This window comes from Canis aureus, chromosome 22, assembly GCF_053574225.1.
Source record: "Canis aureus isolate CA01 chromosome 22, VMU_Caureus_v.1.0, whole genome shotgun sequence".
Classification (NCBI taxonomy): domain Eukaryota; kingdom Metazoa; phylum Chordata; class Mammalia; order Carnivora; family Canidae; genus Canis; species Canis aureus.
Window position 1 is genome coordinate 42137 of NC_135632.1, and position 71181 is coordinate 113317.

At 51.0% G+C, this 71181-nt stretch overlaps 1 long non-coding RNA gene across 1 annotated transcript; it reads left to right on the top strand.

Annotated features, from left to right (window-relative positions):
- The first annotated feature begins 31585 nt into the window (after window positions 1–31585).
- On the top strand, window positions 31586–58416 carry LOC144293612 (uncharacterized). The gene is made up of 6 exons (XR_013360774.1): window positions 31586–32627; window positions 48801–49544; window positions 49648–49890; window positions 53329–53572; window positions 54205–54424; window positions 55043–58416. It is a non-coding gene; the product is annotated as an uncharacterized LOC144293612 (long non-coding RNA).
- Window positions 58417–71181: the final 12765 nt, after the last annotated feature.

Consider the following 71181-nt stretch of genomic DNA (forward strand, 5'->3'; position numbering starts at 1 on the left):
TCCCTTTCTTTGGGGCCGACTTCCTGCTGGGAGATAACTGCCCACCCCCCGGGGGGGGGGGCGGATCACATTCTCCGACCCCCTTTACCGTTGGTTGTGGCCCTGGCACTGGGTCCTGACCGGTGGCCTGTGAATGGAAGTGAGTTGCTCCACAAAGCCTGGCCCATGGGAACCTCCCTAGAAGCACCCTCCAGGCCCTACTTCTTCAGCCCTGTTGGAAGGGGACCACCCCCAGATGCCCTTGGAAGCCACAGATTTAAAACAGCTCCTGAAGTCCTGTGTGCAGAAAGAAGGCCTGCCAGTATGTTCCCTGCCTGGTCCTGAGCAAGAAATAAACTTCTGCCCTATTGTTTCCAAGCTGTTATGCTTTTGGGGGTTGGCCTGTTTTATCAGTCAACCCACCCTAAGTGACTAGGAATTTTCACTCCTATATTATAGACTTAGGAGGACCCTGAAACTCAGAGAGGAAAATTAATTGCCCAAGGTCACATATCCAGGGAATAGCGAGGTCGCCGTGCAAGTCTAGATCCCGTTGGTCTCAAGGTCATGTGCACCACGTGAGTTTCCCCAAGCGAGTTCCGCAGAACACTGTTAAAACAGCAGCCGCCACCACACCCCAGAACGTCCATGCTCAGCTGAGCTTGGGATATGCCAACCTCGACAAAGTCAACAGGCTTCCTCACTGCAGCTCTTTTCAGGATGTTTATGACCACTGAGAATCGTCACAGGGTGCAGGGTCTTCCGAGACCACAGGAACCTTTCCCCTATAGAGCTTCTCAAGAGACTAGCATATGCGGAAGACACTTTGGGAGGGGTTGACCTCTTATGGGCTGAACTGTGTCCCCTCCACCCCCACTAAGAGAGATAATTTGAAGTCCTAACCCTAGGCACCCTGGAATGTGACCTTACTTGGAAATAGGGTCTTTGCAGATTTAACCAAGTTAAGATGAGATCTGTAGGCAGGCCCTGATTCAGCACAACTTGTCCTTATAAGAGGGGAATTTTGGATACACAGACAAGTTGGCACAGAGGGAGGATGATGTGGAGATACAGAGACAGACAAGGAGAATGTTATGTGAGGAGGGAGGACTGGGAAGACGCATCCAGAAGCCAAAGAACACGAGGACTGCGGGCAAAGCCCTAGCAGCTAGCAGAGCAAGGGACACTTCTCCCCCGGAGTCGTCGGAGGGAGCATGGCCCTGCCAACACCTTGATTTCAGGCTTCTAGCCTCCCAGGTCCCGAGAGAAGTTTCTGCTGTTTTAACCCACCCAGTCAGCCCCAGGAAACGAATACACTGCCTCTAGCAACTTTTAAGACCAAAGTTTCCTGGCAATGTGAGCCTACTGATAGACGGGGGGGTGGCTTCAGTTTATCAAAACACAGAGAAAAGGATCTGGGAGGGACGAGGAGCAGCTCAGAGCTTCAGTCCTGGTGCCTGGCTCTGCATCTCACTTTGGCTGCTCGACCTCTGTGTGCAGCCTGCTTTTCTTTCTGTAGGGTGGGGACAACAAGGCTCACGCCCACTTCATAGGTTGAGGAGAGGGTTAAATAGTATTACCGTGAGCATTTGCTTATTTTTCCAAATCTCAATTTCCCCATCTCTGCAGTAAGGAAAGCGATGCGTGCTGTCAAAGAGGATGCTCAAGAGAGGTAAAATCACAGTTCTCAAGTAGGTAACAAATCTACATCTGTGAAAGATTGGATTTAGCTTACTATAGAATTTAGCTTACTATAGAAATGTGAGAGACGTCACAATTGGTTCAAAGGAGAATCCATAAAACAGACACCTGCAGATCGGAAATCTTGAAATGCATTTCTGAGTGGACACAACGAACTGGCCTTGCTCACACAGGGCGAGGTTGTCGAGCCCATGTGTGTGTCCATAGTCAAGAGCCCCTGTGGGGTTTTCTGTTCCCTGCAACGTACAGGGCTGCAAAGTGAACTCAGGGGTTAGAAGAGTGTGCTCTAAACAATACGTACTTTTCTCTTAGAGACACACAGGAATATTTCTTGCAGGTTTTCTAAGAATTGCTCACATGTTTATATGCACAGGATTGGAAAAAAATCGATGAATATATGGAAAAAGCAGGTTGCTGAAGACGGTATGATCCTATTTTCATAAAAACAATAAGGTGTGTGTGTGAGTGTGTGCCAGACACATGAGTGGGTGTGCCTGTATAATGAGGATGAGGTTATCAACAAATGTCAGGAAGGGTACACAGCCCGGGAAATAATGCCTACCTCCGGAGGGCAGGATTGGTGACGCGGAGCGGGGTTTTCAAGAGTTACTTTCTAAACTTCTGCATTGTTTGAACAAAAACAAATACCTGCTCCGCAGTATGTTGTGAATGAGGAATGTCTGAACGAGAAATATGGCTATTGTGCTTGGCTCAACGCCAGCGTTCAAGAAGTGGTAGGCTTCATTATTATTAATGCACATTCAGGGAGCCCAGGGCCTCCAGGCCTGTTCTTGGAAGAGATCACTATGAGGAACCACCAGGGATTTCTCCCTCTGAGAGAGGCTAGTTTCGACATCCTGGACTACTGTTTTGGGACCCACTTGCCCTCCCCTCAGCCCCTGGAGATGGAGGAAGTCTCCTCTCCGAGTTGCGGCCTTGGGGTGGCTCCTGTCTGCCGCATTTCCTTAGCCCTGCTGGCAGCCCCGTGCTCCAGCCCACCCAGTGTTTAGCCGCGACAGGCGCCTTCACCGCAGGAGGGAGGCCTGGCTGGCCAAACTCTACCTAGGAGGGTTGCCTAAGCTCATCGCCCTCCTCAAGGCCAGGCTGGGGCTATGAGCCACCCACTAGCTCCATGTGAGCGTGCTTGGCCTCCCACGGCCAGGGAAAGAGGATGCTGGTCACAACATGCAGAGACAAAAGCAAGCTTTTGGTGACGTAAAGCTGAATATCTAATCTTAGCCTCTGACTCATCTCCAAAGGGCAGCCCTGGTCGGTTGGAGAGGACGTGAGATGGAGTCACACATCTGACTCTGGTGCAGGTTTGGCCATTAACTAGCTTCATCGCCACGGACTGAGCCTTAGTTTTCCCACCTGCCCAATGGGAGTAAGACTAGTATTTCCCCCGGCGAAGTTCAAATGAGGTGGTGTCTATGAAGGTGGCCCGTGAAGTTTGGAGTTCTCTGGAGATTTAATTTTGGCTGACGCAGTGAGGTATTTCAGGATAGTTCACATTCTACAGTGATAGCAGGTGTTGTATGGCACATACCCTGTGATTCGGGCCACGTAGTATATGCTTCCTTGTACTAGTCCTTCAGGGTTCACAGCAGCGCCACAAGGACTGTGTTACAATCCAATCTCTGCTCTATACGTAAGAAAACAGAGGCAAAAAGAGGCAACTCACCTAAACTTTTCCATGGCAACAGTCTCAACCAGGCAGAAACTTTCCTCGGGGACCATCTCTTCACCAGACCCACACACACAACTGGGTTTCCTTTTCTTTTTTACTTATTTTATTTTTAAAAGATGTTATTTATTTATTCATGAGACATACAGAGAGAGGCAGAGACACAGGCAGAGGGAGAAGCAGGCTCCCTGTGAGGACCCAATGCGGGACTCGATCCCGGGACCCCGGGGTCACACCCTGAGCAGAAGGCAGATGCTCAACCACTGAGCCACTCAAGTGTCCCCTTTTTCCTTTTTATTATAGAATATTTCAATATGTATAAGAGTAACAAGAATACTATTATAAAATCACAGAAATATCCATTGCCCAGCTTTATGGATTCTTAAATTCTTGGCCAGTTTGCTTTATCTTGATCCCCTCCACTCCCTGGATTCTTCTGAAGCAAAGCCCAGACATCACACGTACATGCATTTCATTTTGTATTTCCACAAGACAGAGATGATTCCAAAAACACTAACCATAAAACCAATAGGTCACCTCAAACTTTTCATGGTTATTCAGTGATCCTCAATATAATTGACTATTCAGTGTTTATGCTTCCCTGGTTGTCTTAAACATGAAAAAAATTTCTTATTGAATTGGATACAAGAGGGTTCATATATTGTAATTGGTTTACATATTGGTTCATATACTGTAATTGGTTCATATATTGTAATTGGACAGGTCTCTTAAGGTTGCTTTAAGATTTTATTTATTTATTCATAGAGAGGCGAGACACAGGCAGAGGGAGAAGCAGGCTCTATGCAGGGAGCCCGACGTGGGACTCGATCCCGGGTCTCCAGGATCACACCCCAGGCTGCAGGCGGCGCTAAATCGCTGAGCCACCGGGACTGCTTAAGATCGCTTTAATCCATAGGTTTCCTCTTCTATTTTTTCTTGCATTTTGTTTGTTCTTTATTGCTATTTGAAGAAACTAAGTCACTTGCCCTATAGAGGCTTGCCACAGTATGGATCTTGCTGAATGCAGTCCTATACTTTGTTTATGGTTGTGGTTTCTCTGTCCCCTAGATTTTCTGTATATTGGCAGTTACATCTAGAGGGCTGCCCAGAATCAATTTTTTGGCTTTTTTAGCAAGAATATGTCATAGGTTGTATCCTGTTCCTCCCTCTAGCCCCCCAGTTAGTAGTTTCTCTTCTTCCCAGGATCCAGGATGCCATCTTGAAAGAACATGTGCTGGGAGTAAGGACCCTGGGATCCAGTGGGGCAAAGCTGAAAAGGAAATGGCTTGAGAAAAACTTCTAGAAAACTTGAGGTCTTTACCTGCATCCTCTGTTGTCTTAGGAGGGCTCCTCTTACTACTGATAACAACCATCACTTCTTGAATGTTTACAGTATGACATGTACTGTTCTTATAGCTTTTAATGTAAAAACTTGTTTATTCTTCTTAACCCCATGCGGTCAGTACTAATAGGTATCATAGTTTAGAAAAGGGGAACCAGACTCAGAGAGATGAGATCACTTGCCCCAAATCTCCCCACAGTGTTTGTCAAAGCACACAGCCCTGTCTGTGGTAGTCCCTGACTTAGGGGTTTTCCAGGCCTAGATCATCAGCACACTTTGAAATGCTGCCTCTCACTCTGACCCGTTGTGATCTCAAAATAGTGCGTCAGCTACAAATTCCTCTTTTATCTTTTAGGGAGTTTGCCTCTGGGACAGCCACTCACATCCAGATTCCTCATCTCAAGGTCCCCTTGCAGACATAAGAATTATGCTTTCTTGTCAGGCAGTACTTCGCAAGCTAGATTCACAAAAGTGGCTCATCTGCCTGGAACCCTCAGCCTTCTAGAAAATGATCGCAGCTTGCCTTTCTTTGGATGCTGGAGGACCACAATAATACTTTCCTATATGGGCAAACTGTAGGAACTGTTTAGTTTGACACTTTACAAAACACTCACTCTTCACCTCACCTAATAAAACCAATTTCTTCTGCAGGTCCTAGAGCTGGAGCTCTTCTCACCTAGCTCTGGGGCTGTGGCTAACGCCATGGATCTCTCTCTCTTTCACCTGCAGAACTGGGATGATGATCTTTGTATTTTACAGGGATGTTGCTGGTCTAAGACTCTTCATCAAGAAAAAAAAAAAAGACTCTTCATCAGAAAAAAAAAAAGAACTAATAAATATCACATAAAAGCTACAAGAACCAAACCTCAAAGTTCTACTGCGAACCAAGCCTCTCTGCTCTAGAACTGTGGAGCAGGTTGGAGTTGGGTGGGGGTGAGGAGGAGATGGGGACTGTGGCAATAGCAGGCAGTGGCAGGACCAGCTACTTACTTTGCAGGACTATTGCAAAATGAAAATCAGTCTCCTTGTTAAAAAATTATCAAGAACTTCAAGATGGTGACAACAGAGCATTAAACAAAACATGGGGCCCTTCTAATCTGGTCCTCAGGGGCACTTTCTGATGCATCCAAAACACTTTTAAAAGTGGCATGACATTTGTAAAAGGAGACCAGCTTGGCTGGGTTGTATATGCTGCTACTTTTAATCTTGGTTCAACTAACTCTGAACTGTGGGGTACCTGCACAGAGGTAGAGTCGGAATAAGCAGTGAGTATCCAGGTGGAGAGTCTTAGGGTGTCTAAAGACCACACTGCGGCAGTAACTGTCCAGTACAGGGATTTCTGCCTCAGAATGAAGGGGCAGGAGCAAGTAGAGTGTGCAAAAGCACATTTGCTGACTTACACATACAAACCACGGAAAGTGAAGCCCCACAATACTTCCTGGCCCATTCAAGATGGAGAAGAGGCAGGGTAAGAACCCAGGGTTGGGTTCCAGAAGATTGAGACACACACAGTGCCTTTGATTCTTTGTGAAAAATAGCAATGTGAGGAGAAACATTTGGCAGATGTTTATCAAAATAAAAGGAGTCTGGAAATGTGAAAGGGCAGGTGAGATAAGATTTCTTTGAGGAGAACCCATGGTGCAATGGAATGCTCCCCGCCTTTGGAGGAGCGGTTGGCCACCACACGGACAGGCCATACTCATGAGCTGCAGCAGGAATGTCCACATTGGCATACCAGGCAGGTTTTCAGCAGCTATCTCCACAGGATCTCAGAGACTTCCTTCAGAAAACCGAGGGATAAGCATCCACATTGCACAACCCAGGGGCACCACTCACATCTAGAGGATATGCCCCAGGGAGTCTTTCACATGCGCCACAGTGGGACCAATATCCCCAGATGTGTATGATGTGGCTTAGCATTCTTCTCCTTTCAGGGTGCTGCGGCTGTTCTCTAAAACAGTGACTGTCCCCCCCCCCCCCCGCCCCCTCCCCGAGAGGTGGGGCGGGGAGGGCTCCCTGGGAATGCTCTGGACTCCCTGCTGTGGCTAGGCCTAGGCCGACAAGGGCCCCTCTATGCCCTTTCTTCTGCTTCTCCATGCAGCACCCCAGTGAGTTCCCATTAGGGGAAGAAACCTGGAGCAGCATCACTCCAACTCCAGAAAGCAAACTTGGTCTTCCTGGAAAGTTACCTATTACGGCCCTGATGCTCATTTAATCCTCAAGTCCGGCTGTCTGTTTGCTGGCCTGATGGTAATTCCGTATGTTTGTAAATGAAAGATGGAGGACAGCAGCGATGGCAGGTTCATATCCCACCTTTGCAGGACTAGTGTGAACTTCGGCAGGCACACCCAACCTCTCCGTGCCTCCATTTCCTCACCTGTAGAATGGGGATAATACTATGGGTTGTTGAGAGTTCTTCTGTCATGTAATCAGTGTTGTTATTACTAAATGAGAAATACAATTCACAATATGTACATTTATGATTAAATAAAAAAGACGACCTCACCAGTTTCTCAATAATAGCACTGGTACCTCATGTGGGGTAATTTTTTGGTTTGTGACCAAAACGTTGAGTATTTCTACCTGAAAGCAGCTTCCCAATTGACTCAAAAGTCATTATCCCTTGTTTCCAGATGAGCAGACTCTTTCTTGCTTTGAAAGAAAAATGAAAAGGAAAGAACTGATTTCTTCTGTGGAGTTGGATGCTTTCCAGAACTTTCTGGCCATGCTTTAAATTGATGAATTGCTGAATCGCCGGTGGAGACCCTGACTGGCAGGGACCACTGGGATGTTAAAATAAAATGATAGAAAATGAAGACAATTCGGCTTGAGTTTCCACAGGGGCATTTGATCCAACCAGAATTCTTTCCAGAGCAAATGAGACCGGAGTGAGCCGACACCTGTAACAACATCATTGGTGTCACCGCCTGAAGGGCAGCCACCACCAGATGGAAAAGGAAATAAATAGTCAGGGGAGGGCAGACAAAGGAAAGACGCTGGCCTGGGGACTGAATCACTTCATGCCACTTTTGAAATGACAATGGGTCAAAAAAAAAAAAAATGAGCACAGCGTAAAACAGGAAAAGAAGAGGCTCCTGCTTGTACAGAGGCTGCCCGGCGCTCAGCCAGCCAGGCCCGGGCAGCCTGCTCTCCTCACAGAAGGAAACCTGGAGGCTGGAGTTATCTACCACAGCTAGGAAGTTTGGAAAATTAATTTTATTCTAAAAATAATACAGGTTATCTGAAGAAAGCTTAGGAAATACAGAAAAGTAGAGAAAAGGGGGAGAGATCGTCACATCTCACTGCCTAGAGCCAACGTTTGTTCAGTTTGGTGTGTGTTCCTCCGGACCTAAAGATAAGCCTGAGAGGTACGATGGGAAAACTATGTGGCTCTGATTATGTCTTACTTAATAGTATTTCATGCTCACTTTGTATGGTATTATAAGGTTTTGTGCATAGAATTGGACGGCTGTATAATATTCTATCAAATACATTCATTACAAGTTAGTTAACATTCTTTTATAGAAGGACAGTTCGAAAGCCTCCTTTGTCATTAATATAAATAATGCTACCATGAACCCTTTTTATTTCATTATCTTTTTAAAATTTATTTATCTTAGGAAGAGAGAGAGAGAGAGAGAGAGAATGTGCAAGCAGGGGGAGGGGCAGAGGGAGAGAGAGAGAATCTCAAGGAGCACAGAGTCCAAGCTGGCTCCATGTCATGACCCCTGAGATCATGACCTGAGCTGAAATCAAGAGTCCGGTGCTTAATCGACTGAGCCACCCAGGCAATCCCCGTGAACTCTTTTTAAATAACTGTTTTATTGAGATGCAATTCACGTCTCATAAATTCACTTTGTAAAGTCATATTCTGGATAAAAATTCCTTGCCAGATATATGTAGAAAAATTCAAATATCTTCTCCCATTCTGTGCATTGCCTTTTCACTTTCTTGGTCATGTCCTTTGATTCACAAAAGTTCTAAATGTTGATGAAGTCCAATTTAGCTACTTTTGCTCTGGTTACGTGTTTGTTTGGTATCATATCTAAGATTCCACTGCCTACGCCAAGGTTGCAAAGATATACACCTTTGTTTTCTTCTCAGAGTTTCATAATTTTAGTTCCTATATTTAAGTCTCAGTGTCTGTGTTCCATGGAAGCACCTAGGGTTGTTTTCTAGAAGAGAATTTGCCAAGTTAAATGGTATGAAAGCTTTGATACGTCTGGATGTATATTGCCAAATTGCTTTCCAAAGTGGCTGTACCAATATATTGCCCATTAACAAGTAAGAGGAAGCCCATTTCGTTGTGCACTGTGAAGCTCTGTTAAGGTTCCTGTTGATCTTGTTCAACACGATTCAGCCAATTCAACTGTCCCTCCCCCAACCTTCACCCTTTTCTGACCAATGTTTTTTAGGTATTAAGATTGTCAGCATTTTTAATGTTGCTATGATTAATGTAATTGATTAAAACCTGAGATAGTCATGGAATGATTTATCTAATTGTTGAAAATAAACACCACTAAGTATCTGCTCTGTGCAAAGTGCTGTAGAGGGCAGGGGGGTAAAAGGAGGGGAAGACGGTGCAAGGATGACCATACACGACCCCATCATGCCCAGGAAAACTTCCCGTGTTTGTAAGGAGCGCTCTTACAGCCATCTACCTAGGGCCCCTCCAAAAAGCTCTGGGGTTAGGCAGACAAAATGTCATCCCCACTCCAATGACAGAGAAACCAGCTCACAGGTCAAATGACTTGCCCAAGTTCATGTGGCTAATGAGGCAAAAAGTAAGTCCACTGTTATTTATTGAGTACTCACTGTGTCCCAGGCACTGGTCTGGAGATAGACAGCAGTGATGAAGGAGGAGCTTGCATTCTGGTTGAGGGGAGACAAATACAAACAGGTCAGCAAATAAAGAAACTTCATGGGGGTGGGGTGGAGGGATACAGCTTTACCTAATGTGTGAGTCAGGATTCACCCAAGAAAGAGAATCACAAAATATAAATGCATAATATATTTGTTATAGGAAATTGGCTCACAAGAATATGGAGGCTGAGGGATCCCTGGGTGGCGCAGTGGTTTAGTGCCTGCCTTTGGCCCAGGGCGCAATCCTGGAGACCCGGGATCGAATCCCATGTCGGGCTCCCGGTGCATGGAGCCTGCTTCTCCCTCTGCCTGTGTCTCTGCCTCTCTCTCTTTCTCTGTGTGACTATCATAAATAAATAAAAATTAAAAAAAAAAAAAAAGAATATGGAGGCTGAAAAATCCCAATTCCACAGGCTGCAGTTGGTAGGCTGAAGACCCACAGTCCCGATGGTATAGTTCTAGTCTGAGTCCCAGGGCCCGAGAACAAGGAGAGTCGAGAGTGTAAGTTCCTGCTTCAGAACTGGCTCAAAATCTAAAAAGAGTCGATGTTTCAGTTTGAGTCCAAAGACTGGAAAAGTCTAATATATCAGCTCAAGCAGTGGCGGAGGGCACTCTGCTTTACTCAGTCAACCACTCAAGTGTTATTCTCATCACAGACACACCCAGAATAACATTTGACCAAATATCTAGGCTCCCTGTAGCCTGGTCAAGCTGACACATAAAATGAACTACCACGCGTAGGGTTGGTGAAGGCCTCACTGAGGTCATGATATTTGGGCTAAGGGTAACATTGGGGGCAGAGCTTTCAAGGTAGAGGGAATGACAAGTTTTAGGGTAAGAACAGTCCTGAATATTCCAGGAACAGCAAAAAGATCAGTGTGGTTGGAAGGAGATGATTAGTAGGAGGGGAAGCTGGAAAGGGCAACAGGGCCAGATGGTGTGGGGTTTGTACAGCATTGTGAGGTGTTTGGATTTTATTCTAAGTGGGAAGGCATTGCAGTGATAAAAAGACCATGGTGGTAAAATGGAAAGATACTCTGTGTGTGTGTGAGTGTGTGTGTGTGTGTTGGGCAGGGAGAGCAGTTGCAAGGTCAAGAGCACAGCAGTGTGAATGAGAGCAGTGGTAGTCAAGGTGATGGTCAGAGGTTGGCTATATTTTGGAACCAGAGTTTATAAAACTTGCTGGTGGATTCAATGTGGGACCCAAAGATAACAGATGAATCGAATATTACTCCTAGATTTTGGTCTGAGCAACTGGATGGATGGCGGTACCATTTATCAAGGTGGGGAATGTTTGCTGGGCTTTAGGGGTAAGGAGTGAAGTTCTGGAGAAAAAGGGTTCTCTTTTGGCCTCATTAAGTTTGAATTTGTTACCTCTAGAACCCAGGGCCTCCAACCAGGAATGGTGTTTTTCCTACCACGCCACACTGTTCATCCATTCAAAATGCATTTATTGAGCACCTATGTGCAAAGCTCTGCTCTAGATGATGACAAAATAGCGCTAAACAAGCCAGACACAGCAGGGGTATCATTGCTACTAGCGCCAGACAGCCGAACTAGCAACTCTTCACTGAGGCTCCGCTATGTGCCGAGCATCCTGTGGAACACAGAATGAATCAGACACATTTCTATCTCACCAAATGATTTCAACTTCATTGGATAATTTGGGCTGGAGACAAATAAATAACAGCAGATGGCCATAAATTAGTTTAAAATATATTTATGGAGTACCTGCTCTTTTCCAGGCACTGAGTTAACCATCCTACATGCTGGGAGTACAAGGATGAATTAAAATGCAGTCCTGGGGGGGTCCCTGGGTGGCTCAGCGATTCAGTGTCTGCCTCCAGCTCAGGCCGTGACCCGGGTCCCGGATCGAGTCCCGCGTCGGGCTCCCTGCACGGAGCCTGCTTCTTCCTCTGCCTGGGTCTCTGGCCGTGCAGAGGCCCTGATCCTGCAATGAGGGGCTCCCTGGAAGAGGTGGTAAGTGGCTCAGCTGAGTCCCGAAGGGTGCGTCAGGTCAAGGAAGAAGGAAACCATTCCCTAGGGGATGCGCAAGGACACCCCGGGAGCTGCCTTAGTTTCCACCACGGAAGTGAATGGCTGAGCTCACGTTTCATAGGTTCACGTATGCAGAGAACTGGCCCTTGAAATGGAGGGGGGCGGGGGGGGGGGCGATGGAGGGGAGGAGGGGAGACTGGCAGCCAGGAGGACATGGCCGGGGACGAGGTCTAAGACGAGGTGGGAGCCCGCGGTCCTACAGACTTACAGACCCGTAGTCAGGGCAGTTTTCTCCAGGGAGGGGGGAGCCTGGGGCGCGGGCCTAGGGCCCATCCGGAGGCTGGCAGGGGGCTCGGGGGGCGTGCTCTGCGCTAACCAGCAACAGGATCCGCGCCTCACTGCCAGCGGGCCAGGCCAGGTCATCCTCGGGGCACGCTGGGGCGAGGCCCGCACCCCACCTTCGAGGGCAGGGAGGCCGAGCCAGGCGCCTGCGGTCAGACCCGGGGCCTGGGTCTTCCCCGGTGTCACGGGCCCCAACTGAGACAACAGCCCTCCGGGGAGTGGCCCGGGTTCTCCACCTGCGGACCCCGCTGGGGAAGACCTGGACTGCGGGCCTAGACCCGAGGGGGGGAGGGGGCGGGCCTCGGGGGCGGGGCCTGGAGGACGGGGCGGGGCCTCGGGGGAGGGGCTTGGAGGGTGGGGGCGGGGCCTGGACGGCGAGGGGCGGGCCTCGGGGGCGGGGCGGGGCCTGGATAGCAGGGGCAGGGCCTGGGCCTGGACGGTGGGGCCCGGACGGTGGGGTCTGGAGGGGGCGGGCCTCGGGGCGGGGCCTGGACGGCGGGGGCGGGGCCTAGCCGGTGGGGGCGGGGGCGGGGCCAGGCGGCGGGGGGCGCCCTCCGCGAGCCTGGCCTCTGCCTCGTGGGCCCTGGACCCCGGGGGGCCTTCGGGCGGGAGCTGGTGCCCCGAGGTCAGAGGGGCGGGAGGCCACGCAGGGGGCACCGCAGCGGCGCGGGGCGGCCGCTCGCCGTAATGGCTTGCAGCTGTACGGAGCCGCCTCCCCCTCGGGGCTGTCTGTGCTTCGCATCCCCACCAATTAGATCCCCATGTGTGCTGCAGGCGTGAAAAAATAGAAAGTGAATAATCCTTCATTCTCTGCAGGGCGAGCAGCTTTGATCCTCCGGCGGCGCGGTGGCCCCGTTCCGTCAGAAAGTGCATCCCTTCTCAGTTTCCCCCCCTTTTTTTTTAACCCAGTTTCCTTGTCTCAAAATGACATTAACCTCCACCCAGAGACCTGTGAAATGACCACAATTCATCTCCAGCCCCTTCTGATCAAAGCTGGGCTGGGTTTTTTCTTCATGTCTCTTTCAAGCCCTCCCTACACGGCCCCTCTTCTCTCACGTTGGTTTGCTGCCAGTGTTTCCAGGCTGAAATCAAAAGGCAAAGTCTATTAATATCAGGCTGCTGCAACAAGGCCACCATTGTCTGCCTCAGTTCAGAGCACCTACGGCCTTCTGGTGAGAGAGAGACCGTGAGCCTGCGTGTTGAGATAAGCACTTCCAAAAATTAGCAGGAAGAGCAGGAGTTAACCCTGCTTTATTTCACATGTATGATAAATCGCAGCGACTCTGGCTATGGATTCAAATATGGATCACCTGTCTTGTTTTGAAAGCATTAAGGTCTTGGAGTCATATTTCGAAGACCTATTTTAATACTATAAAAAAACGGTGGTGGTGGTGAAGCTGCTGGTGGCCGTGTAGGGCTGTAGGTGATGAAGGAGGGGGAAGGGGAGCTGGGGCGGTGGGACTGTGCTGGTGTCCGTGTGGAGCGGGTGTGCCAGGGGTGGGGTAGGGGGTTGGTAGGGGCCAAATGGAGGACTTGGTGGTATGGAGGCGGTGAGGGAGGAAGTAGAACTGGGGATGGGGGTGGTGCTGCTGGAGGTGGTAGGGGTAATGGAGGGAGTGGAGAAGGGGTGTAGGATGCCGTCACAGTGGTAGTGGAGGCGGCAGCAGCAAAGCCAGTGCAGGAGGAGATGAGGGGTGGTGATGGTGGTAGTGGTCCTGCGGGTGGAGGTGGGGTGGAGGGGTAGTGATGGCAGGAGGGGGAGGAGGTAAAGACAGACACGGAAAGGTGGTGCTAGTGGTGGTAGAGGCAGGAGAAGAAGTAAAGGAGGACCTGGAGTGGGTGGGGGAGCGATGGTGGTGGAGGTGCTGGAAACAAGAATGAGCTAGTGTCCACACTTCCTTCACCCTGTCCCAGCGGATCCCACAAGCTGGGAAGGATCAGAAGTATATCCGAGGAATCCCCAGTTTCACCCAGGGCCACGTGAATCCCTTCCTCCCAGGTCACTGGGCAGGTTTTAGGTGGCCGTCACTCACAGCCGAGGCCTCGTTGGAAAGAGCTCTCCCTGGGTCAGTGTTTCACAGACATTGATCCCTGTCATCCAAGTCCACCCATCCTCTGCAGTGTCGCCTTTCTGGGAAGGGCGGGTGGAGCAGGAGAAGCAGTACATAGGGATCACCTGGATTATCCAAGTCCAACGTGCTTAGGGCTCTAACTGAACTGCATGGTTCAGTAAGAAGAGTGAACTGGGGTCCCATGGCCCGAGTGCAGGCTCTGCTTTTGCTAGCTGTGCGGCCTTGAATGGACCACTTTTCTCCTCTGTCAGCTGCCAGCTCTGACGCTTTGTTTCTATTTTGGAGAAATTAATGCGACCATTAGAGCTTTGCTTGAGTTCCATCCTGACTTTTTGAGGATGGAATCCTATTTTCCACTTCTTCCAGCTGGTCCTTTTCCGAAGAGCGGAGCGGTCCTTAATTCACCTTTGTCCGCTGATGTGGGTGGGCCACGGCAGCCAGTGCCCATAACCCTCAAGCCATGGCCAGAACCAAACTCCGATCAGGGTCAGACCAATTTTTCCCACACTCGTCTTAGAAAGAAGTCACAAACTTTGGTCAGAGGGCTCCAAGGCAGCCTGCCGCCACCTGCGAAGGCACGTGGACAGCAGTGAGAAATGCTAGGCAGCCCTAGAATAAAGCCGGACCATCCTGAGACCAGAGGGAGCAATTGACATTGGTCTAGAAAAGCAGGATAAGGAGCAAGGGAGGGTCTGGGGAAGGAAGGGCAATTAGGAGGTGACAACCCCCGACTTGCTGCTAACAAGTCAGGACAGTCGCTGGTGGTGAACTTTTCCACTGAAGAATGAAATTGCCCTTGTCAGGATGTGGTGGTGTGGCGGGGGCACTGGGTTATTAGGCAACAATAACTTCTGAGGCTTTATGGAGATTACTTACCCTCTCTAGACCTCAATTTCCCCATTCCCGTTGTAATGGGATAGTAATAATACTGGCTCCCATGTTGTTCTGAGCATAAGAGCTTTTTGAGAGTTGCTCAATCTTTTCTATGTGGTAAAGGATTTTTATTCTCCTGTAGTTCCCCTTGACTCTTGACTTGGCTTGATGAGGCAAGTAGGAGGAAAGGTGGGCTTGGTGGGAGCTCTCCTGACACACCTGAGTAGCCTGCAGCCATTGCTGATTTAATTAAGGATTTCCAAATGAGAGAGAGTACCACTTAGGGCACCTGTAATTGAAATATTCTCTGAGGTACACTGGCTATAACCACATTTGAATGCCTCAAAAGATGTAATTAGGCAATTGAAGAGCCAGGCTTTGAACGGAGGAGACCCAACATTTCCTGAGTATTGACGACGTGTCAGGATGGGTGCTTTAAACACATGATCACAGTTAATTCTTGTGGGGTAGAAATTATTACCCTTATTTTATGGATGAGGAACCTGAGGCTTGGAGAGATTAAGTCACACCTCCAAGGTCACAGAACTGAATCTAAAATCATACCCAGGTCTGTTTGTCTGGGTAGATCTCCATGTTGACATCTTACCAAAACAAGTTGAAATCTTTCTCCTGGTTTTTAAACATAGCAAAAAGGGCCTGCTTGGCTCTGGATCCTTAGGGTTGGCATCCCTTTCTTAAAGCCAGCTCTCCTGACCAGGATCAACCACTAGGGAGGGTGGTAGAAATGGTATGAGGGAAACCTTGAGTACTATCACCCAGTATTAATTCTCATTCCCCCCAAAATCTAAAGATGCCTTCAAAAAAGAAAGAAAAGGAGTCACCTGGGTGGCTCAGTGGTTGAGCATCTGCCATCGGCTCAGGCTGTGACCCTGGGTCCTGGGATGGAGTCTCACATCGGGCTCCCTACAGGGAGCCTGCTTCTCCCTCTCCTGTGTCTCTGCCTCTCTCTCTGTGTCTCTTATGAATAGATAAAATCAAAAAGAAGGAAGAAGGAAAGAAAAAGAGAGAAGAAAGAAAGAAAGAAAGAAAGAAAGAAAGAAAGAAAGAAAGAAAGAAAGAAAGAAAAGGGAAGGAATTTTATTGTTCTTGGTGTCGTTTGTTTGAAGACATTTGCTCAAAAGCTTTGTCAATGATGCGCAGTGATGGTGGCTGGGTGCTTGGTGCTGGTGCGGACACTCGGGATTTAGCAACCTCAGGATGCTTAGTGAAGGGGCAAAAACATCCCTTTACCTCTCAGATAAGTCAGATTCAGAGTGACAACACTACATCATATCAAAAAAGGTATGCGATGCTCAGGAGCTTCTGCTTCGAGATGGGGATGGAAGGAGGGATACAAGGAGATGGAGGCACATGTCACAGGTAGTGCTGTTCCAGCCTGTTGAATGCTCCTCTGCCTCCTCTTCCCATTTGGATCCTTCTTATCTTCCAGGCCTTAGTTAGTTAATGTATGTAGGTGCGCATGTATGTATGTAAGCTCTGTGCCTAACGCTGGGTGTGAACTCACCACCCAGAGATCAAGAGTCTCACGCTCTACCGACTGAGCCAGCCATGCGCCCCATCATTTTTGGGGTCTTAGTTTAAGTGCCGCCTCCTCAGGGATGCTTTGTCAGATGATCGGGTCCAGAGGCCGTGTCTCACAGCCCCTGTCCTTTCCCTTTATGGGCACACCAGTCGCGATTTGTGATAATATGTTTAGTCACTTACCTGTGTCTGATGTCTGTGTCCACACTATAGTGTTGGATCCACAAGGACAGGCACCACCAGGACGGGTTGTTTCTTCACTACATCTTATTGAGTACCCAGCACATGCAGAATGAAGTGGTATGTGAGAGTGGCTAGAAAAAAAGACTTGTGCCTGAGGGGGTGAGCTCCTGAGGGCGTCTAAGTGTAGAGGGAAGAGACAACCCAATTTTTTTTTTAAGGATTTTTAAAATGTATTTATTTGAGAGAGAGAGGGGGTGGGAGGGGCAGAGGGAGAGGGAGAAGCAGACTCCTTTCGCTGAGCAGGGAGCCCCATGATGACGTGGGGCTTGATCCCAGGATCCCAGGATCCATGACCTGAGCCAAAGGTCGACACTAAACTGACCGAGCCACCCAGGTGCCCCAACAAGACCCAGTCTTAAGCAGCTTTCAATAGGAGGACATTTATTATAGCACCTAAGGAGCCTCACAGCTGGCACTTCCAGGATTGTCACAAAGGCTCCCTGATGTCACCATGTGGGAAAGTGGGAGTGGGGTGAGGACAGGGTTGTGCAGGGCAACAGCTGTGTCTGCCGCACGTCCTAGTGTAGACCCTGGAGGCCCCATGGTTGGAGGTTGGACGTGTAGATAGCAGGACTAAGAAAGAACGTGGATCTCTTTGCTAACTACAGAAGTCTGCTTGCAACTGTTCCCTGATCCATTGATGTAATGGAAGACCTTCACCGTTCAGAAACACAAGATAATTCGTGACACATGTGCTATGACACTGGCCCCATGTCCCTGCAGCTGACAGATTAGACTCGTCTCTACTTGGAAGGCTGTGTTAAGAGGCTCCTGTGTTGAAACCCCAAGGGGATGTCACCTCTCCAATGGCAGGGTGGCAAGACCAGCAAGGCACTAGGAGTCCTTTCCCATTGTTCCCTCCAGCCTTGGGCCAAGGCGTCCTGTTAGATTTCCGAAATTTCTTGATTACTGCCCATTCCTTGGGTTGTTTATCTAGCTGTTTATTGGGCCTCTGCACCACACAGTCTGATAGACTTTGGACTTAATGCATCCAAAACCAACTCTTGGTTACCCCACTTCTGCAAACTGACTTCTTTCCTAATCTTCTGCGTACTAGATGTGCCCCCACCCCACCCCACTATACTCAGGCCACACTCTAGGAGTCACATTTGATTCACCACTTTCCCTCCTGGCCCACATCCAACCCAACAGCAATTCAAGTCCAAAATGTACCCGGGTCCAGTCACTCCTTATGGTTCCTGCTACTACAGGCCTAGTCTGGGAACGCCCCCCTCTTGGTTGGACCTCTACAGGAGCCTCCTGCCTCTGCTACTGTCTCCTTGGCTGCCAAGGCTTTTTGGTCATTTTGAAATGTGAAAGATCATACCACTCCCCAGCTTTAAAACCTCCAGTGGCTTCCCGATACCTAGAGAATAAAATTCAGTCTTCCTCCTGCAAGACTGTGTGATCCGCTCCTTGCCTACCTTGCTGACTTCTTCATGTTTCATTCCCTGCATTCCAGCAACCGGCCAGGTCTTCAGGGATCTCACAGTGGTAACGTCTGCCTGAAATACCAAGGCTCTGCAGGCTGGCCTTTTCTCATAATTCAGCCTTAAAGTAAATATATTATTCTCAGAGAGGTCTTCTCTAATTCCTCATCAAAAGTAGCCCATGCCTCCAGCCTTGAAGTCCTCGCCATGTTTCATTTCCCTCATTGTACTTGCCGCTGTCTGAATTTTATTCACTGGCTCACCTTCCTTACCTGTCTTCCTCAGCAGAATGTGTGCTCCATGAGGATTTCTGTGGCTCATGGCTGTACGCCCAGTACAGGAGTGGTATCCATATTATAGGTTCTTAGTGAGTATCTGTTGAACATGGACATGTTTTAAAGCCTTTGACTCCCATGTTAAAATATAAAACTGCCAGGGGCACCTGGGCAGCTCAGTCGGGTGGGCGTCTGACTTTTGGTTTCTGGTCAGGACATGATCTCAGGGCCGGAGTCTAGCTCCTTGCTCAGCAGAGAGTCTACTTGGGATTCTCTCTCCCCCTGTCCCTCTGCCTCTGCCCCTCCTCCCATGCATGCATGCTCACTCTTGCTCTCAGACAAATAAATAAATATTTTATAAAACTCCCCACAAGAAGAAGGAAACCAGTAACTTTTGGGGGAAGACAGACACCGTAGGAGACAGGAGGCATTAAAAATGTAGGCAGAGGGATCCCTGGGTGGCGCAGCGGTTTGGCGCCTGCCTTTGGCCCAGAGCGCGATCCTGGAGACCTGGGATCGAATCCCACGTCGGGCTCCCGGTGCATGGAGCCTGCTTCTCCCTCTGCCTATGTCTCTGCCTCTCTCTCTCTCTCTCTCTCTGTGACTATCATAAATAAAAAAAAAATTAAAAATGTAGGTAGAAGAGGTCTCAGCCAATGTCGTGATGAGTGAGCCTGAGGGAGTAAAGGGGAGACGAGCATGGATGCAGGGACAGGTGGTCCAGAACTTGATCTTGGTCCAACCATGATGCATTTAGAGACTGAAGATGCCAGAGTCACAGAAAGGAAAGTCACTCGAGGACCTGCCTGGGGTCCCTGAAATTTTTTTAACTAAGTTTAGAGTCTCAGGCAAGTTGGTTAGCCACCCTGGGCCTCACCCTCTCATGGCATTAAGCCGGGTGATCACTAAGTTTTGGGCCACCGATGACTACTCTGTGTTCCTTCCATGGTTCATTCAGTAAATCTTTTTTTATCCATTAAATATTAATTGAGGGGATCCCTGGGTGGCTCAGCAGTTTGGTGCCTGCCTTTGGCCCAGGGCGTGATCCTGGAGTCCTGGGATTGAGTCCCGCGTCAGTCTCCCGGCATGGAGCCTGCTTCTCCCTCCTGCTGTGTCTGCCTCTCTCTCTCTCTCTCTCTCTCTCTCTCTAAGTCTATCATAAATAAATAAATCTTTTTAAAAAAAGTATTAATTGAGCACCTACTGTGTTCTGCGAACCATGATATGGACTAGGCAAATAGCAAAGGGTAAGGCATTATCCTTCTCCCAATGGAACTAACACAGAAGGCAGAACTTAAACAAATGACAAATAAATATGTCATTACAGCTTGTGTGGGGAAAGGGAAATAAAAAGTGCAATGAGAGAGTTTATAAATGAATAAATACCCTGTGGGGATTATAAGGGCAGATAAGCCTACTCCAAAAGAAGTGATATTTTCTTAATTTAAAAAATGTTCAAGCTCTGGGGTAAGGTGATGAAGTGGCTTTGGGGAGAGTTTCTGGCTGAGCCTCTGGCTGTGGGGTGTACATTTGCACCGATGCTTTCTCCATCACAGGGACGGATTCCTCTGGTCCCTCCACAGGACGTGCTGGGACTTCCTGGAGCCAGGAGGGCAAGCTCAGTGGGTTATCCCTGGGCTGAGGGGCAGAACGGGGACGGAAAGGTGAGGCACGGTAGTCTCCGGTGCAGCAGGGGAGCATGAACCTTGGCCTCTTCGGCGTCTATTCCAATCCCCCGACCCTACTTGGCCAAACTCCTACCAACGGGCAACAAAGAGATGTTCAAAACGGGGGCGCTTCCTCCTTACAGCTACTCACTGTGTGATCTTGTGGTGGGTATGGACCTTGGTACCCAAATTCATTTGTTCAAGAAATGAAAATAAAGAAATAATTTTCTTTATTTTGTTTAAAGTGATCTCAGATCCTCCATGCCCCCGTCCTTCGTGGCAGAGGAAGTGAGTCCCAGGCGTGACAGGGGATCTGTCCTGCGCTCTCTCCCATGTCTGGCGAGCAGGCCCGGGCTTGCTTTCCTGGCACCGCGAGGCCGTCCCGGGAGGCCCCCCCTCCCCCTGCCCAGGGGCCAAGGCTTCCCGGAACTCCAGGGGCACCTCCAGGTCTGGGAGAAACTTCTCACCGCTCCTCCCAGGCCCGCGTCCCTCTACACCTCGGCTTCTACGAGAGACAGTGGGAGACTTGACGTTCAGGTGGGTTTTACTTGTTCTACAGAAACCCCTGAGGCAAGGATCTCCACCTGCTCAGAAGGCTTGTGAAAATTCAGGAAAACTGCGTGCAAAGTAACACTTTAAAGATGTTCTTGTGTAAAACTGGAACTCCGCCATCTGGGAGACTCTGCATTTGTCTTGAGTCCTTAGCTTTACCTGAGCAAATCACCAGCTCGTCAGCCTCCTTTTTCCCATGTGTAAGTGAGGGGAAATCATAGTAGAGACCCCTTCACGGCGTTGTTACGAGGGTCCAATCTGGATTGCATGCAAAATTCTTAGGATTGGGGGTTGCCTGGGGGGCTCAGCGGTGGAGCGTCTGCCTCCGGCTCAGGCTGTGACCCTGGGGTCCCGGGATCGAGTCCGGCGTCGGGCTCCCTGCAGGGAGCCTGCTCCTCCCTCTGCCTGGGTCTCTGCCTCTCTGTGTGTCTCTCATGAATAAATAAATCTTATTCATCACACACACACACACACACACACACACACAAACACACACACATAGGCAGATAACCAGGCAGAGGGAGGAGCAGGCTACACGCAGGGATCCCGACGTAGGACTCGATCCCAAGACTCCAGGACCAAGCCCTGTGCTGAAGGCAGGTGCTAAACCGCTGAGTCACCTGGGGATCCCCCAATAAATAAAATCTTTTAAAAAATTCTTAGGATGGTGTCTGGCTCACGGCGAGTACTCAATAAATGTTAGCTACGATTTTAATAACGTGCGGTGTTAGCTACGGACGTAAAATAGACTGCTAACCGTTATCTCCCGGCTTCGGGACGGATGGCATAGGTAAAGTTCTGTGGAGGGTGGCTTCCCTGGTCCCGCTAAGCCCTCCCACCTTCCCGGCTGTGAAGGGCCTTGATGAGGCCAGCAGTGCTTTCCGTGTTCCTTGAAGAGCAGGTGCAAGTCTGGTCACGATTTCCCATCAACCTCCTTGTCAAACCCAGGGAGAGTGATGATCCATCCTGCTCGGAGGTTCCTACTTACCGCGTGGCAGCTTTTGAGTTATAACCTCTCTTGTTCAGAGTTTTTTTCTTCCCTCTACTCCTCCCTCCCCTCCAAAATACTACAAGTGAGTATCATTTATACTGATTTTTTTTTTAAACCGTACCCTCTGGGGAGCTGATTCCCACCCCCAGAAAGTCTGGGAGGCCGGCCTCTGATGATATTTTTCCTAAGGCTAAGTCAAATTTTCGTTTGTTATGGAAATACTAAATCTTTTTAAAAAACAGCCTCCAGTCTTTGGGACAAACACTGATGTGGACCGATGACAGGAGGGGAAGCTGGGAGGACGGGAGGCTCTTACGGATGCCCCGGGGCAGAGGTGCTGAAGCCTCAGACAGACGGAGACGGGAAGACAAGCTGGGTGTCTGGGCCCGAGGGGGACAGAGACAGAGACCAAGAGACAGGAGAGTCAGAGATCCTTAGGGTGGGGGCCTGGGGAAAAAGACGGCAAGGGCAGCCTGTGTGGTTTTCCGAGCATTCAATCTAAGAAAAGATTTGAAATGAGCGGGGAACAGTGATGTAAGGAAATGGCTAAAGGACGAGTTAACCGCATCTTTCCAAACTGAAAGCCGGACCCGGAAAGTTTCATTCAGGAATTAAACCCAGAGGAGGGCCGACAGACTGCGTACAGGTGCTCATATCTTTCTGACTTTGAGTCATTCTGCAGCTTTGAATAAGTCATCTCTGAAAGTATTTTTCTAGACTTTTTAAGAAATAAGAAAAAAGCTTGACCTTGTCGGGTTTGATGGTAATATGTTCGAGGACTAGTTTTATTTAGTGCCTGATGTGTGTTAAGTATTTAGTAGAGGTTTTAAAAATGTGTCTGAATTGACCCTGAACACAATCCTGTGTGGGAGATACTGTTTTTCTTTTTATTTTTTTAAAGATTTTATTTCTTTATCTATTCATGAAAGACAGAGAGAGAGAGAGGCAGAGACACAAGCAGGCTCCATGCAGGGAGCCCGATGCGGGACTCGATCCCGGGTCTCCAGGATCACACCCCGGGCTGCAGCCACCAGCGCTGCCCCTGTTTTTCTTTCTAATAAATATAGAAAGTGAGGCTCCGGGGGATTAAATAGCTTTCCAAAGTCCCATGAACTGTAAGTGCTGAAGCTGGGATTCGAACCCAGGCCAGCTCAGGCTCACTGTCCATCCAGCGCACTGCACCTCACCAGACGGGGCCTGAGCATGGTCTTCCCAGTGTTGTACCACCTTCTCCAGCTTCCAGACTTCCAAGGAACCCATTCCTCAAGGCTCCCGTCCCAGCCGCATCCACTCGGAAGCCTGGTCGACGCAGCTGCCCTCTCCCTCCGAACAGCCCAGAAGGGCCAGCATCCCAGGTACATTTGGGATATTTCTTTACCTGATAGTCTCCCAGGGATGTTGTTAACCCTTGGCAACATACTGTCTTAGTTTAAAATTTTACCTTACTTGATAGCTTTTTAATTTTAGGTGGGTTTTTTTTTTTTGAAGATTTTATTTACTTATTCCTGAGAGACACAGAGAGAGGCAGAGACCCAGACAGAGGGAGAAGCAGGCTCCCTGGGGGACCCCGATGTGGGACTTGATCCCGGGACACCGAGATCACGCCTTGAGCCAAAGGAAGATGCTCCACCGGGCGTCCCTTAATTTTAGTTTTTATATTTATTAGAATTAAACACGCAAGAAATTTGGAGAGCGAAATAATTTGAAATAGTTCTACAAGGGCTGTCTCTCACATGCTTGTGTTTCTGTTCTGATTTTTCAGTTTTGAGCATTCACTCTTGAATTCCCGCTATGGAACATGTGTAGCTCTTTCTTCCCCTGCCGAGCCCCCCTTACATGCACGCTCCTTCTCCATTCTATGTCTTCTCGATATTGTTATACGTTAAGGTGGTTTATTCAAAATTCAGTATTTACGTTAAGAAAATATAGGTTACCTTCCTAACGGAGCCCTTCAGTAAGCTGTGATTAAATTTCCTTTCCTGGACTTAGCGACTGTCTTATTTTTTCATTTGCTTTGTTTGTTCTGTATTAAGACATCATTAAAGTTCAAACTCTTTGCCCAAGGTCTAAATCCCCACCACGGGTCTTCTGCTGGATTCACCCTCGTGCAGGAGCCAGTCGGTCCTCCCTGCGGGGCGTGCAGCTGTCCTGGGGTGCCCTGCCCTGCCCCTCCGGGGTGGAGCTCTCGCGTCCTACATTCTCCATTTATTCCCTTGTTTGTGAGGAGCCCCTCTTTCCTGGAACTGCATGAGACAGGGGGCCTGCGGCCGTGCCCTTTTAATCTCAGTATTGCCAGCACCCAGCATCACAGGTGCCCAATACATGTGCGTTAAAGGAAGAGGCCAAGAAAGCAGCAGCAGAAAAAAAGTCATCACAGACCTAAGCGATAAAAGGCAAACAGTAAGTCCTGATAATTTGATGTTTAAATGATTGACCTAAACATTTAACTTATGATTTATGTAAGTGATGATGAAAGTTCGCGAGAACTCCTGGATGTAGGGAAGTCCGCTCTTCTGGCGTGGGGAAAGACCGTAGCTGTGTGTGGCTGAGTCACTTAACCTTCCCGTGTCTTGATTTCTTGTCTTTTCCATGAAAAAGAAAGGGATGATAATACCTACCCAGGAAGAGTGTTGTGTTGAGTGAGAACCAATAGCTGCTGAGTGCTGTCACGTGTCGTCCCATTAAAATTACATTTAGATCATATTAAATCGCTTGTATGCAAAATACCTACCTCCATGCCTAGCTTTTTGTAGTCCAGCTGACCTTGGAACAATGTGGTGGTCAGGGTCGCCGATCCCCCACACCCTTGGAAATCTGCGTGTAACTTTTGATTCCCCCAAATTTAACTACTAATAGCCTACTGTTGACCAGAAGCCTTACCCACCATGTAAACATTTGATTAACACATAATTTGAAATTGTGTTATATACTGTATTCTCACAGTGAGTTAAACTAGGGAAAAACTAGGGAAAAATGTTAAGAAAATCGTTAAGGAAAGGGCCCCTGGGTGGTGCACCAGTTGAGCATCCGACTCTTCATCTCAACTCAGGTCTTGATCTCAGAGTCATGAGTTCAAGTCCCGCGTTGGGCTTCACACCAGGCATGGAGCCCACTTACGAAAGAGAGAGACGGAGGAAAGAAAAAAAAAGAAAATTATAAGGAAACCACATTGGCGGTACTGAATTTGTCGAGAAAGCCTGCGTCTAAGTGCACCTTCGCAGCTCAGGCCTGCGTTGTCCGAAGGTCATGACTGTACTCGGTGAATGAAAATGATTTCCTTGATTTCTCTCCTTCCTCCCTTTAAGAACTCGGGGCGCCCTGACGTGACGAGTACAACGGTATCAGTTATGTGGAAAATGGTCACAAGAGCTTAGATTGGGATTCAGACGGGGTGTGGGTGAGGGCAGTGAGATCCCGCACTAATGTGGGTCCTCGGGACACTTGCTGTGCTTCCCTGGGAGAGTCTCTGTCCCGTCCTGAGCCTCCGGGCGCCCCTCGGGACACGGAGACGACGGTCCCCACCCGCCACCACCTCCCGGGACACGGGTGCTCTGCGGCCGCCACTGAGTGGTGCAAAACAGCTGGCCCTTGGCTCGCTCGGGAAGGGACCTCACTGCGAGAGCCCCCTTGGCGGCTGCCGCCGCTGATTAATGACTCTTTAATCCCAGAGCGGAATACCTGACAACATGGGCTCGGGCCAAAGAGGCAGAACAAACCTAATTAGCCTGGCCCACCCCTCACTAGGTGCGGGTTGCTAAGGGCCCCAGCGCGGCAGGCCGCCTCTCGGGCCGCTCCCTCCGGGCCTGGGAAAGAATCAAGTGGCCACAATGGGGCAGGGACTCCATTAAAAGCAGGGGCCGGCCAATGAATAAACATGCAGGTTCCCGTGTTGGTATTTCCCTGAATGCCGTTCTGAAGTGGGGTGCTCGGGGCCTCGGAGGCCGGCGCCCCCGTATTGTGCCGGGGGAGGGACTGGCCATTTGAAGTCAAGGTGAGGACATACTGGGGGCAGATGGAACCTGCTTTGTTTGTGAAAGAGTTTTTCTGCTATTTATGCTAATGAGTGGGAAACACTTCTCAAGCATTTCAGATGATTCTGTAATGAGGCCCCGCAGAATGTGCCAACATTGTTGGCCTAGGACAATTTTAAACTCCCACTCGCCACATTAGCAGCCCCTTTCTTTACAGGAAGGCCCTTGGAGGGTGAAAGAGGACAATGAAGGAAGAGTGAAAACATCACAAAGAGAGGCTTTTGTTTCCCTTTGCTTTGAACCCTCTCAAAAGCCCGGTTTCAAGGGGTGTGTTGGGCCTGCCTTTCAACGTTACTGAACCCAGAATCCCCTGTTGTTTAGCAACATAGAAAGCTGACCTTAATTGACTCCACTTCTGAGCAGGCTTTGTAAATCACTCTGCCCCGGAGTGGAATTTCCTGATGGGGTCCGGGTGTGACGGACACCGCTCTGCGCAGGGTGCAGGGCGCACCGGGCCACGCGCACGCTCTCGGCTTCGACCCGCCCGTGGACACCGTCGAGTCCGCTTCTCCATGCGCAGCCTCCGCCGAGGCAGCTGGGCTTCAGAGGACTTAGGGACCCAACGGCGGTCAAACACCCGAAAGAGAAGGCGCTGCGGCCGGATCGCAGGCTCCCGACTTGCCCCGCGCTGCCCGGCCGTGCATCACGCAGGTGCAAGCACCGCACAGACACCCGCAGAGAGGAGTTCGCTGACATGTTACGTTGTAGGAAAGAAGGGCGCCGCTGGATCCTGGGACATTTTGGATTCCCTCCTTGCTCTTTGGTCATGGTCTCATTTCGGGGACAGGACTCCTCCTTGCCCGGGACTCCTGCTGACTCACATCCGCCCCTTCCGTCCCAACCCCAGTTGCCCAGCTCAGAAGCGCCTGGGTATCGTGTCCCTCCTGGGCACCTCCCTGAGCCTTATCAGTTCCAGGGGCGCTGTGAGGAAGGGGACGCCCTGGCCCTCGTCTACAAGGTCGGCCACGGTTCAGATCCGAGAGACGCGTCCACACCCTCAGAGCCTCCAGACTGGGGATGGTCAGGGTTGACTCTGATTCCGACCAGGGCTGCTGTGCTGGGCATGTGCTCCGGGGCGGCCGCTGCCCTGCAGGGCGGGGTTCCGAGCTGTGCCGTCGCCCTCCTGACACTCTTATTGCTCTCATCTTTGACCTTGTGCTCTATAAGAGAAGCCCAATAAAACAGGGTGCAAGGGCGACACGTGCGCTCGGCGTGTCCACGCAGCTCCCAAGCACCGGCCCGGAGCTAGGTGGACACAGCCAGCTGGACCCTGCTGGGCCCTGTGCGGCCACTGAGCGGTGCCCCGGCCCCAAGACGCCAGCCTTCTGTTCAAATCAGGAGGGAGGGGCGCAGAAAGAAGGCAAAGTCTTCAAAGAGACACGGCTGCCCCGGGAGCACCGTCACGTGCCTCCTGCGGGCCTGCCCCCTGCGCCACTGTTCGCGCTGAAGGCCATGAGGGAGCCGTCTGGGCGGCGGGAAGGGGCCACGATGTCTGGCTTCCCAGCAGCCTCCGCAGTGAACCCAAGCGCACAGGGACAGGAGAAGGCGTGGGTACGTGGGATGTCATAAAAGCAGTCGAGTGAGCGTGGAGTGGCGCTTCCGCTCTTCTGGAAGGAGCAGCACACACATGCACGCATGGGCGACAAGGTCGAAGCTCTGCATTTGGCGACTCTGCCCACGGGGTAGATGCTCTTATAGTTGCATTGAAAACTAGCACCCTACAATCTGCAGATGAACGGGGAAAACTCATGCAAGTGGTTTAAATATTTAATTTCTCTTTACTTAAAATAACGCTAAATGGCAAATAAAAATCACAAGTCGAGGGAGACACCACGGAAAAAAAGGAAAAGCTGCATATTTTGACACATTTAATGGCACTTTTCCCCCTGCTTTCTGGATGAGAGGCCCGACGCTTTCCTTCTGCACTGGCCCTGCATTACGTGGCTCGCCCTGTTCCAACAGAAGACATATAGAAATGAATATGATGTGTTTAAGACCTTCTGTGATCACAGATCCCATGACGAACTCACGGGAGCTGATGTGTGGATGATACAGTTCTTTGTGTCTCACTTGGGTGCCGGAGGTGCTGTTGCAGGGCGCTGCCTCACTCTGCGGGCCAAGGGTCGCCTGGTGGAAAGCCACGTGGACCTGTTACCTAAGTGAACACGGACAAGTCGCTTATCTCGGGCCCTCTCTTTTCTTAATCTGCAAAATGGAGATAACACATGCCCATTTTGTCTGAAGTTCCCGCAAAAAAAAAAAAAAGGATATAAAGGTGTTTGGGGAGGGCCCCCGGGTGGCTTTGTCAGTTAAGTGTCTGTCTTCAGCTCAGGTCGTGACCCCAGGGCCCTGGGATCCCGGCTTCCTGCTCAGCGGGGGGCCTGCTTCTCCCTCTCCTGGGGTCCTGCTTTCTGTTGCTATCTGTCTTTCTGTCTCTCAGATAAATAAATAAAATCTTTTAAAAAAAAGATACTTTGAAAAATTCGAAGTGTTGTGCATGTATAAAGGACTTCATAACTTTTAATATTATTTTTTTCTAAAGATTTTATTTATTCCAGAGACAGAACATGAGTCATGGGGAGGACAGAGGGAGAGGGAGAAACAAGCTCCTCGCTGAGCAGGGAGCCAATGTAGGGCTTGATTCCAGGACCCTGGGATCATGACCTGAGCCGAAAGCAGATGCTTAACCGACAGAGCACCCCCAACTTTTAGCATTATTAAAAAATCACAAGCTTTTAGCATCATTAAAAACTTTTACCCCCAACTTTCAGCATTATTAAAAAATCACAAAGCAAGAATCATGAACATTGCTTTGTTCCATCTAATTTGCAAATTAATTTTAAATGAATTTCCACCAAATTTGCATAAATCCAAATTCAAGTCTTTTTTTTCTTTTAAAGAAATCTGTTAATAACCATTTGGAAGATAGTATGGAGCATCAGTATATTCACAACTTTTTTTCCTCCTTATGGTAATGCAATATATATCAATGTTTATAAAGGCCAGAGTGGCTTGGCCAAAGTAAGGAAGCTTTGTTCTATGCAAAAAAAAGCAAAATATAATGTAGTTTATACAGCACTCTGTAATCAAACAGTTGTCAAATCTGTGCATAGGGAAATGAATGAAAATAAACCAAAAGCCTAACAATTAAAAAAAAAAAAAAAAAAAACCTTGCACGGAACATAAGTGTGCCCCAATCACAAAGCCCGTATCATAATGTGGGCTGTTTTTATTACACCGTTTAGATAATTTTTGGATTAAAATATGTTTCTCCAAATGTAACCGCTGTTCACAGGCAAAGTCTGATAGATTCGCCTGCTGAGACTATAGAAATGTGCTAATCTTATCCTTCCGATAACAGCATTATAACGAAGTCTCTGTCATATAGTAAGAATTTTATAATAAATGGCAGACCGATACAGCAGAAGAATGAATGTACTAGAAGGAACACATTTTTGCCCTGGGACATTGGGAAACTAACTTCTCTTAGCATGGGTCTCAGTTTCCCCATCTGTCCCAGGGACAGAGTGGACAACGGACACTAAAGGGCCATCCGGCACCCATAATCTGTGTTTGGATGTCTGTGATGTGAGCTTCAAAGCCTCAGTGCCAACGTCACCCTCAGGACCACCTGAAGGGAGGCTGTGAGGACACATGGCAACATCTGCACGGACGGATTCAGTGTCCCAAGGAGATGCAACGGATCTGGATTCTCAAATAACAGTTTCAAGTCCAAATCCAAATCTGTCCCTTGGCCTGATGTACTCTTCTCTGGATGGGACTCATCCTCCCGGAGCGGGGGGCTCCCCTCCCGGTGCTCAAAGCAGCGCGTTGGCCACCTCCCACAGCAGCTGACCCGTGTCTGTTGAACACTGAGTTACGGTTTCATATTTTATTACTCGTTTTATTTCTCCTTTCAGTCCACGAGCACTTCAAAGTCAGAGGCTCATCAAATTCAAAGTCATCCCTCTCTTACCCCGGCACACGCACGGGGCCTCGCATAGAGTAGGAGCTTAGTAGATGTGAATCCAAACGTTTTGAGTAACTGGAAAGGTGGCCACTGCCCATGTTGCTGACATAGATGTTCCTGCCCTTGAAGGGCCCCAGGCTGCCAAGGTCGGAGCTGGTGTCTATCTGCCTCCTGCTCACCAGTGGGAGGAATGGGGACACAACCTGTGCTTTTCTGGGAGGACACGACCCCCGGAAACCAAGTCCCGAAACTCCTGCTTTTCTTGCAAGCAAGAGCACGCTTCTCGTGACCCCGGGCTTCTCTTGCTTAGAGTCTTGCTCGGAGTGGCGTCTGGAATGTGCGCTACCCCGTGATGAAGCTGCGAGGCTGGGCCCAGCAGCCGTGGTCATAACAGCCTTGGGGCAGGAACAACCCAAATGTCCCTCGGCAGGAGAATGGACAAACAAAATTCATCATATCCTTACTAGAAAGTACTGCTCAGCAGTAAGAAGGAGCCATGGAGGAATCTTAAAAACATGCTGAGTGAAAGAAGCCAGATGCAAAAGAATACAGACTGGATGCTTTTATTTAATTGCAGTTCTAGAACAGACCAAATTCACTGAGAGTGATAGAAATAGGAACTGGTGCTTGCCTGGGGTGGAGCAGGGGGTTTGCCTGCAAAGAGGGCACGAGGGAAGTCTCTGGGTTGAGGGAAATGTTCTACAGCTTGACTGGGGTGGTGCTTACAGGGGCTCCACTTGTCAAAACTCGCTGAGCCGTGCATTCGGAAATCTCTACGTTGCGTTGCTTGTTCAATTAACTCTCAATTAAAGCCCCACATGATCTGAGCGAGGCTTCCCGGCCTCTCAGTGGGGCTGGCCGTCTCCCGGCTCAGACCTGGGGAGGGAAGCCACGGTTCCCGCAGCTGTGGCCACCCTACAGATTCCCTCACATCCGCCGGGGCGGCCCCAGCACGTGGCCCATTCCTCATCCAGGCACTTTGCTGGCACTTGGTGAATGCCTGTCTCTCCTGCGCTCTCTCGGGGCCCCCGAGAACCCCCATCCTTCTTCCCCTAAGCACTTCTTCAGATCTCCAGTTCTCTCTGTGTTTTCTCTGCTCCAGGCTAATCCCCAGTTTTTCCATCCATGCTTCATTGAACACGGTTTCCAAACCCTTCCTCCTTACAGGCCCCTCCCCTGGACACGGTCCAGCTGCCCCGGGCCCATTTAAACGATTCTCTGAACGCTTTGGCAGACAAACTCGACTTCTCCCTCCAAAGTGATTTCAGCAGGAGGAGGCAGGCTGTGAGCCATTGTCAGGACAGAGCCAACAGGTTAAACTTTTTTTTTTTAAAGGGGGAACAGAACTGAAAATGTGGTGGGAATCCCGCAAAGGCCCCGTGAATGATTGACACACATTTAAGCAGACGCCGTATTTGTGTGATGCCAGGGGGCTGATCCATTAATAGATATAATTTGTAGGCTCCCAAGGAGAGGTTAAAGAGGAGAGCACAGATTCCTTTGAGCCGACTTGGTGCTCCATGTCATCTGTCCCGGCCTTAATCAAGTTATCATATCAACCCGGTGTCTCCTGGACCCCAGCTCCCCGCCTGAATGAGGAAAAAATGTGCAGACAAATTTCTAGCAGCAGGAAGTTGGTGCTCTCCTGCGAGGTCGGATAAAAAGTACCTGTAACCTCTCCAGGCCTCCCTCCTGCTCCTGCTGGGAGTTCAGTTCAGGGGCCTCCCTTCTTTGATTACGCCTCGCGGGTCTTTTCTGGTGTAGGTATCCAATCCGTGCCCACCGGCTCCCTACGAAGCAGAAAACATTAGAGTTACTCTTTTGTGAAATTATGGGGAAGCCGAGTGGGCCAAGCGCTCATGCAGGGTGTGTGTGTGTATGCATGCGTGCAAGGAGACGCGCAGATGTGTGTCAGCAGAGGAATGCTGTCTGTTAGCAAATGTGGCATTGATTTATGTTCGCTTCCTTTAGTCACAGAACGACCGGGTGGCATCTCCAAGTTCTCACGATAAAAAAAAAAAAAAAAAAACGGTAGAGGAAAAAAAAGGCTCCTGCTTAAGCCCTATAGATCGTTTTTTTTTTTAGTGTTTGTGAAAGCTTTATAACATGCATAATTTGCAAGCAATGGACCAAATTCTATTATCGATTTCTCTGCCTCATGACTATATAATTCAACTTATTGTGCTGTATAGTATGTTATAATGAGGGTACAAATTACTGTGCTCTTTGTGACTGTTGTTTTTCTTTAAAGATTTTATTTATTTGAAAGAGAGAGAGCAGGGGGAGGAACAGAAGGAGCGGGAGAGGCAGCCTCCCCGATGAGCGGGGACAACCGGCTGGGGGATCACGACCTGAGCCGGATGGAGGCAGCCGCTTCTCTGACTGACCCGCCCAGGCGCACCTCTTTGGGACCGTTTTCACAGATTACTGGACTTTCGTTGATGTGTTGGTAGATTTGAGTGTATCCATGTCTGCTAAACATTACTTTAGGGTGGAGAAAAAGAGCCTAAGGGATGTGTGTTGTAAGCATGTGCCTAGATGGCTTTTTTTCTTTTATTGGTTTTCTTAAAAAAAAAAAAAAAGACATTTATTTTCCCTTGGTTTCACTCAATAGCCAAAAAACAACCGAAAAATTTTGCAAGACAATATTTTGGATTCATTTCGTGAAATATTAACCTAATCAAGGAGAGTCACAGCGCTGTCTTCTGGTCTCCAGGTGCCCAGGCCCCTGCGAGTCCCGCCTGGAGAGGGGCCTCCCGTCAGCCTGCGGCCCAGGGCGACCGGCCGGGACAGGAGGCGGCGGTGCTGAAAGCTCAGGACGACAGGGGCCTGTCGGGGCGCGCCGGTCGGCTAAACTCGTCTGTTCACTGCCAAGGGGGAGGAAACACGCCCTCCACCTCGAGATGCCTCTTGATTTACGCCCTTGAACAGGCCGGACGCTTGTGCAGGTTGTGCACCCTCCCTGTGCGGGGAGGCCACCGGCTCGGCCACCTCACTGCACCCACGGCCCTGCGCAGCCGGGCAGTAAATGTGATTTTCTGAGTTCTTTGACAGCTGGTGACAAAGGGCCAGGTATGGCACCGCGGCGGGGGTGGGGGCGGCTTTGCAGGAGGCAGCCCCGGGGCCCCATGCTGCCGCCTGTACCCCGGGGTGGGGGGCGCAGGGCAAGGCCAGCCCTCCGGGAGCCCCGAGCCCTCCCCATCCACCCCCTCCAGAAGCCCAGGCCCCTGACCCCACCCCACCGCCACTGCTGCTGGCCTGGGGACCCAGGACCCGTGTCCAGGGCTCCCCTCCCAAAGGAGAGGGGCTCCTCACTCTGTCTTAGAGCTGGAACTCCAAGGGCCTCCGCTGGGGTCGCAGGCAGTGGGTGGCTTTCAGAGCCTCGATCATTCCTCACCAAAGGTCTATAACTCCCTCGTCTAATTCCACCTCTTAGATAAAGCATGGGAGACCCCTAACTGTGGGACAGGGACAAAGGGCAGCGGGAAGGGAGGTGGAGGTGGGGTGACCGGGTGACGGGCACGTGATAGGATGAGCGCGGGGTGCTATACTGTATGTTGGCAAACGGAACTTCAATAAAAACAATGAAAACAATGAAAAATTAAAAGAATAATAATTCTGGCTCCTTCTAGGGTTTTGGTGGGGTCACCGGAAGCTGGCCCAGGCTCAGTGAACCCCCCTTCCCCGTGGGGTCCCTCTGCACATGTACTGGGGACACGTCGTGGGTCTTGCCGGCCCGTCCTGTGTGCTGGTCTGTGGAGGGCAGCAGCGGCCCTCGCCCTGCCCTCGATGACACAGCAGAAGCGCTGCTAGGGGAGCCGGGGCGGGGGGGGGGGGGGGGGGGGAGGGGGTAGCTGCTGGACCTCTAAGGGCAGGAATCAATGCTTCATTCATTCATTCTAAAGCACTGAGGAGCACGCCCGACCCCCCGGGCATCTCAGAATGTCCTCGCCCCTCAGGCCCCTGTCCTTCGGGCCCCCAGGCCTCCCGCTGGCAGCACCTGCCCACCTCCCGGGAGCGTCGGGCTCCTCACCGGCACAAAGGGCCCTTGCAGGGCGAGCTCAGACTCGCCCCTCCCCGTGCGGTCGTGTGTGGGCCGTACTTCCACCAGCCACCCCCGCCACCAGCCAAACGTTGCTCCTGTTCCTTTCCTGTCCAGAATGAGGCAGTTCATAGTGTTGATTTTATTTATAGAGGATGTCAGGATTCCAGAAAAGCGGGCTTGGAAAGGAACAAAATGTGGGGGATAACATAAGACGTACTGGGTGCTCGCTCACACTCTGAGCGAATCTGCACATAAAATGAAGCCCAATATCCTTAGCTGCTGTTAAAATACAACCGGCCTTATTTTATTTTATTTTTTATTGCAAAATGAGACTCCCCACTAGGCCGCTAGACTAATTCTTCCGCGGGCTTCATTTGCTTTGGCAGATTCTCGTGCTCGACCCCTTCTCTCAAAACCATCCCTACCAAATAGTGATACCAAAGCCTTAGAATCCATCTCAGAGGAGTCTTCTTTTCTGCTGGAGCTCTTTTATTTCAGGCTGATCCCCAGCTAAATTCAGGGTAACGCAGGACCTGTGTGTGGCCGTGGACGCGTGTGAGGGTGCGTTTGCCATCAGCAGGGAGAAGCCTGGAAATGAGGCCTGATTACATGAGAATCTAAGTGTGGAGAAGGCGCCCAAGGAGTTCTGGAAAGACAAAGCACCCTCAGCCCTGCACTCAGACAGCAGCTCGCCCCGTGTTTGTCCGGGTCCTGATGCAGTAGTTCTGTGTGTGCGATGCTGATAGCATAAGAATGTGATTATCCTTCTCTCAGGACGTCGGGTGCCAGCTGCCTCCCTGTATCGCTATCTGCTACCTCGTAGCACATCACCGCTGACTTAGTGGCTTCAGACAATGCACACATGATTTCACGGTTCCTGTAGGGTCTGGGGTCCAGGCACAGCGTAGCCAGGCCCCCTGTTTTAGGGTCTCTCACAAGGCTCTGAGCCAGGTATTAGCTGGGGTTGGGGCCTCATTTGAAGCTTGACTGGGGAAGGATCCACTTCCAAGCTCATGTGGTTGTTGACAAGTCTCAGTTCCTTGAGGGTTTTTGGATTGAGGGCTCCTTACGGGCCACCGGCCAGAGGTCACCTTCGGTTCCTTGCCACGGGGACCTCTCTGTACGGCCCCTTATTGTATCGAGGGAGGCAGCCAGTAGAGAGTCTGCTAGGAAGGGGGCGGCCACCATCCTACGTAATATGACCATGGGAGGGGCATCCCACTGCTTTTGCCAGGGTCCATGGGTCAGAAAATGTCACAGGTCCTGCCCACACTCGACAGGAGGGCTTCCAAGGGGCATGGGCCACCTGGCCTCCTTAGGGTCTGTCCACTGTGTTCATTTCACCCACTAGTAACCTGAGGACCCAAGAGGGGTGTGCTCTGGTCACGCTCTCTGGGACTTGGTTTAGTGCTTAGACTCTCATCTCGGGCTTCTATTCCGTCTGCATCCCCCCCCCCGCCCCCGCACGCTTCCATGAAACAAGTTTAAAATCCGCGACCCTCTGGTTCTAGAAAGCAGGCTGCACTCGGCGTAGCAGGCTTTACTGCCAGGTTAACCCCGCCTGCCCCACGATCACCGCGGCCCCTTTGCTAAAGGACTTGGGAAGCACAATTCCCCTGTTCCCCACAAAATATCCTTAAACCAAAATGATAGAAAGAGACCCCTTTCCAGATCAGTTAAATGAGAAAATGTTAAGCATCCCCAGGCACCTTGGTCCCCACGCCGCCCGTACCTCCCGTAACCGGGGAAACCGAGGCCTGCGAGTGAGCGAGCATTGGGGACTCGATCCCACCGCCGCCGGCGCTTCTCCGGGACACTTGGAAGCATCACAGACGAGGCGTTGGCTCCGGAACCCCCCGCGGAGGGCGGGATCCCCAGGGCGGCCCGAGACCCTGGTCCCCAGCCCCTTCTGGGCCTGAAGCAAGAGGCAAACAGTCCGGGAAATGGTTGTTCTAACGCCGATCGGCCAGGAGCTCGCGGGGGACAGAGCGACTCCTAAATTCCCAACAAGCACCCTCGAATAGTCACTCGGCTGCCTGCCGGGGACCCAGCGCTGCCTCCGGGATCCCGGTGAGACTCCGGTCCCCACTAGACCCCTGGGAGGCAAGTCTACTTGGACCTAAAGCCCGCGTGTTCCTCCTTCCTCCGGGGCCGCCGAGCCTGCCGCACCTCCTCTCCGGACTAGAAAGAAAATGTACTTTCTGACCTCCGGTCAGTGCGTTTGGCCAAACGGCCTCCGGGCAAAGCTACGAACACGATTTCCTGCCCCCACGTGTTCCCGTGAAGGAGGCCTCTGGCTGCATTGCCCTCCGTGGCTTAGGGAATAATCGAGGGAACAAACGCAACGGGAAATAATGAGCCCGGTGCCTCCTCCTGTGGACTTGGGAGCCCCGGCTTGTCTGCTGCCTTTGAAGAGCCAAAGTCAGGCTGTTGGAACAGTCCCGCAGACACGGGGGCCGCTCTCAGGGCGCGCTAACTAAATCGTTCTGATCCCGGGCTGCCTTCGTTTCCCTCCTGGCCCCAAAGGGACTTGCCGGAGTTGCTTGCTTTCCAACAGAAATAAATCAAAAATATGCTTTAGAAAAGGAACCAACCGTCAAGTCCTTTGGGAAAAAAATAAGGAAAGAACATTTATTTTAGCAATAAGATGATCTCTTCCGGGTTGCATACCTAATTTGATAGAAAGGTTTCTAGTTGAAAGACGGTCTACGTGAGGATTAGAATAACATGGGTTGATTCTCAGAACCCTTAGGGCTCGTTGACCTTACCGCCTTCTAAGTGCAGACTGTTGGAGCTCTGTCCCTTTGCACAAGTTGCTGGTCACCTCCCCTGTGAAGTTGCTGCAGGGACTGACGCCCCCGCAATGGGCTCTGGATGCACAGAGGTGGCTACTGTGCTTTGGGGATTCTCACAGCCCTCCTTTATGGCACTTGCTGGCATCGACGGCTTTGCCCCAGGAGACGGTGATGAACAGGAGGACAGGATTTCATTCCATTCATTTTCATTTTTGGAGGCCTTGCAGGCCTTACCGAGCTCACAGTGGCGCGTGCCTGTGAATGGATGGACTGGTGAACTGCTTTGTGGAAAATCTCTTTGACTTGGGTATCCTGAATCTGTTAGCAGACGGCCTGGCCGCGTTCCTCTGTATGTGCAGCCAGGTTACCTAACACCGAAGGGATACGGAGCTGCTGGGTACAAGCGTGCTTTAAACACAGACCAAGACTTCCAGGTGGAAATGCAGCAGGAATGAATTAGAGCATTCCTGGAAATCAGAAGGAGATTACTCCCGCACTATCCCCTATTCCTAATCGTGCCCTACATTTATGGAACATTCAATAGGTCCAGGGAGCATGCTAGGGATGGTACCAGACCATCACAAAGTCCTTTTGAGGTAGGTTTTCTCGTTCTCTTGCTACAGATAAGAAAACTGAGGCACAGCGATGAAGTCGATCGCCCTAGGTCTCCTAGCTAGAGACAGAGGCAAGTGTCAGGGTCTGAGCTGTCTGAGTCCAGGGCCCAGCTCATGGCCTCTGAAGAACCGTGGAAGCTTTGTCTCCCAGGGCTGCATTGGCTGGAATTGAGCGTCTATGACACTAGTTCCCATCCTGGAGCTTCAAATAGACGAGAGGGACCGAGTCCCTGTCCTGGAAGCTCTCTGAGGAGGGGGAGCGTAGGAGCTCAGACAAACGCAGACTGTTGTAATGCAGGATGAAATGGAAGTGTCATAAGGAAGCATGTGCCATGGGGAGGGAGCATACAGCGGTGGGGGGGATGGATCAGGAGAGGCTTCTTGTAGGAGGCTTCAGCACGGAGAGGAGTCTGCAAGGACAGGGAACGCAGCCACAGGTGTGCTGAGGGGGAGCAGAGGAGCGGCAGGCCCGGTGGGGACGGTGGGAAGGGGCTGGGAGGGGAGGGGGGCGGCACAGACCCCCGCTGCCCAAGGCTGCTGCCACGTGGTGAGCAGAGCCGGGCCACTTGAAAGGGGCAGCGAGGGCCTGCAGGCCAGATGGAGGAGGCTGCGGGGGGGGGGGGGGGGTGCTGTGCTCCAGCCGCTGCTCGCTGCTCTGACGTCTGGGAAACGAGTTCCAAACTCGTCCCTTCCCTCGGGGGTTGCCGCCTTCACCGCAGGTTAGTGGTAGTCCGTCCTCAGCTCCCGTGCGCCTCCGTCCACCTCCATTCCCTCCTAATTTTGATTTGGGACATTCCGTGGAAGTTTCTTCCTATGCTTCCTGTGTCTGAAGGTGGCCTGCAGCTTGTCCTCAGCCCTGCCTGCTGGAGCCCCTCTGGCCCCGCTCCGCCGTCGGCAGCTCAGCTCCCTTAGTCCGTGCCTTGGCCCCCATGCAGAGAGCCAGGGAGCCCCAAGCTGCAGAAATCACACAGTCGGTCCTTTGCCCTCTTTCAGCCTACGTCAGCGTTATTAAAATCCCATTGTCTACAAAGTGAACAGAAATTCACTCACGGGAATCTACTTGATGGCTTTTTCTAAAGATTTTATTTATTTATTTATTTGAGGAAGAGAGAGAGTGGGCACACAAGCAGGGGGCAGGGGCAGGGGGAAGCAGGCTGCCTGCGGGGAGCCCGCTGTGGGACTCGACCCCGGGCTCCCGGAGTCACGCTCTGAGCCGAAGGCGGCTGCTCAACCACTGGGCCTCCGGGCGCCTGTACGACGGCTTTGCAGGGAAGCACTGCCCGAGGGTCAGCCTCCAGGCTCTGGGCCATCCCTGTGACAGCTCATCTTCCATCTCTGCCTGAATGTGCTCAGTGGCTGTGTGGGCCGCCCCGCGAGGAGGCCTGGGGGCTTCTTGCCTGCCCCGCGTCAGGAGCTGGGGTGCTTCCAAACCCGCTGGAGAAGCTCCGGTCACGCCCGGGAACTCGGGGCACCCACTTCTCCTCTCCGCCCTGTGGCTTCTGCTCACCCATGCCTTCCACTCCCCTCGGCTCCAGCAGACCTGACGACAGTCCAAAACATTCTTGGAACCGGGAGCCTGACTCATTATTCATCCTTGGAACCACTTAGCCTGGTGCCGTGCACAGAGGAGTTATTCACCAAGTGTTTATTGACTTGCCTCTTTCCAGTTCACCGGGCTCCATGGGCTGCGAGCCTATTCGCAGCGCTCCTCGGGTGGCCTCGCCCACGAGTGCGGTCCCGGGCACCTGGCGCCCCTCCCCTGGCCGAGCAGGTCCCGTTCCCCGACCCCGTGACCATATGCTCAGCTCCGTTCTGAACACCCTCACGCTCACCGCCTCCCTCTAAAGCCAGCAGCGCCACAGCCTGACCTCAAAATGGAGGCAGTGGCCATTACGCCCTTTTTCAAGCTCCAAAGAGCTGTGCAAATGTAGAGGATGCAGCAAGTATGACGATGAGTTTTCTCTGCGGCACCGCAGTGTTAAGAGCTTTGGCAGGAAGGGGGCGTAAGGAATGACTTCAAAGTCCAGACAAAGCGAAGGACGGGGAAGTGAGTGTGGCCATCTTAGGAGAGTAGTCATGGTCTTGCTTAACAAATATTGATGAGATATATCTTGTGTACTTGTGGCTGGAAAACAAAATGGATTATTTTCCATGGTGTATTTATGATTTCATTCTTGCTATTCGAGAAACTATTTGAGAAACACAATAAATCATCAACCAGGAAAAGAGAAAAAGAATTAATCTATGGGCCCCAGCTTGAAAACTGTGCAACCTGTTAAATGAAGGGGGTTGGAATTGGATAATCCGTAGAGTCTCTCCTGGCGCTGATGGTCTATGGTTTAATGAGAAATCCAAACCATTCTCTTTGATTTCTTACAGAATTGAATTCCCTTTCCGTGTGTCTGTTCTTGGTGAACATCTTGTATTTGCCGTTCTTTGTTTAAGTGTAGTTGTCCCCAACTGGACCGTGAGCCCTCCCAGGTCAGGACGGTGTCTTGTTCCGCTTTGTGCTATCCTAACACAGTGCTCGGCACGCAATGACGACTATTGCCAAAAGACGAGGTCAGAGATGCTGAAGACGGTAATCAAGGGGTTGGGCTGATGAGTGAAACTGAATACTCTTGTAGGTGGAAAGGATTATTATTGGGAGAAAAAGCTTCCAAACAGCCTGTCTGAGAACATTCTTCAGGTCCTTTCTCACGTCATTGGAGGTTGGTGAATAAGGTGAGGCTAAAAAGGATGGCGTATCTCCATGGTACGTGGTATTTTCAGCTTGCATTAGTTTTCTGGCTTCTTTTAGACTTAGCTGTGTCTGTCTGACACATTTTAATATCATAAGATGCTTCACAGGCTTCTTATGAAAAATTCCTGCCATGTACACCTAGCCACCCGTGCAGGGGTACCTGGTGTTGTGGTTAGTGGTTCATCACTCCATCTGAGCCGAGGCAATGTCAAGACATCATTTTTTAATTGAAAACCCACTCATTCATCCAGATGTTTGCCTCTGAAGAATAAATATCCTGATCTTTGGTAACATATAATATCAAGATCCTTATCCTGGGGTCCATTAACTGGAAGGGGTCCAAGGGTATCCTGAAAGTAGATGCAAAAACACTGAGACGATGCAAGACTCCTGAGCTGAGGGGCTGCCTGAGTGATCTCCTTCCCATCAGAATGACTTCCATGACCTTAGTTTGGTGACTTGTTTTTTTTTTTTTTTTTTTTTAGGGCAGTTTGTATAACTGTTGGATTTATTTTCCCTTGTGAAGCATTAATTTTATAAATAGGATCATTCAAGTGAGAAAAATTGTTGGAGGGTGCTACTGTTCTGGTGACAGCCAGCACGGTATCTCGTGCATCAGAGCGCCTGGGTCTCATCTCCTGCAGGCCTGGGAAGGGTCCTAGCCAGCTGGGTTCCAAGGTCTCCTGGCTCCTGGAGTCCTAACCAAGGAGGTTCCACTCCTGAACAGATTTAGTGGGCAGGATGTACTCCGTAAACCCAAGTCAAGAGTCTGAAAAATGGCTGAATGAGTACCATGCCTTGCTTGGCTGAGCAGAAAGAATGAGAAGAAAAACAAAAAAATAAAGAAGACTGAAGTCATTGAAAAAAATAAAATTCAGGGGTAGATAAACAGAGGGGAAACATTTTACTGGCCTAAAATTGAAGAAACATGGAGTTGAGTTTATAGGGACTTGTGGAAATGAGGTCAATGCTTTGGCTGTAGACAGAGTGAAGCTGAGGCTCAGAGAAGGGCCGGGACTACCCGAGATCACCCAGCTAGTTAGGGACACACCGAGCCGGAGGACAGGTCTCCTGACTCTCGCTCTGGTAACCGCACAGCATCAAGTTAGCAAAACCTGTTTCACTTAGATCACCTGTGTTTATCTAATAGAGCCAGAGAAAGAAGAAGAAACAAGTTAATTAGTTATGATTCACCGATTCGACTGCCCCTGAATTCCTTCTTCTCTTCCTTTCTCATAAGAGTGTTTATTAAGGTTCACCTGCCCGCCCAAGCTCTCCCTGTGCCTGCGAGTCCTGTAAGAAGAAATGCGTCTCTTACTTGGTCTCATGGGAGGAATTTGTAAAAACACCCACTTGAGGGCTCACCAGGGCAGCCCCTCAAAGAATAAGATCTCATCCGGACCTGTTGTTTCTTTTCTAGTCTTTTTTTTTTTTTTTTAAAGATTTTATTTAAAAAAATATTCATGAGAGACACACAGAGAGAGGCAGAGACACAGGCAGAGGGAGAAGTAGGCTCCATGCAGGAAGCCCGAAGCAGGACTCGATCCTGGAACTCTGGGATCATGCCCTGAGCCAAAGGGAAACACTCAACCACTGAGCTCCCCCACCCCCAGGTGCCCCTAGTCTTTTTTTTTTTTTTTTAAGATTTTATTTATTTATTTATTTATTTGAGAAGGAGAGAGAGAGAGAGCAGGAGCAAGAGCAGGGAAGTGGCATGGGCAGGAGGCCTGGCAGAGGGGAAGGAGAAGCAAATTCCCCACCGAGCAGGGATCCGGACCGGGGCTCAATCGTGACCTGAGCCCAAAGCAAATGCTCAACTGACTGAGCCCCGCAGGCGCCCCTCTTTTCCAGTTGTTAAATACAGGACAGTTCAAACCTTTCTTCGGCAGCATATGCCTCCTTATTTGACTGGGTGGCAGATTGTATCGGGTCTCATTGCGTTCCTTCTGCCACCCCCGGCACACGCGCACATCCGGGATTTCCCTGTGCCCGGAGGCTCTCCCTCTCCAATCCAAACAGCTGGTGCATAATCCCATCATCACTCGGCTGCTGCCAGGAGAGGTAGCGCAGCCAGCTCAATTCAGAGCCAAGGGAGCAACTCATGCAGGTCACCAGGGGCAGGGGACAAAGCTGGAAGAGTAACCAGGGTCAGCTTCTGAAGGTTTTATTTTTTTAAAGATTTTGTATATTTATCCATGAGAGACCCAGGCAGAGACCCAGGCAGAGGGAGAAGCAGGCTCCCTGAGGGGACCCGATGCGGGACTCGATCCCAGGACCTGGGGTCAGGCCCTAAGCCCAACGCAGGTGCTCAACCACTGAGCCACCCAGGTGCCCCAGCTTCTGAAGTTTTAAATGCTAACTAAAAGAGGTTTTTCCCTGATCCTATAGACTGTGGAATGGCTGGAAGTCTTTCAAGGGGAAATACCACGATCAGGTGTAGTATTAAGGGAAGACTGTGGCTGAACTCTGTAGGTCAGACATAGTAGCCCTGAGTTCAGCAACAGGGAAACCCGTCCTCAGAGGGACAGGTGCTGATGGCTTGACCTGGACAGTTCCCATAAGGATAAAAGGGGGATGGTAGCAGTGGGAAAAGAAAGAAAGGGCCGTCTGGAAGGATCTGGCTATGGTAAGTGAAGGGCGGAAGAGGCCATGGAGCTGGGGGAGGAAGGGGAAGAGGGGAGGTTGAGGAACATGAGATTTCTGGGAGCTCCAGCACGTCCAGGGGAGGCTGGGGTGGGATGCGGAGAGGAGCCACAGATGTGGGGTGAGGGCAAGAGGGAGTGACAGTTCAGCTTTCAGTGCTTTGAGTTTAAGAGCGCTTGGACATGTGGGCAGGCCTGCGCTACAGGGAGTTGCAATGCAGGTTTGGAATCGGGGAGAAACCACAGCTGAACCTGTGGACTTGCTCGCCAGATGGTGACAGAGCCACGGGCACGAGGCTCGGATGGGTATCCATCCAAGCGGAGTCCAGCACTCCGACCGAGCATCAGCGTCCTGTATGCTGTCGCCGCACTACTCTTCCTAAGGCACAACCTACACCGGTTACCCCACCTACGTGCACACCCTTCAGTGGCCTCTTAAATAGAACACGGAAGATTTCTTTCAAGGTCTTTCATGACCTGGCCTCACACTGCCGTTCTAGAACTATTTCCAATACATGCAAACACCCTTATAGTCCCTATAAATTAAATTGTCCTTTCTTGAGTATGCTTTATTTCTCACGATCATTATTGGAATGCTTCTTCCATCTCTTCCTGCTGAAATCTTATCCATCCTTCAAAGGGTCCAATGAATTATTTCCTGGTCATCCCCATAAGGGGTACTTTGGGTTCTTATACCTCTTGTTTGAATTGTAATCATATTTTTGTTCTATGACACCCCTCCATCCACCACCACCACATATTTTGTGAGCCTCCTCCAGCCCCCGAAACTTCCATACTGTGTGTTTCAAGGAAGGGACAGGACACAGTTGCAGAATGCAGAGAATAAACAGGTCAGATCTTGGCTTTTGAGTTTCAAAGGGTGAGGATGTGGAGCTACTAGAACCTGGACCTTTGAGTTTGCATTTTGTATAATAAATAACCAATTTGGAAGACTTGATGAAAAACCAGGCTCCCTCACCCCCAGGTTAAAGATTCTCTGGACCGTGGAGAGAAGGGAGGTGGAGGGAACATGATGAAGGAGAGAGGTTTATGGGATTCAGTATGAGAGCCATGCCTGGATGGGGCCACTCAGAAGAGGACTCATTCAGGGGCCATGGGAGCACTGCTCTGGGGGGTCAGAACAATTCCAGAGACCACCTAGTCTCCATCCCAGCAGGTGTTGTTGGTGCTGAGGAGCCACGTCTTCCTGTTGGACCACCACCATGGACCATCCGTCAAGAACCACTCCTGCCCAGAGACTGTGTGTGTCCTCTCTGGCTTGCCTATGGGACAACTCCCTTCCCAACAGCCTGGGACCTTTTTAAGCCCCAAGAGAGAGAGGATGGGACCCCAGACATCCGGAGGACTGTTGGTGACGTGAACTTTCCTCCTGTATTTCCATGACCTTACATAGCAATGGCTCAGAGTTTCCCTCTTCCAGAAATGCACTCCTATTACTCGCTTCTCTATTGGCATCAGATGATAATCATTCTTGTATTAGAGATATTTACTCTTGCTGGGCAGCTTCTGTTTGCCTCTGGAGATGCACTCTCCTCTCTTCTCCATTCTGCTTTGCTCAAAGTGTGAGCTTCCTATTGGGTTTGGCCAGTGGGGACCCCAGCCAGGATACTGGAGGGCAGGGCAAGTGAGGTCAGGATACCTACCTTCTCCAGAGAGCCCTTCTCTCTGAGTTCCCCAAATCCCTCCCTCTTCCTGTTCTTTCCAAATGGGGGTAGTGACAATTTCTCCATTACCAGCCTGGTCAGGATACCTCACTTAGCTCTTATTACCCTATATCTTGCTTATATTTTGGCAACCAGTGCCTTCATTAAGCCTCTACTGGAACTGTATTGCAGATTCTATGTTCCAGAGATGGTTAAAACCATATCTCCCATCCCACATTCTCTCCTTCCAATGTGACTTTGACAATTCTCCCTCAAGAGCAAGTGACACTGTGACTTCTGAATTAGTCCTACAAGATAATATGGCTTCTACTTGATCCTCTTGAGACACTTGGCTTTGGAGCCCTGGGCTGTCATGTAAACAGTTTGTCCTGAGACGGCCATGCTGCGAGGAAGCCCAAGTTGGCTCCTGCGGAAAGACGATATGGGAAAGCCCTGGAGAGATTGCTGGCCAGCCCCTGCTACTTCAGCACCCCGTCTGACTGCAGGATGGGAGAAATCCAGCTGAGACCTTCCGGACTCCTGTCCCGCAGATACTATGAAACATACTGAAACAGTTGCTTCTGTAAGCTGCTAAGCTTGAAGTGGATTGTTACGCAGCGATAGATAAGTAGGACAGACCCTGACTAATACCTTCCATGCACACGTCTCCCTATGAGTCATGAGTTTCATCTGGTGAAGGCATCACACCTCGTCACATTCGCTGGAGTGGCGATCACACAAGTCCATCCATTCATAAATAGGAATATATGTGAATGAGTCCAAAAGATGTGACTGATTGGAGTTTGGATCCTCAAGGAAGACTTGGGTGGTCAGCTCATGTGGGATGTAAGGCAATGGCACATGGCGTTGTTGACCACACGAAGGCGGGTGTATGGGTTCTACTTCTATTGGCAAGGATACCTCTTTGAAGCCCAGTGACCAAGAGCGGATGTCCCTCAGATTTGAGATACGCTTTTATTTTATTTTTTATAATTTATAATTTATTTATTTATTTATTGAGATACACTTTTAAAACAGTATTTGCATTAAGGAGTAGAACACTAATTGTGCCAAATGAGATCGTGGACTTTCCCGAAGACACTTATCTAAAGCCCTCAGTAAATGGGGCTCCCCGGTTTTCTCCCGTTTGTGTATGTGTGTTTTGTCAGGTCAAGGCTAGAACAAGAATCATCCTAAACTGGGAAATGGAGTTAGAAGTGGGGAGAGAGGCCACTGCTTGGATAACATTCCTGAGATGATGGGTTTGAAGAGTGGGTGTGCCAGAAATTTCCTGGAAAGTTTATTTTTGTTGAGTTTTAAGCCTGACTTCAGACCATTAGAGCTCTTGGATAATGCCAGTTTGTTGAAACATGTAGAGAGCCAGCTGTCCCTAGAAAGGAGTTTCTCTCTTGCCAGCTCTGAGTTTTGTGGTCTGGCTCGTCTATGTGCTTAAACACTTAACTTTTAAAGCAAATTATAAGGAAAGGTCAGAGAGACGCTGCATTGCCCAGATGCAGGGCTGATGGGAGTTCATCTCGTGGTGTCTCTCCCAGGGGCGCTTGTGAAAAGGCAGATCGGGCCTCGGCGTTCTGGAGGTGGGCTGAGCCTCTGCAGGTGCTCACCTGCCCCCAGGTGGGGCCCTGTGGGTCCATACTTCCAGAGCAGCCTTCTGGAGGGCCTTCTGGAGGTTCCCCGCTCTGACCCTCCATTGGGCGGTCCGCCTACGCGGTCTCAAAAGTTTTGATTGTGATTTCAAGAATCTTCTAGTAAAATTGAAATGCCCTCCGGTTGGGGTGGGGTGGTGGAAGCGTCTCTACCTGAATTTGCTCAGCAAATAGGTCACAGTTATTTGAAATAAAAATTCATCCTAGTAACAACGTAACTGCGGTTTACCCTTTGCCAGGCTCCACGCGAAGGGCTCTCCTGTCACGTTGACTCATTTAATCCTTAGACTCACCGGTGAGGTGAGACCCGTTGTGCCGTGTCACTCACGTGTGAAAAGACGGAGGCCCAGAAAGGTTAAGCTACTTGCCCAAGGAGCAGCCCTGAGACTGGCTGTAGGATCTCGGGGCCCCAGGTCCCCGGGAGGAGGACCCGGGAGGTGTCTGCTCACAGCAGGAGGGGCAGGTCCAGCAGGAGGCGGAGTTAGAATGGGACGCGGCAGCCCTGCCAGCCTCCTAGTCATTTCCAGGGACAATGTGGCTGCAAGTTCGGCCTAAAGTGGCATCATTTTGTCCATAGGAAACCATTCATCCATCTCTTTACTTAGCACTTACTGAGCCCATATGGCTGGGCAGCTCGGCGTCTCCAAGGCCAAAAATCAAGTGTCCACCAGGCCGAGGCCTCGGTGGGAGGTTCTGCATAAAAATCCATATCCAAGCTCATTCAAGTTGTTGGCAGATTCAGTTCCTTCCAGTGAAGGGCTGAGGTCCCCATTTCCTTGCCAGCTGTCAGCTGGAGGCCACCAGCGCCTGGGGCTGCCGCCCATGTTCCTTGCCAGCGTCCCCCTCCTCTCTAAAGCTGTATTGAATCCCCCTGTCAAATCTCTTGACTCCTGTCTCCAACCTCTAAGCCCAGATTTAAAGGGCTCCTCTGATAAGGTCAGGCCCACCCAACTCACTCTGTGTCTTTTTGTTTGCTTGTTTGTTTAATTCACGAGAGAGGCAGAGACACAGGCAGAGGGGGAAGCAGGCTCCCTGTGGGGACCCTGACGCAGGACTCGATCCCGGGACCCCGAGGTCATGCCCTGAGCCAAAGGCAGACGCTCAATGGCTGAGCCCCCAGGTGCCCTCACCTGTCTTAAAGTCGGCTCACTTGCACTTGGAAAATCCCTTCACGGCAACACCTACATTAAATGTTTAAGTAAGTGGATGCGGTCGTGTGTACAGCAGCAGTCGTGTGTAATTTGGGGAGTCATCCGAGACTTCCACTTGCCACATCCGGGATGAGGGCTCTTGTGCTGCAACCAAGCCAGTCGCAGGCAAACCGGGGCCATTGGTCACCAACCTGTTGGCCTGTCGCGCTAGTAGCAGAATCGGCCATCACCTCTCTTCTGCACGTCTGACCCCAGCCCACTGTTCCACACTTCCCAGTTCTCGGTGGGACGCGCCGTATCTGGGGGACAGGTGGCTAATGCTTCTCTGTGTGGCCTGGGGCCTCACCTTGGAGGGACAGTTAGGGCATAGAGGCTGCGGCCGTGCGCACCGAGCCCCACAAAGCTGGGTTTCGGTTCTAACTTCCCAGCGTCGTGATCTTTGCCCAGACATCTAGACTCTGGGAGCCTCGTATAGGATCCCGGCCTCCTGACGTCGCTCGGGAGGGGAAACGAAATCGCTTACGTTACGCGTTGAACCCGAGGCCTGGTGTGTAGTAAGCACCCAGTGACACCAGTTGCTGTTGTTGTTAGTATTATCATGAATTATTATTATCATCAGCACGCCAGAGCCGTCGCGTGCTAGCAAACAGCTACTGCCTGGCGCCACGTGGGGTGAGGTGCAGGGCAAAGTGCCACCCTTAGGTCTTGTGCAGTCCCCAGCGCTTGGGAGAGTGGAAGGGGCTTCCTGCCGTGGGGTCCCGGCCCAGCCTAGGTAACCGAGCTCTACTCGGAAAATTCCTTGGGTAATTTGGCGCAAGAAACACATCTTCCTCCAATTTAAAACTTTTGGGTGGTACAGCCGTACAGATGTTAAATATTTTCTGTGACTAATATTAATATTAGTCATTAATATGACTCCAGAGGGTTTGGGGGGTGGTACTCCCGAATCCTTTGAACATCCTAGCAGCCTCTCTGGATGAAACGTGCATGTTGAATGCAGCATTTTATGAAATTAAAAAAAAAATCTGCTGAAACAGCTGTGGGGTCTCTGCAGACCAGAGGGATGCCTTGGAGCCGCCGCTGTACCTCGGAGCATAGGGCCCTTCGGGAAACATCTGGAACCGGCGTGCCCAGCTCCATACAGGGCAAAGCAGGGATGACGTCGTCGTTTGCTGAGGGATTCCTCAGTTTCAGGGTGTCGCGGCATAGGAAGGGCGGCCTTCCAGGGCAGACCTGTGCCGCCAGCAGGCGCTGAGGGGCTTCGATTGTTTTCGTTAAAATAATTTCAACCTTAAATGGTTCTCTACAGAACAACACCCAGACACAAACAGAAGGCGGACAAACATCCCCTCCTCTCCTCCTCCTAAAGTCCACAGCTTTAGCTCGTAAAGGGCCTCTGTCCTGGATCCGCGGACCAGGTGGCCGCACAATCTGCAAACCCCTAACAATTGCAGACATGACAATTTTCTACTTGGCTGCCGTAAACAAACACTGGGCGGTGGGTAGAGAATGCCCGTAACGTCAGGACATGATTCCCGAAGGAAGAAACAGAATTGAGCCCCCAGATTCAGACCACTCAGGCAGCGCCAGGGCTAGGAAGAAAGAAAGAAAGAAAAAGAAAGAAAGAAAGAAAGAAAGAAAGAAAGAAAGAAAGAAAGAAAGAAAGAAAGAAAGAAAGACAGCCGCATCCTCCCTTCCTCCTCCTCGTTCCCTCGACACAAAGGTCCCGGGAAGGGTCCCCTAACCCTAAGCTTAGTGGGGCTCCCGAACCCCAACAGCCCCCCGCCCCCGGGCGGTGTGACCTCCGCAACAGACCCCTTAGTGATTGTGGGGAGAGACTCCCTCGCTCCCCGCCCTCCTCCCGCACCTGGAGATGGTGTTTAAGGCATCGAGGTTGACGGAAAGTCTTTTTTAATTGCCTTTTCAGGTCTGTTTATTTATGTGGATTCTACTTCCCATCGCGAGCGTTAGTTCTTGAAATATTCTGAAATCTCTAGGCCGTCCTGTGCTTTTCCACGTCACGTGAGAGACGGTCGCGTCCCCAGATGACTCTGATGTGATTCAGCGTCGCCCTGTGTGGTGCCGGTGTCCGGCCGCCTACGGGCCACCGAGGGCAGCAGAGGTCCCGCGGGCCCCGCAGCCTCACCCGACCCGGCCTGCGGGGTCCTGGACTCACGAGACCAGAACCTGGGGCTGGTCCAGAATGTGAGGCAAAGGCCCCAGCCCAGGCCCACCCCTGGCGAGTCCGGCGTGGCTCCTGGCTGGCTGGGCGTCCATCCGGGAACCACAGGATGCGAAACCTCCTCCCCACCCCACTGTCCCCTGTTTGTAAATGTGAAAACTGAGTCCAGAAGGAGGCCGTGTGTCCGAGACCGTCCGACCAAGTTCGGGACAGGGCTCTCCTGAGACCCAAGGCTGTTTCCAGGGCCTGCCAGTCACCGGGCATCCTCTCGCCGGGCACTGGGATGTTGCCCCAGCACCTCCGGGGGGCCCGTCTCGCCCCGGGCCCGGGGGACGGCCGCAGTGACGCCGAGTGCCTGCAGACTGCGGTTTCCAGGGAAGAGGCCTCCGGGACCCCCTCACGTCACCGAAATCCCACCTGGAAGAACCTGGGCCCTGGCCCGACCTGCTCCATCTGGCTCATGTGGCTTCGGGCCATTTGTCTTGTCTGGTGCGTTTGTCAAGACTGGTCCTTAGAGCTAATGTCAGTCACGGTAGCAGCGAGTCACCGGTGGCCTGTCTCTCTCTCTCTCTCTCTCTGTCCTTCTCCCCAGAACGAGACAGCGGTGTGGGCCTCAGCCACCAGTCCCTGGCGTGTGGCCGTCACCCAGCCTTGGGGGGCACCTGCAGAGCTAGCGGGGGGCCGGCTGCAGACGGGGAGGCCACCGGGTGGCCGGTGCCCTGGGCGGGCCCTCGTTCTCCACTACAAACACACGCGAGCTTTGAATCAGTGTGCATCTCCCTCCAGTTCGCCACCGCGGCCGCCTCCTGATCCATCTCACGGTGGCGGGGCTCCGGTGAGTAGCTTTCAACTTCAAAATTCACCTAAACATAAAAAATAGAAAAAAATTTCACTTAAAATAGTTTATTCGTAATTTAGAAAGGTGATGATCTGACTTAGCACTGTGTCCTCTCTTCCTCCTCTTCTCTCTTCCCTCTTCTCCCCTTTCTTCCTCTCAGCCTTCTTCCTTTGCTCCCTTCATCCTCCAGTGTTGGAGGTTGTTCCCCTCTTCCTCCTCCTTCCCGCTCAGCATCATCACCATCATCTGGGGCTGTCATTTCCCACCCAGAGCAGGCAAACAGAAGGAGGAGGAGGGGAGGGAGGGAGGGAGAGGAGGAGGGGGAGGAGGGAGAGGTGGAGGAGGAGGAGGACGGGCAGGCGGTGGGGGGGGCGGGGAGGGGGAGAAATTGGTGCAGCAGCCCAATCACAGTGCTCACAGCTTGGGTTTGGGCACCTGGGACAGTGTGATCCAGGGTCCGAGCCGCTTCAGCAATGACCTCTTCCCGGGGCCCCTCCTGCCACTTCCCATTTTGTGCGGGGAAGCCAAGTAGGGTTAGGTCGGGTCTGAGGCGAGCGAGAACTCGGTGGTCTCAGCATGGAGCCAAGATCCTCTTCTCTCTCTCACTGGCACAACCTCAGAGACTGTTTCATTCCTGCGCGAGGTAGAGGTAGCCCTCGGCCGCAGCGGGAGGAGCCTGAGCGCCTGTAAGCGCCAAAGCCACATCCACCAACTCCTGCTCCCAAACCAGTTCCTGCTCCCACTGTGTGTTAAGCCGCATAATTCTGTAACCGAGCGGTCAGCCTGTATCCACTGCCTTCCTGAGACATACTGCAGAATGAGACAGAAGCAAAGAAATCAGTAAAGACATCCTGTCTTTATTTAGAAACTTAGTATTTTCCATATCATGAATTTCTTGCATTATTTTTTTTAATTTTTTATTGATTTATGATAGTCACAGAGAGAGAGAGAGAGAGAGAGAGGCAGAGACACAGGCAGAGGGAGAAGCAGGCTCCATGCACCGGGAGCCCGACGTGGGATTCGATCCCGGGTCTCCAGGATCACGCCCTGGGCCAAAGGCAGGCGCTATACCGCTGCACCACCCAGGGATCCCGCATTATTTTTTATTTTTAAAAATATTGCACTAAGGGCCACTTGGCTGACTCAGTTGGAAGAGCGCGTTGACTCTTGATCTCGGGTTGAGTTCGAGCCCCACGTTGAATGTCGAGATTACTAAAAAAACAAACAAACAAACAAACAAAACTTAAAAAAAAAAACAAAAACATTGCAGGACACCCAAGTGGCTCCATGCCTGGGTGTCTGCCTTCGGCTCAGGGCGTGATCCTGGAGTCCCGGGATCGAGTCCCACGTCGGGCTCCCTGCATGGAGCCTGCTTCTCCCTCTGCCTGGGTCTCTACCTCTCTCTCTCTCTGTGTCTCATGAATAAATAAATAAGAGCTTAGGGAGGAAAAAACCATTGCATTGAAGCATTTCTCTTGAGTCCTGAGTTTTTTGGCATCCCTTTCAATTTTGCACCTGGTCTCAGCTTTGCCTGAGCCCCTCCTGCCTCTCCCAGTGCAATTTTCTTGGTGATTAAGTCCTAAGTCCTGCTAATTCCAGTTTGTAGCTTCCTCCGAAGGTCTCTCCCCATCTGTCTCTCTGTCCCTGCCTCTTTTTTCCTCCATCTTTCCATCTCTTTCTGTCTCTGCCTCTTTGTGTCTCTGCGTCTCTGTCTCTCAATCCACTGCCGCCATCACACGAAGCCACCATCGCTGCTAACCGGGACTGAAGCCACAGCCCCTCGCCCGTCTCCCTGACTCACCCACCCTTGCTCCCTATCAGTCCTCTCCCTGCGGGGGTGCCAGGGTGACTTTCTAAATCGCAAAGCCTCTATTTGACATCTTCGGGTGTCTGCCCGCTGCCGACCAAGCTGCACCCAGCCCCTGGCCCAACACGTGTTTCGCCCGAGCCTCCCCATCTTTCCATTCCACTGCTTGTTACCGCGGGACATAGCTGCTGCCCTCCTTGTGGGGCGGGGAGTAGGGGACGCAGATAGAGACGAGATACAGCAATAGACTCTTGGACGAAGAGGCGTTTGTGAAAAAGCAGATGAACGCTCCAATAAGGTTGGGACTGGTTTTCTGTTTTCCCTTCCTGGCAATTCGAAATGATTATTAGCATCTGAAATCCTCTGAGAAGACTGGATAAAGGAACTCCTCGCCTGTAATATGGCATTTCCCTAAAATAAGCCCATTGAACCTCTTTTTTAAATTCAGAATTAACCTTTTGAAAGAGATGCTTTGCAGGACGGTTTGAGAAAACGAATTGGCCGAAGAGTGAACAAATTCTGGACGATTCACCTAAAGACCAACGTTCTAGGGTTGCCGGTGGTGTTTCTTCATTTATTCCATTGCTCCTATTGCATACAGTTCTGAGCGAACCAAAATGAATAGGACGGTAAGTTTTTATCCCCAAGATACTCACTGGGAAACGTGACAAACCAATATGGTAAGAGAGGTGGTGGTGTGGGGACAAAATAAAGGAGCCAATTCTGCTGGGGAGTCAGAACGACCTTTGGAGAGTGGATATTTGAACTAGGTCTTGAAAGAATAAGAGATTGTGGATGGAGACGGTAAAGAGATACTTGCCTACGAAAGCGAGCACGGTATTTAAAGGGCACAAAAGGATATGCGATCGCGTGGGGTTAGAGGCAGGGAAGAGAATTCCCGGAGAGGAAAAGTCCCACATTTCACAGTCAAGAGGGCCCTGCGTGCATGGCTCCCCCTTGCGTGGTGCAGTGCACAGCCTACACGCCTGCACATGGGGGCCCTGGAGCAAGTCAGTGAGCTGAGCAAGGTCACCTCCTACAGGGACGCTCAAGTCGAGACTTTAGACTGCAGACCACCGTGGCCTACCAGGGAACATTGCTTCCACTTAACTTCTATCTATCATCTCTATCTATCTATGATTTTATTTATTTATTTGACAGAGAATGAGAGAGCACAAGCAGGAGGAACCGCAGAGGGAGGAGGAGAAGCAGGCTCCATGCCAGGACCTGGGATCATGGCCTGAGCCAAAGGCAGATGCTTAGCTGACTGAGCCCCCCAGCAGGAGCCCCTGCTTTTCAGTTAACTTCTTTAAATCTACACAATATACGGATTATTTCTTATTTTTAAAAAGTTCACACAAAATATGAATTCAGAGCTAAACCACAAGGCCCGCCCTTTCTTTACCACCCCACAACCATAACGGGAACTTCCTTGCCTGCTCCCAGAGGGGGCCAGTGGTCGGGTGTCCCCTCGGTGCACTGGTGCGCTCGTGAGTACACTAGCTGGAGGCGTCCTACCCGAGGGGTCGCGTCCTGCACGTTCTGCGTCCCGCTTCTCTCACCTACGGAGGTGCTGGGAAGGGCTTCCAATCCCAATACAAGTGGAAATCGGTCTTGTTCTTTTTCAGGGCTACCGTGCTGGGGACTGTGGCCCCTGCCGTGGTGCCTCGTGGATGGGCACAGCCCCTCGCAGCCTCCAGGGGACATTCGTGCTCAGGAAGTCACGTTCCTGCAGCTCAGAGGCCTAGTAAATGCAACGAGGTGGCGGGAGCTGGGTTCTGAGCCCGCCAGTCGCAGCGGGAGGCCCCACTCTGTAGGAGAAGATCCCCTTACCGCTGCCCGGCTGGCTCATCCAGCACGGGTTTGAACTGTGTGGGTCCCGCGTACAGTGCTGGGTTTGGGGGGACTTTTTTGTAAATACGGTGCAGTATTGGAAGGACTTCCTCTCTCTTATGATTTTCTTTCTTTTTAAAATATTTTTATTTATATATTCACGAGAGACACAGAGAGAGAGAGGCAGAGACCCAGGCAGAGGGAGAAGCAGGCTCCATGCAGGGAGCCCAACACGGGACTTGATCCCGGGACCTCGGGGTCACACCCTGGGCCGAAGGCAGATGCTCCAGCACTGGGTCACCTGGTCGCCCCTCCTATGATTTCCTTAATGTTTCTGTTCCTCTGGCTTACTTTGTTGTGAGAGTGCAGTTGTAATGCACACACCGACACGATGCACACACCGACACGATGCACACACCGATGACACAGATGTGTGGCCACCAGCTCGTTCTGTTACCGGTGGGCTTCCAGTCCACAGTAGGCTACAAGTAGTTATGTTTTGGGGGGAGTCAGAAAGTATATGCAAGTTTTTGGCTGCACAGGTGGCCAAGGCCCCTGACCCCTGAGTCGTTCGAGGGTCAACTGTATTTTCCTCGTATCTCTACTGTCACTGGGAATATTATTTATTCATTTCTATTTACGTCTGTCACGCTCTCCCTCTATCACAACAGGAGCCCCCGCGGGCAGGGACCCGGTGGCTGACTCCCCACGTACCAAAACCACGTCCAGCACGCAGCGCCTGCCCAGCAAAAGTTCGCTGGGGGACCAGGGTGCTGAGCGCCTGTCCTCATCTGGCTGCGGTAACAGGACGCCACAGACCCGGTGGCTTCTAAACAACGGAAATGTGACTCTCGCAGTTCTTGGGCCTGGAAGCCCGAGGGGTAGTGTCTGGTAAGGGCTTGCTTCCTGGTTGGCAGAGGGCTGACTTCCCACTGTGTCCCCCAATGGTGTCCCCGCATGGTGTCCCCGCACTATGTCTCCACATGGTGTCCCCCATGGTGTCCCCACAGGGCCGAAGGGGTGAGGGAGCTCTGGGGAGGGTCCCTCCTATTAAAAGCACTAATCTCCATTCATGGGGGCTGCACCCTCATGGCCTCATCGCCCCCCAATGTCCTCACGTCCTGATACCATGACGTTGGGGGTTAGGGTTTCAACACACAGACTTGAGGGGACAGAGGGAGACACGGTCAGACCAGGGCAACGACTGGGGCAGCTCCTTCAGGTCCGAGCGGGTCTCCAGGGAGACGGAGAGGCTGACACCAGGCAGCGAGCTGGCCCCATGGGGGTGCGGAGCGAGCCAGGGCACGGCAGCGGACGCAGGTGGAGGACAAGTCTCGGGAGTCTTGGCACCAGGGCATAAAGCCCTTACCCCAATAGCCCTGGGGAATTTAAACAATTCTATTCATCATTCACTGAATTTCTTTCCAAAACCCTCAAATGCAGAGGAGGAACAAAAGTCGGGAGATTGTTTATGATCTTTGGTCCTTTTTTTTTTTTTTAACCTTGAAGCCCCGGTGAACAAAAACAATGGAGCTCACCCCAGAAGAACGTCGACCGTTGCATTTGGTGGCTTCCCGGCAGCTGACTGGGATGGGCGGGACCGGGGGACGTGGACCGCGGTGGCTCGAACAGGCCCGGGCTCACGAGGGTCCCACTAAGGTCACGGGGATGTGACGCGCGTGGCTTGCCACCCTCTTCTGAGGACCAGGAAAAAGGAACTGCAGACACCTCCTCTCTTCGCCAAGCCTCAGTGTCCTCATCTGCAGGGGGGTGACAGGCCCTGCCCTAGTGTTCTGGGGTGAAATGAGGGGTGAGTCTGAAAGTGCCGGGTAGGCCGCCAGGGGTCGGACAAGGGCGTCATTGTTTCACCATTGAGGGATCTGACTCTACCACGGCCGTGTCCGTAGCAGGATAATCTCCCGAGATACCAATTTGGAATTTGTTCCTACTGCCATGTTTCCCTTTCTCCCTCTAGGTGGGTAGGCCTTTTGGGTTTCCCTGTTTCCGGACCCTTCGTGCATAGGGTTGAGCACGGGAGTTTCGAGATCGTTCTCTCTCCCTTTCTGGCCTGCCTTTGCAGAGGACTGTGCTAGCCTGGGGAGGAGGCCCCTGAGAGGCTGGGGAGCAGGAGCAGAAGGGAGGGAACCGGGGCAGGGGGAAAAGGGGGCTGGAGAGGTCCTCCCAACTTAGACGAGAAGTGGCTTGGGTTCCGGCTCTTGCTCCCTACCCTCCCAGGACCCCAAAGCGGGACGGAGCCTGGGTGAGCCCAGGAGCCCATAGCGTCTGCAGATGCTGCAGCCCAGGAGCGGGCGAGCTACCCGCCTGTACAGGCCTTGAGGTTCGAGAACATCGGTACGACCTCTCCTCTTGCACACCTCGGGGCCTCCCATGTGCCCGGACCCAGTGGTGCTGCGGACCCACGAGCTGGGCGCCGCTCATCAGGATTGGCTTATTCAGAGAACGGTCATGTGGCATTTCTTTCATGCCCACGTTACGGAGTGACACCCATTACCCGCTCCCCGGGGAACAGGACGCCAGACAAATGCCTTTGGACAAGAAAGTGAGGTGAACAACAATATCCGGAAGAGGCATGTCCTGAAGGAGCCAGTAGACGTCAGGAAACCGTTGTCCTGTCTTTACCTCCGGCACCAACGAGCTCTGTGACCTTCCCTAAAGCCACTTCCCCATCTGCGCCTCCGTCTATATCTCGGTTAAGTGGGGGGAACTGGGCGGCTTTCCCGGTCCACGTTACTGCAAACCGGGAGTGGACTTGGGAACCGCGAAACCGTGGTCTGCACCGAGGCGGCAGTCGGGAGGCTGTTCCGGTCTTGCCACCTGCTGCGGCAAAGACGACCGACGTCGGAAAGGCAGCTCCTGCGGTCGCAGGGCACAGCCCGAGGAAATGCGGCACTAGGTCCGCCACCGCGGAAACGACGCTGTCGTGCGCTTGTGGTCTCTCTGTTGGGACTTTGGTCTTTGTGGTAACGTGTGTGTCCTGGGATTTTTGTTTAAAAAGAAAAAATAAGTGCCTGTGAAAAAAAAACCCAACCCCTCCATAACCAGCTCATCTTTCACCGGGGCTGGAGCAGCGCACACATGACCGCGTGGGGCTCCGTGTTTATGTTTTCTCAATGACTTCCAGATCACATCCGCTGTGTTTACAAGACGGAGACACTTCTCTAACCGCCGGTCCTGCAAGCCCAGACGGGGGGTGGCCGGGGTGACGCCCAGCTGGGATGTCTCGGCCTCCGGTTCTCCCGGTGTCCGGCTCCGTCTCCACGGACGCCCCCGCGGGAAGTGCCTGTAGACACCAGCTTTCCGGACTCCAGTCGAACCAACATGTCAGATTATTTTTTTTTAAAGATTTATTTATTTATTCATTCAGAGAGAGCGAGAGAGAGGCAGAGACACAGGAAGAGGGAGAAGCAGGCTCCATGCAGGGAGCCCGAAGCAGGACTCGATCCCGGGACTCCAGGATCACACCCCGGGCTGAAGGTGGCACTAAACCGCTGCGCTACCAGGGCTACCCCCAACATGTTAGATCATTATTATTATTATTTTAAACTGTAAGCCTCAGGCCCAGGGTCGGACCCTGACTGCAGAGGTCATCTTCCCCGACCCGCGCTCGGCAACTGCTCTCCTTTGCCTCATGCCTCTCCTGATTCTTGCCAGACCCACAGCCCCCGAATCTCATTCTGTGGTTTCGTAATAGTGTCCCCCTACCTGCCGGGGGTCCCTGGCTGGCCAGGGCCCGCAGGCCATCTGCTGAGGTGCCCATCAGGGTCCACACAGTCCAAACTGAGCCTCTGAATCTTTTAGCTTGAAATATATGTGCGAGTATGTATCCCCGTGAAGCAAGCATTTCACTTCAATCCGCCACATCGGCTGTCCAGGGCTTCTAGGGACGCGCTATGACCGTGGAGCCGCCCCCCGCAGCTGTCACAGTGTCCTCGCGGGGCCTTTGTCGGCGGGCAGCGGGAGTCTGCGTCCGGGGTGGCGGGAACAGGAGACCCACTGGCTTCACAGTCAGGAGCTACTGGGCAGCAGCACGGCCTGGCTGTGTGACCTTGGCCCGGCGGCCTCTGATGCCCCGTTTCCTGCTCTGCCCTTTGCTCCCCGGGGCTGAGCTGCAGGACCACACGCCAGGCGCGAGCGGATATTGAACCTAATAAACCGCCACGGCAGCGGAGGAAAAAGTTCCCGAGCATCAGGCTCAAGGTCCTCGGGGAAGCGGCCCAGGAGGATGGGGATGCCGTCTGTTGCTATGCAACTGGGGTATTTGGAAAAACAAGTCTAAAAAAAACGCATTAATCACCAGCAGCCCTGAAGGCAGACACGAGGTGCGTGGGCCGAGCTGCTGCCTGGGCTCGGCCGAGGTCGGGGCGTCCCTGTCCCCACAGGCCTGGCCGGCTGGTGGCAGGGGGCCCTCGGGCCCGGCGGGCTTGCGGGGCTCAGGCTGCTTGCAGGAGCCGGGGTGGGGGGGACCAGAGGCCAGGAAGGGAGGCAGCTCCCCACGCTTCTGTTGCAGGGGTTTCTGGAAATGAGTAAGCAGAGCAGTCGCATTACCAGGACACGCAGAGCTCCATCGACTTTAGCGACTGTTCCCACCAGAGGTCTTGATTCCACCCACAACAGGCATCCAGGCCCACGCCTCCCGCTTGTGCAGACCACACGCGCGTGTGGTCTCCGCTTGCCTACCTTTGTTCCTCTTTCCTTTCTTCCTCCCTCCTTCCTTTCATTCTTTCCTCCTTCTCTTTTTTTTCCTTTTTTCTTTCTTTTCATTGTGTCTTGTACGCTATTAAAGGTCTTTTTCTTTTTAATTGGGTGACAATATTACATGTATAAAAGCAAAATAAAAAAATAAAAAATAAAATAAAAGCAAAATAAAAGACTTATAAAGGCGTAGACTGTGCTCCTTGGTATTGTCATCGCTGTCATCTAGTTCCTGCAGCTCCTAGGGCAGGAGTTCTGTTGGCTTCCAACCCCATAACCCCTTGACTTGGATCCAGAGGCATCCAAGTTCGAGCTCTGATGCTGATGCTGTGCGACCTCGGGCCAGTCACTTCCCCTTTCTGGGCCACGGCTGCCTTGTTTGGAACATGAAGAGGTCGAACCATAGGGTCTCTAAGGTGACGTCTAGGCTGCAGCTCTTCCTGTAGGTGTCTCTCGCTTTATAAAACCCAACAACTGGGACAATAAATAAAAATCTACCCTCCCCAAATATCTTTTTACTTATGAGAAGAGCCAATAAAGGTAAAACTGCTTGTATTATACAAATGAATTTTTAAAGCTAACTGCCTCGTTTTAGAAATCCTTTGATTTACAGGGAGCACTTCAAATTCTCTTGTACCTATAATTGATAAAATTTTGTCTAGTTGGACATTTCAGTGACGGTTCTTTATCCCCATCAGCTGACCCTGCCACATCCATCAGACAAATTCAGCAGAAACATCCCTGTAATGTTCAGCTGAAACCTCTAATGGGTGTGATCAAATCAGGCTTAATGTTCGCTTTGGCGAACAGTCACTTGGAAAGCATGTGTTGCTTCCTCATTATCATTTTATTTCTGCCATTAGCCACATTTAAGAATATAAATCACTACTAATATCTTTTCAGAATGAAGGTTAACCCTCTCACCCCAGAACCGATCACCGTCTCAAGGGAGGGGGTGAGCCCTCACGGAAGAAGAGGGGGCACGTGTGGTGTGACCTCGGGCACGTCACCTCCCTCCCCGGGCCTCAGTTTCCTGCATGACACGTGGGGTGTCTAGGTCTAGGTCTGGCGCCGCTGTGCCAGGTGCTGTACAGTCCCCGCAGCGGTCGCCAGGCTGTTGCGTGTAAGAAATGCTCCCTCACGGCACTTGTGACGACCACCCCGCCGTCCCTTATGCCAAGGGGCAGTGGACACCCCAGTGCATCCGTGAGCTTTAGGAGGCAAGCGTGGTTCCTGAGACCCAGGAAAGCCACGTGAGGCGGGGGGGTGGGGGCTCAGCAGGGCAAGGGCCTCCTGGGTGAATTGCCCCTGGACCTGGCTTTCTTAGTCCTGCAGGGGTAAGGACAGGTCCGGGGGTGGGGGTCCTGGGGTCCTGGTGGTCCTGGGCCACCAGCCTGGCCCAGAGGCTCAGCTGGTCTTGGGGGGGGGGCTTCCGAACTCAGAGACACCAAAGTCCTTTTACAAAATGCAATGTAACGTGGAGCACGATACACAAAACAGAAGCGGTACCTAGCCGCATAAATCCATTTGGTCCGTTCAAATTTATGACATTATTATAAACGCCACAAGCAGTTGGCCGTTCTGACGAACACAGGATTTTGAGCTCGGAGGGCCCGGGTGACCGCTGCTGTCTTACCAGCCTCGGCATCTGCTCGACGGCCGTGATCTATGTTGTGGCGTCGTATCCCGGTTGCAAATAGGAACTTTTTTTCGGGGGGTGGCCCTGCTGTCCGGGGACGCTCCTCAAGTACACAGAGAGAGCGTGCGTTTTGCCCTGAGGTCGACCCTAAAATGAATCACCTTTCAGTGGCCGGTGACGTGTTAAAGTGGTGTCGCCCCCGCGGCAGCGTGCGTCTTATTTCTTGTTTTGGTTTAAGAACATTTCTAATTAGGAATCCCGGGTGGGGGGCGGGGGTCAGCGGTTTAGCGCCTGCCTTTGGCCCAGGGCGTGATCCTGGAGACCCGGAATCGAATCCCACGTCGGGCTCCCTGCATGGAGCCTGCTTCTCCCTCTGCCTGTGTCTCTGCCTCTCTCTCTCTGTGCCTCTTATGAATAAATAATTAAAAAAATCTTTTTTTTAAAAAAAAGAACATTTCTAACTGTATCATAAAAATGCAGATGTCACCTGACTTGTAGAATTTCTGAGTCACTTGCGTGGACTGCCTTTGGGCAGTGGACATGGAAAATTCCGGGCGCCTAAGGCAGCCTTCCTGCGGGACGTGCTGAAAGCCGTCCTCCACCACGCAGAGGCAGGTGAGGGGCACGGGGGACCCCCAGCTGCTGATGTGCAAAGCCGTGTTGTAAAGCCAGGCTCTTAAATCCCACTGGAGCTCTCTGTTACCCTCTCCTGTGGCCTCCTATCCCCTTGGCAGTCTTTTTTTTTTTTTTCCTTTTTTTTTAATGCTCCAGCCTCCTGTCAGCAGGCTCCAGACCTCACCTGGAGAGGGTAGGGGCCCGCTGTGAGGGGGTACAGTCCTCCCTTGAGACCACCATGGGGGTAGGAGTGCTGGGCTTATGACCCCTCCCAAGAGTGGGCGAATCTAGAAATGCCTGGAAGATCCTGGAGCTGCCTTCCCCACACTCCCATCGTGCCCTTAGCCAGTCTCTCTCTGCACCAACCCTGAAGGCTCTGGACTTTATTTTTAGTAATAAAGCCAGTATTTCCATAATACTCCAGGGTGCCTTGCTGTATATTAGGCGCTGTGGGGACAGAGGGATGAAGAGGCTCGGGCCAGGCCCCCAGCAGCTAACCGTCAACAGAAACGTGAGCTCCTGGGCCGGATCACCTCAAAGAGAAGCCGGGTTCATGGTGCTCCCCAAATATTATTTTCAACATCAGCTCGGCTTGTCTCAAAGTTCTTTTGATATTAATTCATTTTTTAAGTCCCGGTGAGAACTATTTAAATGTTCACATTCTTCTGGCCTGGCCCGGACCCACTCTGAAGTGGGAGCAGGCGCCCGTCAGGACGCCCACCCGTGATTGATGGCCCGGCTCCCGCTTTGTGTTCCTTGGCCTGTAGGGTTAGATCCCAGATTGTTCCAAAATGGCCAGGAGCGGTCAGCATGCGGGATCTCCAGAGTGTCAGACACTGGGTCACACGCTAGTAATACCTTACGACTGAAGGGATTATTTTTTTAAAAAGCAGAACATTCTGCTATTTTTTGGTAGAGGCTGAAGGCTTTGCGTCTCGGACAATGAGGGGTAGGATTTTTTCCCAGGAAAGCAGCTGTGCGAAGGACAACCAGGAGACGGTCCTGTTTAGGCCCATGTACTACTTCCCTTCGAGGAGGGAGCCCCGGCTTGTGCGCACAGCCACAGGCCCAGCCCCACGCGCGTCAGCCGCCCTACGCCCAGGGGAGGTGCTCTGTGCAGCCCACATGCTTGCAGGTGGTCGCGGGTGTTACTGTGGCGGAGGACGAGAGGAGGTCTGTGAGCGATTTCCAATATTTCAAAGGGTTTAATGGGAATTCTGAGTTTGCTCAGATGCGGGTGCAGTCTCGCCGACACTCCCCTCTCCCTTGGCTTTGGCTGTGTGGTGGCACCAGGGACTACCTCGTGCAAGCCAGGAGCAGCTCTGCAGGGCCGGATGGCAACGCGATGACTCACCTGGGCTCCGACAGCAGACAGACCTGGGGTCAAGCCTGCGCTCGTCCACTTCCTGGCGGGAGGACTCCAATGGAGGCGCCTGTCCCTCTGCACCTCCACGTCCTTGTCTGTAGGATAAGGACAGTAATGACACCTACCCACAGAGTTGGGGTTGCTCCACGGTGAGTCCTTGATCAAAGTTAGCTGATACCCTTAGTAGCTTTGATTAATGAAAACTGGAAAACTGAATTTTTTAAAAAATACTTATTATTATTATTATTCATGAAAGACACAGAGAGAGGCAGAGACCCAGGCAGAGGGAGACGCAGGTTCCCTACAGGGAGCCCAGTGTGGGACTCGATCCTGGGACCCCGGTTCACACCATGAGCTGAAGCCAGACACTCAGCCCCTGAGCCACCCAGGCGTCCTGGGAAACTGATTATTTAATACAATACAGTATTATTAAACTAATTATTTAATACAAGTAGCACATCGGGGCTCCCACTGGCTTAGTCAGTAGAGCATGTGACTCTTGATCTTGAGGCTGTGATTTCAAGCCCCACGTTGGGTATAGAGATGCCTTAAAAATAAAATCTTAAAAAAAAAATAGCACATTGGTAGGCAAAAATCTTACAAAACTTAAAGCTCGGGTGGGGGTTGATTCCTTATGCTGGGTGACAGTAAGGGCTTTGATTTTCTGTGAGTCAGTAGAATGGACATATGTGCATGATTACAATTTAATTGAGACACTTTCATTTCACTCCCTCGGGCTGACTATGCATGTCTTCTTGTGTCACAAAACAAGCTCTGGACCATCGTGCAGGCCGTGTGCCCTGTGGTGACCTCTTTCTAAGCCACCTCTGTGTCCTCTAGATGGAAAGCTGTTGATTGAAAAGGGCGGAACAATCCCCTCTGTCATGACGGCTGCAGATCACATTCAATCAGGACAGCGAAAGACACACTGTCTCCCCACACACACTTCCCAGCCCGTGACACGGGTGACCTGGGAGAATGGCAAGGATGGGGAGATGGGAGGCCAGTGTACCTGGGAAGGTCTCCATCACACCTCCACCCAGTGGCCGACGGAAGTAACTAGGGCCAGTGAAGCCCGTCCTCCGAGTTCGCTTAATTCCCAGTAGTCTCACCGCTACTCTTTGTTCCTGGAGGTCTTTCTCGGCAATGTGTGGAGACTCATTGTTTTTCTTCTTTAAAAAAAAAATACTGTGAACCTAAAGCTGCTCAAAAAATAAAGACTATAAAAAATATGCGCGTGTGTGCGTGTGTGTGCGTGTGTGTGCTGTGCTGAGAGCAGCACCAGGAAACGTAAGATTTGGATCCCAACGTTCCTTCATGTCGCTACATTACGTGACTTGAAGCTTTGTACTTAATATTCCAATTCCCCTATTTTTCTAGGCTGCGTGGAAATTTCCTGAGGAATGCCAGGCCGCTTGCCCTCCTTCCTGACACACAGCCCTCCCTCACTCACTTCGCAGTAGATGTTCTCTAGAAGCTCTCGCTTAGACCTTCTTTCTCACCACACAAGGACGTTACCATGAGTAACAACGTCTTTTTTTCCTACAATTGAAGACTTCACCTTTATGACAAATGGGATAAATTCATTTTCTCCTTTAGCAGACACTTGAAATGTAGTAGTTCATTGGAAGGGGCGGGGGAAACTCACTGTTGAAATCCATTTAGTTTTAGTCTTGACGAAAATGAAAGGAATGGAGATTAACAATTCAAAAATGGAGCTGGTTAATTAAAATTAACTCCAATTATACAACTTGCCATGCAGCTCACAGGGAATCATGTCTCTCCTGCTTGATTATGATGATGAAAACTTATCTTTTACTGGGATAAAATGAAGTCCTTCTCATCAGAGAGAAAAACTGTTTCCCAAGCCTGGCTGCAGAAGTGTTTGTTTTTCTAGAAATAGTAATAATACAGCCTCTCAAGTGACGCATTAAAGAAAGCTGCTCTCCAGACCGAGCTATGAATTAGCGTATGTTTGAATATGGGGGAAATCTTCTCACATAGGAATCTAAACTTAATAGGCCAAATGCATTTAGATTTCTACAATGGGAACCTTCAGAGTTGGAAGGACCTGAACAGGTACACAATTTCTAAATAATTCTGATTTATGAAGACGTACTCAAAATGCTGCGTCTATTAGATACGACGATTAGGAAGCCTTTGAATTCCCCTCTCCCCAAAGGAGATGAATTTAACCTCACGTGGTTAGTGCTCCACAGTCGCTTGGACAGGATACTGTCTCTAAGCAGGACATCACTGTTGAAGAAGACGTCCCAGAACGAAGCAATGGTGCAGGAAGTGGAGGAGCGGGGCCAAACAGAACTACAGGCTCTCATCTCTCGAGTGATTCCAGCTCTGCGATGGGAGACAGCAAGACTCTACCCTCTGAGCAAACACCACTGGCCGCAGTGATTCCAAGGGACCCTCTCCAGCAGGGAAGCCATTGCCCCTGTCGCAAACCATTCTGCCCGCCACCGGCCTTTGGAAAACCTGTTAGCCCGGGAGAGAAGGGTCCTTTAATGTTTCAATCTCACTGCCTCTGAAACTGCCCTTCAGAAACCCTATGTTTCCCCTTCTTTCTTTTCTTGGCAACACTAAAAGTCCTCTGTAAACATCCTCCCGGAAAAGGCTCTGTAGATCTGTCTGATAAACTTCGAATGGGGGAGAGTTTAAACTCCTGTCTGAGAACAGATTAGATGGAGAGCTTAAGAGATTATTCCCTTCAGAGAAGTAGCTGAAATCACCAAGCATGAAAAGGTGTCAAGGAGAAATAGAAATGAGGTGGTCCTGGTCTTTCTACACAGGGCTTCTTTCTCTCCCCAGAACTCGAAGTCCTTTGAGCCTTGGTTCTGATCAGGAGGAAGGAAGGTCCAGGCTCTTGATTCCAAATGCACAAGATTGGGAAAGCCAAGGTGATGAGCCCCTAGAGATGGGCTCAAGGTTAGAGCTAAACAACATAAAAAACACTCCAAGCAAACCGAAGTAGTCCATTGTGTGTGTGTGGGGGGGGGGGGGGGAAGGGTGGCGCCTGGCCTGTTCAGTCAGTAGAACTTGTGACACTTGATCTTGGGGTCATGAGTTCGAGCCCCACATTGGGTGTAGAGATTACTTACAAATAAATCTTTAAAAAAAAGAAAGAAAGAAATAACCCATTGGGTCAGAAATGCAAATGTTCTTTTTTTTTTTTTTTTTTTTAAGAATTTGTTGGTGACTGAGGTTTTTTTTTGACAATTCTCCCATCTCTCCTTCTACCCATCCTTCTTCCATCATGGGCCAAAGAAAATGTATTTGTCTATTGAAAACATTGATTTGATTTCTTCCTAAATTTAAGCTTCCTGAGGAACCACGTTGAAGGAGGATATGGATCCTGGAGGGTTTCAGGGACAGCTCTTTCACTCCCCCATATCCTACTCTGGATCCTTCCTTCTTGGAATGTAGCTGGTTGCTTTGCGTGCAGGAAACAGTGGGAGTTTCCCATCCCGGGAGACAATGTCAGAGACTCAATGGTGGTTACTCCAAAGTAGGGGAGATTCTCACACTGGATGGAAGGGGGCCCAGGAAACCCCACAGGCCTTTTCTGGTTTGAAGACCCCTCCATCCTATCCCGGGGGCCCTTGTGGTTCAGAAGCAATTGCTATAAGTCAAGAAACCGGACTCAGATCTTCACCCTCCTTCCCACCCAGAAGATCAAACAGCAGGAGTGGGCGCATCATGGGGACGGCAGTACATGAGCAGTTCGGAAGGCCGGGTGTTGAGTGGCTGTGGAGGAGGCTGGTCTAGACAGTATCTAAACAAAACGGACAAATGGAAATGCCGCTTCTACGAGTGGCGTCTCTTCAGTGGGGCCATGATTCTAAGCTCTTGTGTGCTTGTGTGCTTGCCATAAAATCAACTGCATGTGTTTAAAGTGTACGATGTGATATTTCGACATGTGTATGCAGCCATGAAACCATCACCACAATCAAGATAGTGACTATATCCATCACCCACCAAAGCTCTCCTGTCTCCCTTTGCAATTCTGCTCAGCCCTTGGTACCCTATCCTCCCCTTTCCACCATCTCGGGCCACTAGGTGATTTGTCTTCCGTCCCAGTAAATTAGTTTGCATCTTGTAGAATGTCATGTAAGTGAAATCATAAAGGAGCTTTTTTTTTTTTTTTTGGCTTCTTTCACTCAGCATAATTATTCTGAGATGCACCCTTGTTGTTATCTATATCAATAATGTATTCCATTTTATTGCTGAGTAGGAATCTACTGGATGGAAATACCACAATTTTTTTATCCATTCGCTTATTGGTAGACGTTTTTGCTGTTTCTTGTGTTTGGCTGTTACAAATAAAACTTCCTTGAATATTCAGGTATAAGTCTTTGTATGGACATATGCTTTTATTTTTCTCGGGCAAATACCTAGGAGTGGAATGGCTGGATCATAAGTTAGGCATATTTTTAAGAAACTGTTTTCCAGAATGCTTTACTGTTTTGCATTCCCTCCCACCAGTGGCGTGTGGGAGTTCTGGTTGCTCCACATCCTTGCCAGCACTCAATATGGTTAGTTTTTGTTTTGTTTTAGAATAATTGTAGTGGATGTGTCAGGGGGCTATGGCAGCTCATTGTGATTTTAATTTGTGTTTCCCTAATGACAGATGATATATATCTTTTCATGGCTTGTTTGCCATCTGTATTCTTCTTGGATGAAGCATCTGTTTAAATCTTTTGCCATTTTGTAATTGGTTTGTTTTCCTATTATTGAGTTTTAAAAGTTTTTCAACATAATTTGAACACAATCCTTTTAATCAGATCTATGATCTGAAAACATTTTCTCCAAAGTCTTTTGTCTTTTTTTCTCCAAAGTGCTTTTGTTTGTTTGTTTGTTTTTTATTTTCAAAACATTGTCTTTGGAGGAGAAGCTCTTGATTTTGGTAAAATCTAATGTACTCAATTTTTGTAAAGCACTGTGCTTTCTGGTATTATATCTAAGAAATATTGGCCTAATTATGGGTCACAAGGATTTTCTCCCATGTTTCTTTAAGAAATTCTGTAGTTTTGGGCACCTGAGTGGCTCAGTCAGTTAAGCAGTAAAATGGAATACATTATTGATATATATAACATCAAGGCTGAGCAGGGAGCCAGAGGCAGGACTTGATCCAGGACCCTGCCCAGCAGTGAGTCTGCTTTTCCCTCTCCCTCTGCTCCTACCCTTCACCCCCTCATGCTCTCTTTCTTCCTCAAATAAATAAAAAATTCTTTTAAAAAAAGAAATTTTGTAGTTTTATATTTAGGTCTAACATCTATCATGGGTTATTTCTTGACTATGATGTGAGGTATAGATTGAAGTTCTTTTTTCTTTTTCTTTTTTTTTTTACATTGTTTATCCAGTTGGTCCAGCGCAGTTTGTTAAATAGATCACTTTTTCTTCACTAAATTGTTTCTGCTGCTGTCAAAAATCAATTGACTATATATATGTGGTACCCGCTTGTGGATTCTCTGTATTGTTCTATTGATCAATTTGCCCATTGCTAGACCAATAACATATTGCCAAGACTACTGTAGCTTTAAATAGATCTTGAAATAAAGTAGTGTACAAGTCTCCAACTTTGTTCCTTTTCAAAAGTTTTTGGCTATTCTAAGTTCTTTGCATTTCTAAACTGGACAGAACTAGCCTGGCCTGGGACATACAGACACGAGTCTAAACTCCTTTAAACCACACTATTCTAAAGAGGATTCAGAGATAGATATTCAGTCATTACACCTTTATTAGAAGTACAGTACACAAGTCTCTTGAAGGATAAGGGTTTAAGTAACTTGAAAGACAGGAAGCGAGGGAAGAGAGAAGATGAGCTTCATGGAAGAGATGAAATTTATTGGTAGAAACTTGATAACTAGGGAGTAGCTGAAACGTTAGCATCTAGAGAGAATGATATAAAGTACATTCAACAGGACTTCCAATTAGATTACAGGAAAGGGCATAGGAAGAATACAACGGGAGACAAAGCTTCAGACTGTAAAGGGTCTTGAAATGAAGATTGAGGAGTCTGTGCTTGATTTTCTAGGTGATGAGGAGCCATGAAGTTTGTTATGTTTCAAGAGAGAAGGTTTTTAAGAGGGAGGGGATGGTCATGAGAGTCGACCAACAGCATCAGCTGAACCACTTCAAGCTCACATCCTGTTACAGACCCAATCCCCTCTTACCTGCTGGCCACTGGGGCAGGAGGAGGAAGAAGAGGAAGGGAGGGATAGGGCTTGTGGGAGAGGCTGATTGGCAGCAGGGCTTTAATTTCAATGGAATGTTTTCATGGGCATTGCCTTTCCCTTCCTGGATGGGTGAGTGAGTGGAGTTTCCTTGGGAGTGTTTTTCTTGGGCACTTTCATTGAGTTTCAACTGAAAACACAGGATATTGGTATGGATCTTCATGGTTTAGGTTGAATTGCAGGCCACCCCCAAATCTTCCTTGAGGTTACATTCTATCCAACTCTTCTCACTGTTCAAAGGCCTACTGAACACATATTTATAGAATGCTGAAGCTGTAAAGGGCCTCCAGGACCATCTGAACCATCCTTCTCCTCTTACTTCCACTGTTCTGCGAAAAAGTGAGAGTGGGAGAGTAACCCAAATCCAATAACACGCATCTGATGGTACCATTTACTCTGTAGAACCTGCCAATGGCAGCCCAAGGTCTCTGGCTGGTGTCACCATGTGTCCTGGTTTGCCCAGAATAGTCCTAGCTCTTGTCACTCTGGTGCAATAATTCGTAGTGACCTATTCACTCTCCAAAGGGCACCAGTCTGGAAGAGACATGGACGCAGCCACCCTAAGTAACACTTCCCAATGTATGGGCCGCACTGTGGAGTCGGCACGGGGGAGGGGGCGGGCTCTGAGAGTTACTGTAGAGGGTTTGTGAGTCCACCGTGCATCTGTAGTTTCTCAACTGGCAGAGAAAAGGTAAGACTACTACATTTTAATCATCTGAAGTGAATGTTGAAGTCACATACAGGAATCACTGGAAAGTATGGGGACATAAAGACCTGGTCTTATCTCCTTATCTGGCCCTTCCCCTCCCCCCTGCTCGTCTCCTAACCTCTTGTGGTCCTGCCCTGGGGATAATTCTTGGTGCCCTGACCCTGCCAAGCCAGGGCTTTTGAATGTTTCCCTCTGCGGAAAGACATGTGCCACCCCCACCCGTGTCTTGTGTGACTAACGAGCGCCCACCTCTCCTTCCACACTCAGAGCTCTACTCCCATCTCCGTTCCCCACACAAGGCAGAGCTGAAGGGCTCTTCTGAGCCTCCCTCTGCCCTGTGTTCTCGTCTGTCCTGGGGCCCATTACCGCTCCCCACAGGCTCTATTTGTCTACATGCATATCTCCCTCCTGGGCCTCGAGCAGCTCAAGGGCCAGGGCTGCCCTAAGCCCTGAGCAAGGTGCCTGGTCCAAGGCAGGCAGGCAGGAAACATCTGTCGGGTGCATTCATTCAATCAGTATTTATTGAGCATAAACTTTGTCCCAAGCACCACACTGCTGGGGACCCAGGAGGGCACGCAACAACGTCCCTGTGGCTGGCATTAGGCCCAGTCCACAAATCCACGTGGCACAAGTGCGTGGACCGGTCTGCATCACGCATGTGTGTGCTCGTCTGTCTGTGCTGGCTAGAACCTTGGGTTCCTCTCAGGAAGCCCGAACACTTCAGAATAAATCAGTCTTTTTCCATGCAGCTTCTTTGTGAATTAAGAAGCATAAATCTCTGATCTATTTAAAAACAGGGAAAAGGAAGTCTGTGGAGGCTAAAATAACTTTCTCAAGGTTACTGAATTGTGTGGTTGGTCCTCTGGGAGAGAAGCCTTGTGCTTGGACCCAGCTTGGCCCAGGGGGTGGGGTGACTGTGACCTCCCCACGCCCTGCCCACTCCCCCGGGGTGGCATGTGGGGGACAAGCAGGCTGTGTCAGTGCCCACTGTCACCAGGCCGGGGCCCTCCCAGGACCCGGTGCAAGGCCTCTGAGGCTGAGCAGGAGCCGAGCAGGAGCCCTGAGCTGTTTGTGGGGAGGAGGGCTCTGCCCTCGGGGGTTTATTTGTGCGGTTCCTGGAGTGAGAGGGAAGGCTTGCAGCTAGGGCCCAAGTAAATACCGGGTCTCCAGCCACTCCACCAAGGATAATGCAATGCCCTGAAGCAAAAGAAGAGGGAGCCGGGGTGGGTAGGGAGGAGGCGGGTGGGGAGGGAAGGGAGAGAGACTGAAACGTGGAGCCCCTCTGGCTGGGCTGGGCCCTGGTGCAGCTGCCGGAGGGAGGGGAGAGTCGTTGGCCCCCAGAATTCGGTGAATCTGTCTCCTCTTCCTCTCCGTGTCCACACTCACCAGCCCCGATTCGTTTCTGCCTTGAGACCACCCTCAGCACCGGCTCAGAGAATTCTCTCTTCCTGGGTTCAGAGGTGCCACAACTCGGGCTGCCCTGGCTAATTCGGGACTCCTCCCTCCCTCCCTCCCTCCCTCCCTCCCTCCCTCCCTCCCTCCCGCAGTCACCACCTCCTGAATTCCGGATTTGAACTCTCTCTGGGAACAGGGAAGAATGAGGGCAAGATGTGGCCTCCCAAAGGCCAGCAGGGACAGGCGACCGCTGGGGACCGGGGAGCCCGTGCCCCCCAAGCCCGGGCCTGGCCCGGCCCCCCTCCCCCGAGGCAGGCTCTCCAGCTGAGTCTCCGCTGAATTCCGTGGCAGGCTCTCCCGGGTCCAGGCAAACAGAGAGCCGCAGGGAGGAGGAAGAAAATGACTTGGAGGTGGCGGAGAGTGCCAGCTGCTGGCATTTCTGAGCCCCGAACGCCGGATTACTCAGCAACCCTCGGGAGCTGCCAGGGGCCTCACTCCAGCAAGGCCCAGGCCTCCGCCCACGCCCAGTGCCCTGCCTTCCTGCGGCTTGGACCTCCCCCAGGGGGCCCAGGGCCTCCTCCTCCTTGCTGGTCCTGACCACAAGTGCCCTTCCACTTGGGAGGGGGCCGCTTGCTCTCTGTGGGCCCCCCCAGCACACCCAAATGGAGCCTCAGGGAAGGGGACCAAAGGGATTGGAAGAGGAGGAGAATTCCCACTCCCTGTGGGGTCGTGATCGAGGGGATGCAGCCCCCAGGTCAGGCTAGGAGGCTGGGTCTGGGGTGTGGGGGCGTCAGGCCAGCGACGCCCCTCATCCTCCCCTCCAGGGAATCTGGCAAAAGTCCAGAAAGGAGGGCCCTCCCAGGGGCTTCCTGGGTCCAGCCCGCCCTCCCTGCCTCCCCTCCCTCCTTTCCCACTGAGCTCACTGGAGACAGGAAGGCATAGATTGGGCGCCTGGTCCTGAGC